Consider the following 65356-nt stretch of genomic DNA (forward strand, 5'->3'; position numbering starts at 1 on the left):
AGATTTTTCTATAAAAACAACCGGACATATCCATTAATGTGAAGTATAATTAAATAAAAGAAAGGGTTAAAATAAATTGTCTTGTGCTATGTCACAAAATGAGACAACTTTCACATTTGTAAGACTATCAGTTATTGTAGGGTTTGTAGTACATAACTGTATGTAAAATAATGAAACCACAAATAAACAAACCATTTTACCTTCATAATAGTTAAAGGAATGTCATTATGTTCATACAACCAGGAATAGAAAGTTTGACTTTATTAGATTCAAAATACAGTAATAAAAAATAAGTAAAAGGTCAGGTTTAAAAACTGAAGGCTTTGTGTAGTATGTAAATACAATTTATAAACTTTGATATAAAGTGACTGTGATACTTTTATTGTTTCAAGATTTTGTACGGTTTTGATCTTGACAGCCTGAAATGTCTTTCAGTCACATATTTAGATGTATTTGATATAAACGTTGACATTTGTCAAACGAAGTTTTCACTTTTAACTTTCTCTATCTTAGGCATGATAAGTTTATCACAGTTTGAGATACAACGGCGTTGCTCGTTGAGCTTTGGTTTTATGTTACTTTTCTTTCGCTGAGTCTATTATCCTGCACTGTTTGATGCAATGTTTCTTGTTACAGTTCGCTTAGATTGTTGCAAATTCAAGAGTTGTTAGAAGGGCTGTTTTCCGCATGCTCCTTAATCCTGGTAAGAAGAGTTGGGGTCGATGACCCAAAAACACGTGCCTGCATTATGGGCACGTGTTCACAAACTTCAAGCGAAAATGATTCTTCGATTTGAAAATAATTTTCACGTTGAGTTCGGGATAAGTTTATTGCAGTATGTTGTTGGTTTTTCGTAATTGAAGCCTTTGAAGTTTACTTTTTCTCTGTTGGGTGGGGTCTTTATCAAACACTTTCATCTTGCTGTAGTCATTTAAGATCATTTTATCAAGTAATCTTGTTTATTGAAAATGAAAAGTTCAACCCCTTTTACAGGATTTGATAGCACAATATTATCTAAGTTTAAAAGGGCTACTACTTCGGCGTTTCACACGTTACTATCATATATATTTTTAATTCATAAATATAGAAACCAGATAAAATTATTTCCGATACTTCTGTCACAAAGTTGTCAAAAGCGTACCAATATTTAGTTCATATCGCTAAAGGTTCTACATTAGTCAGTAGTTTTTCAAAATTTAGAAAGAAAACGGCACATTTAATTTTTTTTTGGTTTTGGAAGTTCGTGCAAAGCTACAAGAGGGTTATCTGCGCTAGCCGTCCCTAATTTAACAGTGTAAAACTAGAGGGAAGGCAGATAGTCATCATCACCCAACGCCAACTCTTGAGCTACTCTTTTACCAACGAATAGTGGGATTGACGGTCACGTTATAACGCCCCCACGTCTGAAAGGGCATGTTTGGTGCGACGGAGATTCGAACCCGCACCCTCAGATTACGAATCGAACGCCTGAACCCACCTGGCCATGCCGGGCCACATGTAATTTTATTATGAGAGATAGCGAAGTTTATACTGCAATAATTTCTTGTTTTGAGTTTTAAAGATTTGTTTTAAATATATATAATCCAAGTGATTAATGTGTTGTGTTAACATTGAGAGGTGCTGGAAAAAACAAGTTAAAAACGCATTATTTGGGCCAATTGTTTTCTTACATCAATCTAAGGAACTTTGAAATGCAAACACTTTGCATTATCTCAGAAACTTAATATGTAATAAACGCTTCTGAAATTTTGTATATGGCCTTTCAGCATTCTTATATAATTTGATTGTGTAGACATCATAACTGTTTACTATGACAGTTTTTCGGAAATCTGATTTTTAGAGTAAACGAAAAACTAACAGACGAAAGTGAGAAAGCGTATTAGTATAAACACTACAGACAAAACAACTACATATATTACAGAGATGCCAACCATTAATTCAGAATATGAAACCATAAATGCAGAGGTGATGTTCATGCAATTCGTCATTGCTCATAATTTACCTCTAGCTGTAGCCGATCATGCAGGAAATCTATTCAGAAAAATGTTCCCAGACTCTGATATAGCGAAAAAATATGGCTGTGCTAGAACCAAAACTACAGCCATTGTACAAATGGGTGGGTTGTGAAGGTGACAAAATGTTTTCAAGCATACTTACTAACAGTGTTTACAGTTTAGCTACAGATGGATTCACAGATATGGATGACTCAAAACTGTATCCAGTGGTTGTACGATATCTTGACTCTTTGCTTGGAAAAATTGTTTGTTTTCTTTCGACAATGGTGGAATGGAAAGAAGCTTCAACGGGAGAGAATATTTCCAATCTTTTGGACCACGAACTGACAAAGAGGAAAATTCCATGGGATAACTGTCTTAGTTTTTCTTCAGACAATGCCTACGTTATGTCTGGTATAGGTAAAGGTGTGATGGGACACATCTCAAGACGACAGCCTAGCATTTACTTCATGTGCTGTGCTTGTCACCTCATGAATATTGCTGCCCAGAAAGCTTTCAGAGAACTGCCCAGTTTCTGATATATTGATAGATATCTACTATTTTCTGGACAAAAGTGCTAGCAGAAAACAGCATTTCAAAGAGTTTCAAGGATTGTATGACAAAGAAACAATAAAAATTCTACAACTTGTTAACACAAGATGGCTATCACTTGGGATGTGCCTCAACAGAATATTGACATATGGAAGCAATTAAAGAAGTATTTTACTGTGGAAAGGAAAAACTAGATTCAAAAGGATCTAATAGTGCAGCTCAATCAGGCAGCAAGACTTTAACAGTCAGGATATCCTCTCAGACACACAGGGACACAAGACAACAGTCTCCAAAAGCAGACAAAGAAACATTTGATATAACTCAATATATGTTTAGGCAGTCTGACCTTGAACTAAAGAAGAGACAATCAATGAAAAACGAGAAGAAAACGAAAGCTAGCAGAAAGTAACCAAGAAATGTTATGCGCAGAGCAAGATAGATAAGTTAACAGTTTTCTTGGACAACAAAATTAAACTTGTTATTTTGTTTTTTTCTTCAGTCTGCAATTCCTCTATTTGAGCAAGCCAATTTGATATTGCAAAGAGAAGAACCTTGCATACACATTATGCATAGAACTCTGATTACACAAGTTAAAAATACACATGTCAGATACATCAAGCCAGAGTATCTTAAAGGCAACATCACTGAACTTGACTACAACAGTGAATCCTTACACAAATCTGATGAGGCAGTTTCTATTGGAAATGCTGCCAAGGAATACATTGTTAAATATGAAAAGGACCTGAACCTGATCAGCTTTTACACCAGTGTCAAGAAATACTATACTGCAGCTACAAATTACATGATGAAACATTTCCCTCTAAATGATGAACTTCTGAGTCACGCAGGTTGCTAATCCAAAACTGAAAGTCAGCAAAGATTTCTCTTCTCTATGCTTCTTCACAGACAGGTATCCTGTTCTTGTCAATACACATGATCACGACACTATTGACAAGTTGGAATGGCAATATTTGAAGTATCAAATTGATACTTTCTCAGAAACTGTCCTTCTGTTGAATGTTGACAACTTTTGGGTTCAGCTGTTAAGGATGGAAATGGCACCCAGCAGTATGACATTTAGTGTAGGGTAATGCTTGGAATTCTTACAATCTTCCATTCTAATGATGACAGTGAAAGGATATTTAGTTTAGTGACTAGAAACAAAAGAAAGTTCAGACCAAACTTGAGCACCTCAGTTTTGAGCAGTATTATAACACACAAGATTTGTATGCAGTCAAATGGAGAATGTTATTACATCTACCAACCATCCAGAGACATTCTCATGAAAACAAAGGCTGAAACAGCTTCAAAACTATTACAATAAGTGTCATAAACATGATATAAACTAGTCCTTACACAAAAGGGTTTTTCTACTTTCTGTTTGTGCATGTTCAAAGTTGTTTTACCAGTATGTTTGTTACTCTGAACTAAATAAAAGATAATTTCAAAAGAAATTTTTTAAATTTATTTATTAAATACACAAAACACAGTCATACATGGGCAGTCTATAGCAGTAATAAATAAAAATAGTTATAATGATAATGTAATAATAAACAGCTTAGAGACATTGATCAGGCCTAGTCGTCGCAAATGACACTGGTGTTTAATCCAAGCTGTGTTTAGAGACATACAGACACTGGTATTTAGGTGTAATATGATAGGATTCTTAATTTAATCTATAATAGTATTTTTTTCCGAATATTCAAATGGATTACTGTAAATATGATAATCGAGAGTTGAACGCAATCATTTCTAATATGGTCGATTGAGGTGACACTCAGTATTTGTAAATAAATATTAACAAGTAATTTAAAGTTTTAATTTAAACTGCAATGCTGTTCTGTTTTACCTAATATTATATGATATTGCTCTAAACATAATAATTAACAAAAGTTACACGGAAATTTCTACTCGATGGCTATTTGAACTTAAGGCTTTCGGTTGAGACAAACGTTTGAAACTATTGGAAAGTTACCACCAAAGGTAGCTTAACGAACAGAGAGTGGCTGTGATACAGATAGATATAATTTTCTAATATTTCTTTGATATACGACTGCGAAATTAAACCATCTTGATTTATTCAATAAACAAATTCCTGAAGGCGCCCACTCCAACACACTGAAAAAGGTGACTACCTTGGCGCTTTCAGTCCTTTAAAGTAAACTAAAATTTAACTTTTTGAAAAATCTTATTGAAAGAGATTCATAAAAGTTAACAGCGTCGTTGAGAACTTTACATAGTAAAAACACTTAAATTATACAGCTTAACTATTAATTACGAAGTAATTACGATTTTCTAAAAATGAATAAGAAAGCAAACAAAAAAAAAGAGAAAAGAGTGAGGAATAGTTGAAAAATTAAACATTGGTACAAAGTTAATTAAAGTATTAATTACCCTCAGCTTAATGTTCGGTTCCACAAAGGTAACCTCTGCCTAATATGTTTTGTCGATTATCAGATTCCTTCCTTCTGCCTCTTACTAGCGTAAATAATTATAATAATTCACCCAACCATTTTGTGTCATTTATTCTTAAAAGCACTAAAAAAATCATAGCTTCTCACCCATTTTCAGACGTAGGCTTACACCTGATGTAATTGAAGGAGCGACCAGGGACCTAACAACCTCGAGGCACGTCCATGTTTCCACTAAGAGACAGAAATGCATAGCAAATAATTATACCAAATAAAAACAAGATCTTGATAAGACACGAATAACAGACTCTAAATACAACACGAAAATCAAGTATTGAACTAGTAGTAGCAAAATTTAAGCTTATGTACCCCTGTATCTACAATAAATAAAGCATAATTTAACAAAACTTGAAGTGACGAAGACCTGTTACGCACGCATGCTCATTGTGTGCAACACATTACCGTCTCAATCCACTCTGGAAGTGCTGTTTGTTGTAATTATTCTAACGCAAAACACATACAAAGTAATTTAAAAAAGACTATCAGAGATGGAAAAAATGAAATCATTCAACGAAATATGATAACCATCAAAATTTATTATTTTTCGACAATAAAACAGCAACGCTGGTATGGGTATTATTAACATGGGTATGGATCACCTTACCTTTGTTAGCCTGAAGATGACGTAGGAAGGTCGAAACGTTCTTCTCCGCTTTATTAATAAAATGTTAAAACCCATACCAGCCGTTCTGAAATACATTTTTATATCAACTAGGTTTTTCCTTATCCAAAGAAATAGCAACATGGTTTTTAGGAGAATTATACAGCACACTACACAGTGGGGTGGTAGTCTTTCTTTCTATAACATGAGGGAATCCTAAATTGCCGAGGCACTTGAAAATCATTTAAGCAGGACAAGAGTAAATTAAACTACTCTCCTTTTTTTTTCAATTTATAAGGTACATCTCTATACTCTAGCAATGCTAAACGTGGAGCATGCGTATACCCCCTTACTCCTTCAATTTCATTAGTCATTAGGATCTCTATCAGCCAACCATCACACTGAAATTCATTTATGCAGGATTAGATGAAGTTAATCTATGAGATCTTTCTCGTGATCAAATACATCAATCGATAGGGCTGGATCTCTTGAATCTTAAAGTGTAATTACATCTCAAATCGGTCAAGAGATGACAGAGCTGTGTGCTAAAAGTTTGTAGTTAAAAACTCAACAATTCTGCGAGCAGCTATGCTGCGAATAATAAAACATGAATAATTTTCACGATAGTCATATATCTCTTGCAAAAATCAGAAGATAAGAGACTTTTAAGGTTTTTTAAAAAATGTTAGGGTGATACTTTTGCATACCCTTCCCACAGGCTACGTCCCGATTGGTTTATTGCGTGCTTGTGATTCCAAAGATTGGAATATTCATTTTTATGTATGTTTTTGTTACATTTTTCCCGAGCCAAGAATTTTATAATTATATAAAAACAAGGGATTATAGCACCTAAAAATAAAGATTTACAGTATAAGAATTTTAAAAATCTGAAAGAAATAACAGTGGAACAGTGAGGAATGCTTGTTATGGAACAACCCTTACAATAAATTGATTTAATATTTGCTTAAAGAAAAACCTGAAGTGATTATTTTTTTGAGAAATAATGAAGAATGATTGTTTATAACATTCGGTTCAAAAAAATAGATAAAACCGTTTTGACCGGGGGTGCTTCGGGCAGCTTTATAATCGTTAATTTATAATTAAGGGCGGCTATACATAATCCAGAGGTTATGTCTTATAAATGATATTGCCATGGAAAAAATAAAACAAAAACAATCATTTAGTTAGCGCGAGAAACAACGCGAAACTGTAATGGGCACTTGCTACATGGCAAAGACTTGTATGTCTGTGACGAGTTTTGTTGGCCTGGGCAATGTATACAGTTAATTGCAGAGACGTAAGTTAGACAGTTATGCTATCACTATATCAAAAAAATTATATTAAATAGTAATAAAATAAAATAAAAATAGAAGATCAGTTCGAAAGGTTGACACATCAACAACTAAGCTGCGCTTAGCCGTATGAAAACGATATTTGCCAAAATCAACGTAAAATACCACCACTACCACCAAAAAATTGTCCAACAATAGTTTTGAAAGTGTGACCATAAAAAATTGATAATTTAATTGTTGTTCCTTGAGAAACACATAGAATACGGTAATGGTAATTTGAAAACCCAGCTTAAATTTATAAACGTTATTTGTTAACCTGAAGATGACATAAGAAGGTCGAAACGTTGTTCTGTTTCTTTATTTTAATAATAGTTTTAATACCCATACCAGCCGTCTTGAGATACAAAATTACATGCTAGAAACTAATTTGCTAATAAATAACTATCTTTGTGATAGACATTTGTTAAGGAACAAACCCTAATATGCTATGAGCACTTAACGAATAAAAAATTTGATTTCCACCTTATGGATAATTTTAACTGTTGCAAGTAATTTAGGTGTCATCATCATAATTTGAATACGTAATAGTAAGTAAATAGTAAACGTTGTATTGTCATTGTTTTCCTAAAACCTGGGTGAATCTGTTTGCACTGAATTAAATATCAAGTATCATAACCCATCACAAGAATCTTTGCTAGTTTTAGAGGAAATGTATTAACAGAGAGGTATTAACCTTTTTTTCATCTTATTACTTTGCATATGACATTAAAAGTTTATGATTAAAAAACTAACTTAACTATGATACTAAATAAATGGTGGTTAGAAAAGGTCTCATAAAAATTTGCAAACAACATGAAAATAAGAAGATTAGTCTTATGAAAAAAAATTATTGAGTGATGAGTTTGACAACAAATTGATTAGGAAACTCCATTATTTATCCAATGCTAGATGAATGCCTGTTGGATTTTCGTATATTATGCGTTAATTATATAGCAGTATTACTTATTTTCTGCCAGCTTGTTTTGAAAAGGTTAAATAAAATAAATGAAGTGTTTCATTGGATTTGAGATCTCATTTCAATAGATATACTCATGTTTTGAGGAATAGTTTTGAAGAGGAATCTGAGATATTAGTTAAAATTTATATTTCTCTTTCTACTAGGAGTTGATGTTATTGTGCCAGCAAATTTGTCTGAAGGAGGCATTTTTATCCTTCATACTTCTTGAACAGTTCTCTAGTGTGATGTGAAAGGCTTCTCAATGGTCTGCTCAAGAAGAAGGGATTTGCTTTTGCAATGTGCAGTCTGTTGAAATAGAGATAAAATGTGGCAAGTACATTTTGTAGAATTTAAGTGAATAATTGAAGGAGTTGTGAGAATGACAAATGCTTCCTCTGTAAGAAGACCTGATTTATTATTTTGTGAAAATTAATTTGTTGGGAAATGAAAGTGTGTATATGAATTTTGAAATTATGCATTTGATTCCAACATTTCAACAAATGTTTATTATCTACCACCTGACAAAAATATTTGCACTGTCACACAGTATTGTATTTAGTCATAAGCACTGTACTATTGCACACAAAATTTCCAACATAACTGGTCTGAATGCCACTGTGACTAGGTAATGGATGTAAGAGTCTTTCAAATTTAACAAAAGAGTAGATTTTCTTCTTGCATGACTTATTAAAAATTAAAATTTGACTGAATTGAAGTATGAAATTCCCTGTATATATGTAATTGTAAGTATACTATACACAGATTCTAAATTTAAATGTCAACTTACAGTTCAATCATGTTGCTGTTAGGATAAGTTAGACCATCAGATATTTCACACCTTGAATATAATTTTCATTACACTAACTGGAAACAGAAAAAAAACAAACAAAGTAGACATAATGATGAGCATCTCTTGAAGTATTGATATTTCAGTTATTATAGGTTTTATGAAATTGAATATGTATCTGAAATTTGAGTAAACAGAATTAATCATTTTATGCCCACCTCTAGGAGGCTCTCAAGCCTTTGACACTCAAAGAATATCGTATACAGAACATGCAAAGAAAACTACCTCCTACTTTTGCATTCTCAGAGTAACATTTGCAATAGCTTATTTTGACTCTGGGGTTCTTTCAAAACCATCTTTGCAGCTAAAAGATGTAAAATGACAGTGTTTACATTACATTATAGAGCTGGGTGATTAACTCAATTGATAGTATAATCTTTCATGGTCTGTAACACTTATTACAGTCTCATGAAATAATTGATTTGTCAAAATTACAACTAATTTGATTAATGTCCCCAAATAATCAACTTATAAAAACAATGTTTCTGCATATTACTGTTTCAGTTATTTCAACTTTCTAAGTTATTGAAATGTTTAATTTATCTTTGTTTTTAGTAAATTCAGAGCTATTCAGTTTAATGAGAATGGGTAATTTTTTATTATTATCATTATTGACATTACAATTAATTGAAATCTCGTGAGAATAATCTGTTAGTTGAATGCTATGCACAATTAATCAGTTATCAAATTCCATTAACCATCTAACTCTGTTATTTAGACTTAACTAATAATACTGAAACTTAATATTTGTCAACACTTCAGGTTTAAGGAATGACAATTAGCCATGTTATGCATGAAATAGAGATCATCTATGTTCTCAGTATTTGTAGATTGGTTAGTTAGTTAGTTATATAAATAAGAGAAAGTTTAATAATGTTTCAGATCAACTTTTATTACAGTTAACAAGTACACTTTGTGATATGAGATTTAAAACGTAAATTAATCATGGAATATTTTCTAAAGTACATGTACTAGTACTTTTCATCTATCAAATAACATATTGTATAAGATGTTCTGAATGGTTAAATGTTAGTTTCAACTCGTAGTACCAACACTGTTCCTATGGGAAGTTAACAATCAGCTTTGATGAATTTGTAATAACTGTTGTTGCAGTTAGAAAGCCATAAAAATTTTGAGGGGTAAGGAAATATATCTACTTTATAAACATTATTGGTATATATTGTTTGTGACATTTTGTAGTTAAATAAAATTATTAAATGCAATACTTTAAGTGGTATAACAAATTTGGTTAGCTATCTTTGACAGTTGAGAGCAAGATAAAAGAAGATTGGTTAAATATTTTATTTCTTGTTTCTCATGTTTGTTCATGGTGTATAATTATAAAAGTAACTAAAATGTAAAATTGAATCTTTTTAGGTTGAGATATGGTAGAGAAAATATGAAATAAAATATTGAATTTTAGTGAAAAAAATGTTTGATACATACTGAGGAGGTTTTACACAAATAAAATTTACAATGTTTGGGATCAAGAAAAGTATTTTTAATTTTGAAACAAAAATTACTCTGCAAATGAACTATTAAAAAAACTTAATGTTTTCATCGACAAAGTTTTATTTTACTTTTAATAAAATACTTCACTAAAATTATAATTTTTTGGTGTGAAAAACGTATAAGCTGAAAGACTGATTGCTAAGTTGTGTGAAAATATACACTCTATATTAAATATTAGAAGTATTAAATCTAAAAAGACTTTAAACAAGTGCATAGAGGCCACATGGTTGGCCATATGGACTGAACTTATATTGAGAGAGTTAACTGATGAAGTAGTAATGTCGTTCAACCAAAGCCAAAAGTTTATTTTTAAAATGTGCTCTGTTTTCGATTTTGTATTCCTCTTGTGAAGTAAAAATCCTAAAACAAAGTAACCCATGTACATCAACAAATAGTATGAAGTTACAATACAAAAGATATATTGATTGAACCAGCCATGTGGATGATAAAAACTTCAAGTCTTTAAAAAAAAAAGTGTTCTGTTTCAAGTTGTTTTTATCTTCCTTTTAAGGCAAAATTCTTGAACAAAATAGCCCATGTATTCAGTCAGGAAGTTCCTGGGTTATAATACAAAAAGTTATGGTAACTGTACCAGCCAGTTCTGATTGATGTATGCCAATGCACAGAGATACATATACAGGGTATCATTTTAACAATAAGACTTAGACTTGTCAGTTTTACTCTTTAGTTACTATATTCTGTTTATAATGACAGAGATCAGTAAACCCAGTTTGACAATAAAGTTACATAAATAAATAAGACTTTTACTCTTCAACTTGATCTTGTAATATTAGACCTGATGAAGTTGCAACAGCAAAACCTCAGCTGATGTAGGTTAAATTTATTGCTAAGATATGCAGTACAAATTCCACACTTTCTTTAATTGTTCTTTAAATACATTGCTAGTTGGTTTTAAGGTACTATTACTATATATTTCATTTTTCATTATCTCTTATGTATATTTATTGATTAAGACTTTGGTCTTCTTATGTTAACATGTAAAGCCCAATTGCACAGGTCATGACATTTATTGAGTGTTCTTGATACTATACATCTGGATACGTTTCTGTCACATAGCTTTGTACAAAATTCAAAATGCACAAAAAAACGTGACTAGAATGAAATTAGTCCTGGTGATTTCTGTAAGCAGTTGTTGCACATACAGATGAGTGTGGCAAGAAGTATGTATGTGTTTTCTTATAGAAAAGCCACATTGGGCTATATGCTTAGCCATTAAGGGGAATCAAACACCTGATATTAGCATTGTATATCCATAGACATACCACTGTACTGGTGGGGGACAGGAAAGAAGTTAATGAAGCAGTAGGAATATAGTGTTATGCATTTACTTTCATGTTATTTATTTTTCATTTAAGTGTTTTGCTTCAAAGTGAAACAATTATGTTACTCTCTTTTCTTTGTTTCATCTAAAACGTATCCACTCTGTGCATATAAATTGTTAAACTCACTTGATTTTTACATTTACTTGATATTTATTCACCAATTTCAGTTTGAAATGATCATAGTGAACTTTTACTCAATTTGTTATGTAAATGGCATTTTATTTTAGAACTTAAATCATGAAATAACATGTAAACATTCTTCATCTTTTACATCCTCAGGTGCAAGAGTTTTAAGTCTAGAAACAGCTGCAGTGAGACTGTAGAAATATTGTGCAGAGACTAAAAATGTTTTGGACATAGTTAAGGTGGTGCATTCTTAAACACTTGGTTTGGTATTCTGTCTTTATCTTGGACACTATTGTTATATTTCTTCTGGTTAATATTTGTGATAGCTTCTGGTATAGTTATGTCAACCTTAAATAGTTTATATTGTTTATAGCTAACACCTACTTAGATGTTTATGTATGAAAATGCAAAAAGATTAAATTGAGATATAATTTTTGTTTCTGTGTATGATCTCTCGTAGGTAGTCTGCACCAAGCTCGTAGATTGAGATAATGCTGTTCAATGTTACAGATGTATGTTAAAAAGACTGTCATGGACAGAATAGTATTTTTACATGTTGCAGTAATAATCACATTTGTATTGAATTGTTTATGGGTATGTTAACATGACATTTCTCTGATTGAGTCATGCTGACTGTTGTGATCTTGGAGCATCATTATAGGACCTTTGTGGTGTTGATTGTATCTTTTGTACCAGCATGATGTTCCTTGTAGCAATGGTAGTACGTTGACATACTGGAGGCATGTCATGTGCTGGAATTGGTTCATTCACTTGAATGCTTAGTTTTAGTGAAGTTATTAATTGATACTGAGTGTTTCCTCTTTATGAGGGAGTGTAGGGTGTGCATCAGGTGCTGTTTCTTGGGTTATCCCATTGGTTGAATGTTTTAAAATTTGATAATTGAATTGTAAATTAAATGCATATTGATTTTATTTGGGTATTTTTCTCCCAAAGAGTTAGACTCTGTAGATAGACACGAGTTAAGTTTTAATTTTAGTCAAATTGATCATATTTGGTATTCCACATTTAATTTTCATAAAGGAGCACAGTTTCACAAGCAAACTATGGTAGTGTAATCTAAGAGTAGATGTCAGGTATAATATACTATTTCATGATTGTTGCTGTGTTGTGATGAGTTATGGTTGAGTGTAATTTCACGACAAAGGTCATATGATGCTGAGATTTGGTGATGGACACCTTCATTAAAATGACTATATGATAGTAAGCTACGGAATACAGATATATGTGATAATAAGTATAGAACAACAAAGCAAAACATTTTAAATAAAAGGTGTAAAAATACCCTTTATATACACATCTCAAAGAAATAAGCTTAAATAATCTTATTTGATAATCTTAAATGATTACTGGGATTGAAACCGGATGTGTTGACAATGCTCATTATCATATTCTGGGCTCAATGTCGGAACATCTGAAACAATAGTATTAATGCATCACAAAGCACCAACACTAGCGTGAAAAAGGGTAATGATAGAAATATCATGCTCAGGTGGATGCCACCAGGTTAAATGGTTTCTTACTGTATGATAAGAAACATGTTTGTAACGTATTCAGTAAGTGTACTATGTTAAATGAAGATGCTCTATTCTAATGTGCTAAGTTACACTGAATGTAAAATTTTATATATGATGGTTTTTCTAAGAAGTGCACCACATTAGACTGAGATCGCCTGTACAGTACGTTTACCCTAATGCACAACACCCTTTTCTGGCTTGCTCTGGTGAATGGCTTCTTTGTGTCACATTTTAAGTTAATAAATACTGATTATTCTACCTGAATTATAAAATAGGTGTACCATAAAATAAAGGAATAAATAACTTGATGAACATTTTACACAGTAGAATGAATTTAAACTTCTGCATGATAATATATTATGAAACAACTAATTAGGTTATTATGTAATCGTGAAGTTTAATACCTCTCATACGGTCGGATTTGATGAAATGTCAATATATACACATTGTGAGATTTTGTCTACATGTTTACACTGATAAATTATTATTTAAAAGTTTTTTTCTTTAATTAGCTTCAATAGTCTTTGAATGCCTTATGAAAATTTCCAAGGAACTAATAGCTAAACTACAAGTAAAATGAAGCTAGTAAAATTATGCCATTAGATATTGGATTTGTGTAATTTATACGTCTTTTTTTCTTGTGTCTGTTTGTTTTTGGAATTTTGCACAAAGCTACTCGAGGGCTATCTGTGCTAGCCGTCCCTAATTTAGCAGTGTAAGACGAGAGGGAAGGCAGCTAGTCATCATCACCCACCGCCAACTCTTGAACTACACTTTTACCAACGAATAGTGGAATTGACCATCATATTATAACGCCCCAAGGGCTGAAGGGGCGAGTATGTTTGGTGCGACTGGGATGCGAACTAATTTATAAATAGTTCATGGGTTTTTTTGACAAGCTAACAATAAAAACGGACTAGTTGTGGATTATTAATGTATTGCAAAATACTGGGTGACTTTTTTGTGTTAAATTTCTGGTATGGCCCTTCACATGTAGTTTACTTTTCTTTAGGTCATTTATGGGTCACAATGCTGTATTTTGATGATCTCGTCACCTGATTCAGTATACATAGGTCATTCCTATGGCGTTGGTTTAATGACAGCTGAGTTTGACATGATTACTGTAACTGTGTTGTTTTGGGTGGCTTCTGTTCAACATGTCTCTGCCTTTCCTTGTGCAAGACCCAGTGTGATTTTGAGTCTCGTTTTCTTGAATTTACGTTTTCCACCCCAGTCTGTTACAATTACCCTCAGTACCACTGTTTGCCATGTTTTTTGGGAATACATGGTTTTTCTTTCTTCTTTCTCAGGATTCCTGGGCACTCTAATGTATATCTGTAGCAACTAGCAATCATTGTCCTGTTATTCCAATGATATTGTACATGCTCCACATGCGGTTTTTACTGCAGTTAGTGTGCCAATTGTGGAATGGTATTTATACCCTTGGGACTGAGCTTCCACACGTACATGGAGCACTGATTTCCTATTGCCATTTCCAAACAGGTGTCAGATGGTTTTTTTTTATCAGCTCCTTCTCTAAAATATTCAGGTGCAATGGTTGAACACTTTGAAGAGGTCTTTCCTTCTTCCTCACGAATATTTTGTACATCTGGGTGTTTTCTTCAACATCTATACCACTTGTGCACTACCTTTTCCTCTCAGACTTTATTCTATGGCACTGGCTTTTCTGACTGTCCTGTCTGCTCCCTTCCTTCTTACTGGCGACATTCTATAGCCTTTGGGGAGTGTTCATTTCTGATATCTTTCAAACCTTTTGGCAAGGCTTCTTCCTAGCCTGTTGAAATTGGTTCCCTACATTTTCTCCAGCTACAGGTGGTCCCTTCCAATCCTCTTTTCTTCAGTCCCAACCTGCTACATCAATCCAGTCAGTGGTGCTCCATTTTTGTGAAGTCTGTGACAAGATTTTCCAGTTACTTTTGCAGAGTAACTTCACATTTAGCCTGTTCTATTTTGCCCTTCTTTAGCCATCCATATACATAAATGGAGCATATTTTCTCCTGAGCACTGACTTGAAGCTACTGGGCTTTTCATCCAACAGTTGCCTCCATTTCTGAGTGTCTCATATGTCTGTTTCAGAGGGCTTCTCCAATCTTCTTGATGTTGAGTGTTGGCTACCATTATCCCATACCTTCACTTTTAACTGTCTCTGCATGGTCTTCACTTCCTCTGTTCTTTCCATGTTCATCCATTCCTTTCTTCTCCATTGACCACCAAGGCATCCATTGCTCCCAGTCTGAGATATTATCATGGGTCTTCCTGCCCTCACATTATATTCATTTGCACCTCTGTTCTCTGTTTGTATGTTCCATGTTTCACCTCTATTTGATGTCATATTTCTTTCTCCTAACATCTTGTGGTTATTGTAGGTCAGATAATTTTGTCCACAAGTTTATCATGTCCTTTTACCATTTCTTATTACTTTTCCAGATCATACTTTCCTTCCTTCAGCCTCTGTGGTTCGTGATGTTCAGGTCTCCTTTATCCTACTTGCCTGTCCTTAGCTTTTCATTTCTGCCCTCCTCTTGAACTGGGTGGACTCCTCTGTCTTGCCAGTACCCTCCATTATGTTGCTTGCTTGGCTTGCTTTCAGGGTCTTCATTCCCATCTGTTTCACCCTTTGCAACCTTTCTGTTCTCATGATCCTTTCCAAGTTAGCCTAACCACTTGGGTGCCTCTCCTCAGATGTACTGATATTTTCCTTTCAGTTTTGGATGATTATGGGGGGATATGTCTGTGATTCCCTTATACTGGTCCCTCCTCAAATTCATTGTGGGATTCAAGCTAATATTGTGAGAAGAGGGAGAGTATTGTGTTTGAAGTTAAAATTTTCCTAAATGAATATATGTTTCTGATAGATACTTCCTTTCTTCACTCTTTCCACCTTTTATTTCAACTATCTTCCAGTGTTTTTGTCTTCTGCTAAACTTTGCAACAATAGTTTGACAGTAGCCCATATGGGGAGTTACGTGCATTACACGATAGTAGTACTCTCATATTGGTGGAGAAGTGATGCATAGTGATTTACATGAGAGACATGTTGGAACTTTGGATTCTAATAGACGGAGGGTTGAAAACTTGTTGTATGCATTGAAAAACAAAATGAGAAAAGCTAATCTTGTGAGAGGAGATAAGTACCTGCTGTGAGTATCATTTTCATTTTGGAAAATTGTAACTTTCATTTTTTTCATAACATTTATTAGAATTCTGACTTCCTAGATATGCTTATTTCCCAAAATTCACATTAAATCAAAATAGTGTAAAGGCTCAAACCATCCACTTTTGGTGTTCTGCCACCCTTCTTCCTCACTGTCAGTATTTTAGTTTGTAACTATTGTTTCTCGAAAGTGAGGATTGTACTAGAACAGTAGAGTGAACAACTTGCACTATTGTAAGCAGCATAGTATAATTTGTGAGGTTGGTTACATGATATTCACATGTTCTGAAATGATACAAAAGTAAAGAGGTATAACAGACTGCTGTGCTATTAACAAAAATAAATAGTAATGCTCAGAGAGCATATTGAAGTTGAGTAAGAGGAGGTAAGAACCTACTGGAATTCCTTTTCCTTGTAGGAAAATGTTAACACTCAGCCATCAGAGAAGTGTTGAACTTTTCTGGCTCATGCTTGCTGGTTTTTTAAAAATAATATTTTATGGTCACCCACTGCACTGTTTCCAGTAAAAGACTTTATCTGGCTGGTGGTCCAATGGGGTCTCCATGCTGTGGATTTTCCCCCTCCCATTTTTTCCTTTTAGTAGACAACAGGAGAGTTACCACTTACCAGTGTCCACTTAGTGAGGTGGTGGACAATGGAGAATCCTCATCAGTTGGGTTGAGCACATATAGTGAGAATTGGAATGGTGGTGACACTTTCAGTGTGGTAAAGGTCCCTCACAAAGTACACCCCAGAACTAATCTGCCCTGCTGTTGCAGCTATAGCCTGTTCAGTACAGTTGAGGCATGCACACATGATGCAGTCTTTCTGCTTTTTAATGACACTATATATATTGGCCTGTTAACTGCTTATCTGCAGGTGCTTGGATAGTCATGATATCATTCTATTTGTCCTGGTAATACATTGTGTTCATTTGCCTTTCGTCCCCTTATGTTGAAGAGTATATCTTGGACAAGATGAGATGTTGTCTTCCACTTGTGTGCTCCTATGGAGTCCTTGCCATCACATGATACATTTCATGGATTTATTTTTGGGCACTTTTAGAAGGAAGGTCCTCTAGGTAATTTCTTGTGCTTGTGTCTCAACTATTTCAACATGGGAAGTTAGCATTTCCATGTGCATAACTGAGTTGTCTCAAAAGTTAATATTTTCCTTATATGTAGTTCTATCAAACACATTAATTTAGGTGAATATTATCTCAAGTCTAGTGGCATACAAATCTCATATGCAAAGATGCGAGGTCGATAGCATTCTGTATGTGGAGTTTAGTATCTATCAGGAATGTATTTTCAGGTAAGAAAAATGTTAACTTCATATGGACATCAATTTGGAAAAGTGGACGAGTTTCCATTTCACCTGGAACTTCAGTTCTTGTGTGTGTGCAAACAAAAGTCTTACCTTTGAGTTTCTGGAAGTGATGTGTGTAAATAATTTCAACCATACTTATATGATAAGGCTGAGCATAGTATGGTAGTTAATATGCTGGTCTGTGGAACTGAGATTCTGTGTTTTTATTTTGTTTTTGCAAAAGAAAAAAAGAGTATTTTGCCATGCTTATAACATAGAACTAAGCATGTGTGTGACACTGAAAACATAAGTAGTGAAGAGATTCTTGTTTGTAGTTAAGAAAGAATTATTCTTACAGATTTATTAAGGAAGCTTTCAACGACCATTCATAGACTGAAAACATAATGAAGAAATAAAAACAATGATATGTTTCAATTACATTTCAAACCTGAAGAACCAAATATACAAGTTTTATGAACACCTACAATTAATGTTCACTCATGACAAACCAAAGCTTTCAGGAACCTTCTTTGTGAAACTTAAGAAACAGATACACATTGTCTGACAAGATTCTTAATTGTTTTTGTAACAAGCAAAGTGAAAAAAATAATTTAGATTAGACAGATTTTAAAATAGGCCAAAATGCTCAGAGGTCTAAAAAGACTTGAAAACTAGCTGTTGATGAATGTGCTCGTACTGTAAATAGCTGTGTAAGCTGGAAGAATTAGAATATACTAGATAAAGCCTAGTGTTTAAAAAATAATCATTCACATACAAAATGAATTTGAATAAAAATTGCAAAACATGTATATATTGAACTAGATTCCTGTAAAGGTAATGTAATATCAGGGTGTTTAAGAGTTAAATCAAAGAAGCTTAAGTCCAGACCTAACATTAAAACTTGGATAAAAGAGCTCACCATCGCAGAAGGATGTCAGTGAAACATCAGATTAATTCTCCTATATGATAAAGAAACAAATTTGAAGGCCATCAGAAACTTAATAAAACAGCAGTTCTTAAGATAATTTTATATAAGATTTAATTACTTTAAAATTAAAGAGTGGCATGAAAATTTTATAAGAATAACTACATAACATTTATTGTATTTAATATTTTAAATGAAATAGAACATGTAGTATGATGCATTATCATAAGGGCTTTTCAATGAATCTATTAAAAAACATATATTTTTAAAATGCTCCTGTTTTATTATGTATTATTGTTACTATAAAAATATGATAAAAAACAGAAGTTTATGGAAAAAGGTAAAAATCTTCACTGTTATACTGAACACAACCTGATACTTTTTGGAAAATATAAGAAAACTATTGTGATTTCAATAATATTGTGACTTTATGAATGGTTCAGTTGGGAATATCAGTTTTTTTGTCAAATTGATTATGCAGAAAATCTATAAAAACATACATTTCTAGCCAATAAGATTATAAAAACCCTGCGGTTTCCTGCTACAGCTTACCTTTCTTTAAAATAGACTTTGTTTTCTTGCTTATTTAGTTTATTTGTTTATGTTTACTTTTTTAGGAAGATTATTGACAGAAGAAAGTAATGAAATGAAAATACCAAACTTCTCCAGTTTTGATCTGTATCAGCCCTTGTGGTCAGAGCATGAAGACAGGCAATGCCATTTGTTGTTTAACATAAAAATCTTTTATGAAAAGGGCCCCCCCCAACAACAGAAGATATAAGAAATTATTAGTGGAGATCATATTAATTATTATAATGTACAAAGAAAATTATGTGCTGATCAATACATTTTGAAATAAGACTTGTGTAGACTTTACACATTTTATGATGTATAAAACTAATTAACAAACCTGTGAAGGTGGTAAGAAGCTACTTTTGTTTATCAAGATGATGATGGAACATTTTGCTCAATACCAGAGTTTATTAAACCTGCTAGGCTTCAATGTACAGAAAAGTTGTAGGAACACTATTATATCGGTCGTTTAAGAAGTGACAAGATATAAGGTGTGTAATACACTAGGTGATAGAAAATTGCATGTTGTTGTAATTACAGTTGTGAAAAAGGGAGTTGGAAAGTTTAACATGTGAATGATAATGGTTTAAGTGCTTTTATTACTTTGGTTTGTATGCACACACACATTATTTTCTTTTTGTTATACATTTTTGTAAAAATATTGTAAAATAATCATACCTTCATGTTCCTTTGATGTTGAATAGTGGAAAAAATGGGGTTATTATGAGCCATAATGTTGATCCTTAAAGAATATCTGTTTGTTTATTTTTCAAATATTTTTTTTTGCACTTCATCAGTTTTAAATTTAAAGAGATTTCTATAAATCAAACGTTAATATAATCATCTAATGGATGGAAATTTTAATGTTTTATTTATGTTTTCAACATTTACAGAAGCGATAAACAAATTGAATTCAAATTCAGTGATACATTTAAAAAACATTCCCTGCATCTGCGTTTGCAGTAGATGCAAAATTGTTATAAAATATTTAAGATTGTGGCATGCTTTTTATGTAAGTTTTAATTTCTATATATTTCCTTGTATTCATATGTTATTTTGTGAAGTTATAGCATTTTGAATATTTAGATTCTTCAAACTAAATTATTTTAAAGGTGCTTAGAGGCAACTGAGGAAAGGTTGTTAAACCTGAATTCTAACATCCAATAGGACTGTACCTCACAGCCATCACAAAGTTTAAAAGAGAAAGTTGCTCTACCTCAATCTTAGCAAACAGGTGTAAAGCTTTAAGTGGTGTGATATTAGGAGGAAAATACTTTGTGGTTTATTAAAACTCATTCATTTTCAATACCTGTGTGTTTTACAAGTTTAATTTAGGCTAAGGCTAAATAACTTAAAGTTTTTATTTGCAAGAAAGGTTTTCTTTTTTTGAAGTTCTCTCCCATCCAACTCTATACTATTGGATATGCACTGATATGTTTTAACAAATTTTGTAAATTTTACAGACTTGATTAAAAGAGAAAAGAAAAAATGAATGTAGTGAGTGCCACTTGTGAAAAAAGTAACTACAGCTTTTTGTTTCACACTTCAAAGTTTTTACCCATTAAAATAATTATATCTTTTATAATTTTTTTAAAATCTAGTTAAAAAAACTAGCTTTACTTTTTTAATAGGAGACACGATTTTGAAATTCTACTTGTACATTCTTTATCTGCTCATGGATACAAATTTTCTTTATTAGTTTTATAACCAAGAATGATAAATAGCTAATAGTTTGCTTTTCTAACTAGTCATTATATAAAGATTCTAGTAAGTACAAAAGAAGTCTGATTAATTATTTATATCAAGGTTATTGAGTACTCAAGTACACCAACTCCTATTAGTAGCTCATTTTTGCTTGTTCTTTACTGTGTTAGTGGTACATTTATGTATTTACAAAACTAAAATCTGTTTCAATTCCTTGCAGTGGATGTATGACAGACAGTGTATTGTACTAATGAAAAAAATAATTTTTTCTCAATGTTCCACATTATTCAGAAGTTTCAGCATGACTGTCAAACATCCAGAGTTGTATTTTCTGGTGATCTGTTGGCTCTCTTAGGACTGATTACTTTGTGATTTATTTATAAATTCACAGCTCAGCTTTGGTTTATTTATCAATAGACCTTTATTTTTTGTCAGTGTAATGCTGTTCTTGTTCTCCTTTCATATAGCAACAGCATTCTTCATTGGATCTTGTCAAGGTATCAAAATAATTTTGAATTCTGAACTAAATATCACTAATTTGTGTCATGTTTTAAACTTTATAGCTGGGTTCCTACCTTTACCCATCACAATTGGGTGTTCAATCATTTGAATTTTAAACGTCATCTAATGGTTGGCTCCATGTAACTTTTTGGTTACTATTGTTAGCTGACAAACATTTGATATTTTTTGTGGCAGAATTCTTGCTCTTTGATCCAAGAAAAAAAGAACAAAAAAGAAGCTGTAATCTACATTTGAAGTTTTAGGTATTTCTAATTCAGTATGAGGTGAAAGTAGACAAATAAGCTTTCATGGTTTGTTTTTCATATGTAAAGCTTCTTACATGCATAACATAATAATATTGGTAAAAGATGATTTTGGATCCATTTTAATTCTTTGGGGATGAAGTACTTATGATAATGTAAGAAATTTATATCTTAACTGAATTCGTAAAAAGAATTATTTATAAAACTATACAAACATTCAAAATTTCTTTTATTCTTTGTTTAAGATAGCCTGCACAGCAAAACTTGCAAATGTTGTATATCAAAACACACATGGATGATGATGTTGAAGTTCAGCAGTTGTTTGCTGTTGAGGTAGTAAAGAAATTGTAACACTTGTTTCCATTCACTGAAGATGGCAAAAGTATGAGCAATATACTTTAGATAAGATAACATTTGAAAAATGTACCTAGAATAGTCTTTTAGCAATTGTTTTGCATAAAAACAGAGAAATGATTCGACCAGAGAAAGAGTCAGTCTTGACTTCAAAGCTACTTTACTGTCATCATTATAGTTTTGTAAAATTGTAAATAGGATAGCTTGATGGCAGGAATATACTTGGTATACAAGATTTATTCTCAAATGTACAATCTTTACAAAAGAATATTATTGTGAAGGCACTGAATGGTAACTATAGCACATTAAACTATTATGAAGTTTTAAGAAAAATATTTAAAATGACTTTTGTTGTTTAATACAATTTCTCAAGAAATGTGACCAAATAACTTGCAAGTTTATGAAGATATACACATAGATATATTTGAAACTATTTGCCCTATTTGATAGGCCTGGCATGGCCAAGCGCGTAAGGCGTGCGACTCGTAATCCGAGGGTCGCGGGTTCGCGCCCGCGTCGCGCTAAACATGCTCGCCCTCCCAGCCGTGGGGGCGTATAATGTGACGGTCAATCCCACTATTCGTTGGAAAAAGAGTAGCCCAAGAGTTGGCGGTGGGTGGTGATGACTAGCTGCCTTCCCTCTAGTCTTACACTGCTAAATTAGGGACGGCTAGCACAGATAGCCCTCGAGTAGCTTTGTGCGAAATTCCAAAACAAACAAACCCAATTTGATTATTCTGTTTGAGTACTTCAGGAATTCCTAAATTACTTCCAGATGACTCTTATTTCTGTATTTCAAATACATAATTTGTTTTACCTTATACCTTTTATGCTTTAACAGGTGTATTTGAAATTAATATTCTTTGGGCTTAGTAGGAGCAAAGTTTATCCTAGCAAACTGTTTGAACCGTTAACTTATATTTAAATTTAATATAATAATTAATTTTAAAAGTTTCATTATTACAGTTAACTATTATTGCTTTACAAATCTCCCTCCCCCCAGCATACATGCGTTATATGTTACAATATCAGTAATTATATTACATCTTTAAGCAACAATATTACAAACTTGAAGAATGGAACAGTTGGGAAAAGCGAGTTTCATGTACTAGCCCTGAAGAAGCTGCAAGGGCGAAACGTCGATTCAAATAAAAGTTCTGTTGTAGTTATCTGGAGTTTAGAACGTCGTTTCTTTCCTTGAGTTATCATTTAAATGTGAAAGAAAGGCCCGTTATGGCTACCTTCAAAATGCTATAGATTAGAGACAATCCCTTATTTATACGAATATAAATTATTCCAGAAAATGACTTAAGTAATGTTTTGTTGCACACGCGTCTCTGCTTTTCTCTTTATGTAAATATTTAGCGTTTTAATACTTTGTTCGACATCCACAGATCTGTTATCAATTTGTGCTGTACCTAAAGTATATGTAAAAAGAAATAGGCTTTATTGACTTTTTAAGCGTAACGCTGACCTCTGCCTAGTGCAGGTACCGAAGTTCGATTTTCAGCGTTATAATCTCTTGCTTTTAGACCTTCCGCTGAGCAACTTGGAAGGGGGAGAAGTAAATATTTTATATTATTGCACACAAATAAACAAATGCAAGACTTAAATCAATAGCGGAAACTTAATGTAGTAGTCTTACAATACATGTAGAAGATCAGTGTATATTGTACTGCACCAGAACTATAAATATCTTCCCAACTGGACTTATTCTAACGTTCATATACTTAAAAGAAAAAAAAAAATCACGATTTCATTAACTTGGTAGGCTTCAATAATTCATCGTTACTGTTTTATCGGCTGAATCCATGTCAAATTCAGCATTACAATGAGCCAGGAAATACATCAGGTTGAGTCACCTAGCTTCCACACGTTACAATAAGTATTTTATAGTCTCACCAAGACACTGCTAAACATTCTTCTGGACGAAGTAAATAACATTATCTAGAAAGAAACAGATCTTATCTCATAATGAAAAAAAAAAGCAAAATTAAACATTGGTGGAAAGTCTATGTAAGTAGTAATTACAATGGACGATCTACATTACCTATACGACATCTTTGTAACCGTCTTGAAGCTTTGCGGAAATTAAAATCTTAGTCTTGACTAGTAAAGTAAGGTTCGGGTAATTACCGGAACTTTAGCAGTGAAAACTAACTGTTCAGCACTACACAGCTAGCCACTGCCTGTGCTTAACATGTGTTATCGATTTTCAGATTATTCAGACTGTTATTAATTACTTCTTTCTGCTTCTTACTACCGTAAATAATCATATTTTACCTAATCAGTAACTGCCATTTATTCTTAAATCTCTCTAACTGTCACAGGTTGTCTGCTTACATCTAGTGTAACTGCGGGATAAGCCAGCCACAGTAACAACTTGTACGTTAGGCGCGTGCGCACGTATCTAACCGACCGAGACCGGTACATAACACCAAATCATTATTGACGAAAATATGAAGACAGCGGGTCTCTAAGAGTGTTTAGAATAGTCGAGTGGTTTCTTGGCGATACATCCTCACAGGTTACATGCCAAGTTTTATGTGCGCTTGGAAATCCAAGGAATTGAATATTCATCGTTTTATATACTCTTTTTTTTCCAAATCTTTCATCGTCATGAACTTTTTATATACAAATACATATAGAACAACAAATCATAAATTAAAATGGAGAAAGGTTTACAAAATACGATTTAAATACAAATCTGAGAGAAGTAAAAGTAGAGCAGTAAAGAATGATTGTTCTGGGACAATCCTGACAATAAATTGACATCACATTAAAAGGAAATATTTTTCTTTATAATGGTTGTTATAAACGTGAGAGTCAATCCCGCTATTCCGTTCAAAAAATCGAAAAAAAAAAACATTTTGACGACGGTTGTTTTTTTTCTAGTCATAAATTTAAAATTAGAGACGGTAATCATGAGCCATGGGTTATCTTCTCTGTATGATGTAATAAACGATTGACAAGGAAAAATAGAAGAAATGCAATCATTTCAATTCAGTGAGAAATAACATGAAACTGTGATAGGCATTTGTAATATGGCAGAGACGTACGAACACTTCTATATCTGTAGCGAAATTTTCCGTCTGGGTTGATCTGTACAGTTAGTTTAGGTAGATATGTTGTGTTGTCTATCTTTAAATTATAATAGTTATAAACTAGCACATTTTATATAAGCTTAATTGAACATATTTATTAAAAATCATCTGAGTTGCAAACAAAAATTATAAAACGTTGAACTCTTAATATGTTGCCAATTTTTATTTTCAATCAACTGTTCTCAAGGAAAACTGAATTTAAAAAGGAAAACAGGGTATTGATTTCTGGCAGACAATTTTGCGAATCTTTAAAGACAAGGAATTTCAACCCAATTAAATCAAGAACAGAATTTGTGACAACAAAACTAATTACTGCGCCTACCAGCGGGCTGATATAATGGAAACAAAAACATTTTGGGCGATAAAATATTGCATGACAAATGGAACCAATCACATCACGGAAGACAGACCAGATGACACATAAAAGAGAGACAAAAGGAGACACGAAAGGGTCATATGACACTGAACTGGCGATGTGTTTAACTTTATTGGCGTAAACATACATTATCAGATTTATTATGTTAGAAAAACACGTTTGATTCATGTAGAATCCTCACTGGAACAGTGGCATGTCTACGGACCCATCGTACAGGAAACTGGGTTTTGATAATCGTTAGTGGACAGAGCACGGATCACCTCTAATGTAGCTTTGTGCTTGATTTCAAACAACCAAGTTTTACGAAGTATTGATATAAAATAAATAAAAATTTGTTTTACCTGCATGAGTGGATTTAAATATTGCTGAATCGTTTATTTTTGCTAAAGATAAAAATTTAAAACGTAAAGAAAAATTTAATAAATCGATTAAAAGGGTTAGCTATTTTAAAAAAAAAAATCATACTAAATAAACACACAACAAACAAGTGATAAGGGTTTTACCAACACCACGCACTTACGAGTGGAGACATCGTCTCAACCTTTTATTTTTGTTATGATATATCAGTAATATAAGTTAACAAATGATAACTGCCGTGTACGTTTTTGGTACAGCACAGTAGCGAAATAAACCATACATATTTATCCTAATTTAAGTCTAGGTCCCCATATAATGCTACAACAGAATGATCATTTGTTGGCATTTCATTAAATGTTTATGGATTTTATGTGAACAGCCATGCAATTGTTTAAGCTGTATTTCATGCAAAATCGCTCCGTCAGTTAATGTCATAGCGCCTATATTTTACGAATTTTCGGATAGTATGCATTGGCTCTCAGAAACTAGAGCCTTTCTATCAAACATTCTCTATTCTGGCCGGTATATAAAAAAAAAATTATACTTTATATGATTGTTTATTCTAAATTTTGTACAAAGGTACACGAAAGCTCTCTGCGCTCGCCGTCCTTAATTTTGCAATGTAAGAATAGACGGAGGCAGCGAGTCATCACCACTCACCGCCAACTCTTGGGATACTCATTCACCAATGAATAGGGGAATTGAATACCACCATTTCACATCGCATTATTGACAGTGCGAGCGCGTTTGGTTGGACTCGGATTTGAATTCGCGACTCTCAGATCATGAGTCGAGCGCCATAACCACTTGACAATGCTGTACCTAGACCAAAGTTTACTGAATCTAATGATTAAAATGCGATAAATAAATTTATTTTTGTTCAAAATTAGAGTAAGTTAATGAGCTTTATTGAAGAAATTTTATAATGCTGAATTAATCAAGTTCTACTTGATAAGGAACAATAAATCACAGATAACGGTTACCTGTCTAAAATATCATATTTCATAAAAAATAAGATAACCACAGATAATGGTTACTTATCCAAAAGATCTTTCTTAATAAGGAAGAAGAAACCATATATAAGGGTTTCCTATCCAGAAGATCTTACTTGATGAGTAACAAGAAAATAGATAATTCTCATGCTTTAACAATTGTTCCTTAAAATTAGCCTGAAATTACATCTATAATTTGATAATAATATCACTTCAACAAGACCATTGTTCGCTAATGCACAACATAATTTTATCTGAATTGCCTTCCTTCCCACTGCGGGTATAAAAACCCGTTTTTAGAGTTATAAACCCTAAGTCTTGAGGTTTATCTGTGGCAACCCAGCCACATTCTCCGATGAAAATATCTTGTGGGGTCTGTAAGTTAGAAGCCTTTTGTTTCCTACTAGTTTCAAGGGGAAAAAACTAGGGATAATTAGTCTAGTTATCCTTTGCTTAGCTTTGCGCTAATATATTAAATATTGGGTTGAGGAATAATTCGTAAGCGTTTTTTCAAGTTAAAAAAATATATTCATAAATGAAACGCTTTCGCAAAATATTTCATGCCATTTGGTAGATAATTTTTGCTCTAATAGATGGTGTGTTTGATTTTCATATGACTTTAATTTTTGCTTTCATTTTCAGCTCATTAAATGGAATGTCAAGTGGACAAATTCGAGCGTTTTCGACACCATCTGCTTTTCGCATTTAATTTCTTGCAATTTCGTTTACAACAATGCATACTATATACTTAGGTATTACATGAAATAAAGTATCATAATAAATGTTTTGGGTGTAATGTGTTCATGCCTTGAAGTATTGTATAGTCTTGCATGTAATGCTTGAATGAAATTATTTAAAAACGCTCACGAATTATTCCTCAACCTATAAATATAAACTTGGATCATGTTACTTTTCTGTTTTTATTTGTTACAACACTCAGAGTAATGTAATTTCTGAAAAAAATGAAATGTTTTAGATTCATTTTTAAATGATACGGAAAGTAGTTTTCAATTTGTAGGTGACAAAAGGTATCAGGTGGCTCGCAAATAAAATATAAATAGAATTTTATTTTAAAGGTATTCATCGAGCAGTAACCCCAAAATGTTTTGAATAAATAAACAAATACACTATAAGAACACTAGTATTACATTTTATAGACACTAAAACAGTAACCTTTCCGATTTATTAGGGTTACCAAAAAATTGTTTGTCTACTTATGTGAGTCGTGGGTTGTAAAGTTTGAGAATCCCTGATATGTAATTCCAGAAGTAATTAATAGAAATAATTGCAATACCGATGCTAATCTTGTCAGGTTTTATTCATCCTTCATTTCAGGGACACACAAGGAATATGGTGAATAAATAATTAAAAAAAAAATGTGTTTCAGAAAGAAAGAGCCGGGGCCATTAATAATTCTTTTGGAAAAAATCTTTGAAAGTAAATCTCAGACGCTTATATAGTTATATATTTTAAAATCATTTGAAACTCTAATAGCCATAACTCCAAGTCTTTAGGTTTGTCTTTGGCGGCTCAGCCACATCCTCCGATAAAAGTATCTTCTAGGGACCGTAAATTAGCAGCATTTTGTTTGTTTGTTTTGAATTTTGCACAAAGCTACTCGAGGGCTATTTGTGCTAGCCGTCCCTAATTTAGCACAGTAAGACGACAGGGAAGGCAGCTAGTCATCACCACCCACCACCAACTCTTGGGCTACTTTTTTACCAACGAATAGTGGGACTGACCGTCACATTATAACGCCCCCACGGCTGAAAGGGCGAGCATGTTTGGCGCGACAGGGATGCGAACCCGCGACCGTCAGACCTTCTAGTCTGAAAGGAATCAAATACAGAATAAAGTAAGCTCTGAATAAAAAATAGTGAAATATTTTAGTTTCTCTGCAAAGAATACAGAACAGTAGTTCCCAGTCTGTAGGCGGCAAGAGGTGGGTTGATAACAAGGTGTTGGTCATTAAATGACGGAAAATACATTATTAGAACTTACACATAAATTATAATGAAGGAGGAAACTTCATTTTTTAATAGTTACTTATTAGGAAATGAAGCTAAAACCACAGGTGTTATCATTCATTGAGAAACACTTTTGACACGAAAATGAATAATCGTTAAAAGTAAATCTGAAAAATATTGGTTATTTAATTACCAAAAGCTTGGAACATCGATGCGTATTTGCTTGAAAGAATGTGTGATTAATATTCGGTATGAAAAAACTTCAAAATGAGATGAATGCTTATAGGATACGAACTTAGAACTGGAACACAATGTAGATCAGAAATTGCGAAATATTAATTAGCAAACCTAGCAATCTTAGAAAGATGATTTGATGAACGAACAAGAACTATCATAAATCTCTAATATAAACCAAGTTTGAATCTATAACGGAAACATGCTGAGATTCGTTGATGACAGCTTTTCAAAAGTCATTTCAGATGTCAGTATTGTTATGAGTAAGAACAATATTCCTTATGTATGTAAGCTAAATCTTACGTTCATATGTTACAGTTTTCCAAGAGATAAGACCCATTTTGACTTTAACTATTCTGTACTAAACTTTGCAGGAAAGGTACAACATATAATATTATCTCAAACAAAGTAAATATGCTCTAAGATACTATTTTCATATTTGAACAGCACTTTACACAAAACTTATACCAAAGAGGCAAGATCGAAAATCACAAAGTTCGGCCATAACCGCCCCTCCTTTTAGAAAAGAGAGACGGAAACAAGTCATCACCTTACAATAATAATCTTACATGATTAGCGAGATCAAATTCGACATTTATAATGCTGGAAATGCCGGATGTGTCGACAAAGTTCATTATCATATTGTGAACTCGATGCTGGAATGTTTGAAACAATAGTAATAACACATCCCAAAACACCAGCACGAACGTGAAAGGGGGTAATTATAGAAATATAATGAAATGGTGGATACCACCAGGTTAAACAGTTTCACACGGAATGATAAGAACAGCATTTTGTAGCCTATTCACTAAGCGTACTATGTTAAATGAAGATGTTCTATTCTAGAAATGTGCCAAGTTATACTGAATGTAAAGTTTTATATATCATGCTATATCTAACGAGCGAACCACGTTAGACTAAGATCGCCTATGCAGAACGTTTACCCTAATGCACAAAGCCTTTGTTTTTGGCTTGCTCTGGTGACTAGCTTCCTTATCCAGGGTTTTAAGTATTAAATACTGATAATTGCACCTGAATTATAAAGTTGTTGCTCATAAAAATATCTGTACCCAGAAGAAAATAATAGATAAAATGATGAACATTTTACTCAGTAGAATGAATTTTAAACATGTGCGCTGTAACATATCAAGTAACTAATTAGGTTATTATGTAATAATGAAATATCATATCTCTCCCACATGGTTCGATTTAATGAAATATCAATTTATACACAATGTTAGATTTTTGCTACATGTTTACACAAACAAATTATTATTTAAAAGTGTTTTTTTCAGTATACTTCAGTAGGCTTTGAATGCCTTATGGATAACTCTTGGAAATAATAACTAGAATACACGTAAAATGAAGCTAGTAAAAATTATGAAATTAGACATTGGATTAGAGTAGATGATATCTCTTATTTCTTGCGTTAGACAAATTAATTGAAATAATAACCTAAGACCAACCTTATAATATAAAAGTTTCATAAGCCTGAATTTCTTGGAGCTTGAGTAACTGGGGATTTAATGTGTTTTATTTGGAGGTTGGACAAATGGTCATGCAAAAGGCTACCTGAAACAAAATGATGTTTAGAAATTACCTAACGTTGCAAGTTTTGCAAATCGCTACAGCTGGCGCTGCATTCACAATATTCAGTTTTTTTATACATACTCTTACAACCATCAATATTTTACCCACGCTTTAAATGTGACTTATTTGCGAACGTACAGAGAACACTTTTCAAAGTTAGATCTCACGTTTGAAATATGTTTATGCAGGTGATCTTTTAATTCATACACAAAAGGTTAAATTTATAGACAATTGATTTGAAAGTGCACACAAATTTAAAAATGGTTTATGAAATTTTTTAAAGAAACTAACAATAAAAGCGAACCAGTTGTGGTTTAGTTGTGTTGCAAAATGCTAGTTGATTTTTCAAAAAGAACATCTGTTTGTATCGAATATTCATTTGAGTATTTTCTGACTCATTCAAAGATTTAGTCAGGTACGTACAAACACAAATAAACCATGTGCTAAGATCCCATGGTTATAAATTGTATTTACAAAATTCAACTATTTGAAACACTGGTCTACTATACCATCTGTTAGATTTGGCAAATGTTTTTGAATAACAGTTTTTACATGACATGTTTCACATAGATCTACAAAGACCGAAAATGTCAAAGGGTAGATAGTTGGTAATTATAAGTACTCTTAACTTCACCTCCACTCCACCAGTCTTCTCAAGCGACGTGTAAAACGGCCATGTAAGTTATTTTACTGGAACGCCTTTCCACTTTGTATATGAGAAATATATTTACCTAATCATATAATCGTTTTCCTTCACATTTTTTTTCTCTTTCCTCTAGGATGTTGTTGACGGTGTTGTGGTTATTATTTTTGAACATTCATAATGTTCAGATGGATGAGTTCTTGACTGTTTCCTCTGATATGCTCGACAAGTACATTCGAGGAAATGACATTATACATAAAATATCGGAAGGTTTCAAGGAAGACCAGGTATCAGTTGACAAAGAATTTGGTGATCAGGCCTTACTTTTATCGACAGAAACGAAGAACGATGTTGAAACAAACTACACCTTCACTCCTTCTCCTGATATCCTGAATGACACAGACTTAGGCAATTTTATTATAAGCAAAGTTTTGACAGATTCCAAGTTACTTGATGAAGCTATTGATAAAGCTGTGAAAGACCTCAAAGAAATGAAATCACATATCAGAAAACCAATAGTAGAAAGTAAGTGATCTGTATAACTAACAATCACATTAGCTTAGAAGTTTATTTACTTTTTACAAGTTTCATCATCAATATTAATTAATTTTAATTGTCTAGTAATCATAATTTTCTAACATAAACCACTTTAATCGAGCAAATAGGAGCAAAACAACCCCCAATTAAATCTCTTTTGGGAAACATGATCATTAGATATGGAATTTTTTAATCAATCAATAAATGCAGATATTTTCATGTGTAGTCTACTAGTATATAACAATTATTAATGGAGATTTAAGGATAGATATACATATTTAAGAATATATTAATGGAAATTTAAAATTTCTGCATTCCGTATTTTCACGGGTAATATGAATATTTTATTTTTTCATATTTTATTATTCAATGTAATATTATTACAGATTTACTTTAGTATCTTGCGTAACTAATTCTTTAATATTGAAAAAATGTTATTGAAGAAAATCATGTTAAATGATCTTTGAATTCGGTTTTAATAAAGTAAATCTCTTTACAGAAGTAGGTAGAAAGTCTTCTCTTTCACAATGCTCAGCTACGACAATCTACCACTACCGAATGCTAGGAGATAGCAGGGTGTCAAAGATGGTTGAAAAAGCTAGAATATTTGAAGAAACAACAAAGGTTTTGGCTGAAAAGTAAGATTTTATCTCCACATTTTACGTATTCTAGAAAACAAGCAAGAAACAAAAAAACATAAAAGGAGTATTTAGAAAAATTACATTAAATTCCACCATAATGTCTTGAATAATGATACACATATGTGTTTTAAAAATATACTTTGCCAGTAAATATACTTTTTTATGGTACAGCAAAATTACGTTCACTGTTCTACTCTTTGAAATTTGATGTCAAATGTTTCATTGAACGTACCAGTGTAAAGGACATGTAGTCATGTGGCTGAAAGCATACTACCTCTTTATTTGGGAAATGAAAGGGACACCTTGTTTACCTCTTTATAGGCTAGGGTTAAAGAGCGAAGAAGTATCTGCTTTAGCTGATGTCCAATTAAAATCAAGCGAGTTAGGAAGTATGTTGAGCGAAGATGAAGAGAAAATAACGTGTAGTTGTTCACAAAAATACCGGGAATTTGACGGAACGTGTAACCGTTTACAATCTCCTCGAGATGGTTCTTCTTTCACCTGTTTGACCAGACTTCTTCCACCAAAGTACGCTGATGGTGAGTATATTAAATTGATTAGCGTACCGTTGTCTTATGTTATAATTTATGAAATTATTCCAAGTCAAAAAAGTATAACTTTTCTTGGAGCAACCTTGATAAGGTGCATTATGAAATTTACCTTCTGTAAAACTAAACCGAATGAGAAAAAATGTTTCTTTAAATATATTTTCTTGGTGGTAAGTGTAATTTTTCCCTATCTAAATTCTTTCAGTACATGTACTAGAGCTTACTATGTTTAAAAACAACAACAACAACAAATGTTTATCCATAAAACTGAATTTGTCTTTAGTTGAAACTGGCTTTTAAAAAGTAGTCGCTGTTTTTTGCCCCTGGTGAATAGCTCATAGCTTTGTTGTGATCTTGTTTTTTCTTTTACCTTAGATTAATTTACCTTATTCTTACCTTAAAGAATTTCAATTTGAGGTAAATTAGAATTGATTCTTATGAGTAATGAAATTGAATCGGATATACGCATGCCCCACCTTTGGAATTTCTAGCGTATAAAATAATAAATAGCAAGTAAAAAGGGAAAACATTGATCCCAAAGATTAATTTACTCTAATTCTACCTGAAAGAATTTCAAGTGCCAAGGCAATTGAAGATCCCCTCTCGTGTATATGAGTGTGTGTTTATATACTATATATTGTTTTGAAGATAAAATATAAATTGAGACAAATATTGTTAGATTTTACGCTTGTAATCTAGATGTGTAATTATGTATGTCTGAACGGCTGGTATGGATATTAACACTTTTATTGATAAGCAGAGAACCACGTTTCGACCTTCCTAGGTCATCTTCAGAGTAACAAGAAAGAAAAGAAGTAATTGTTTAGAATTATTATGTTTGAGTAAAAAACCTTTATACTTGTTAAAAGAGTAAATGTTTTTATTGATATATAGAAAATGAATTTGTCTACAGGTATTTCTGAACCAAGAAAAGCAAAATCTGGAAACGACTTACCGAATCCACGACTGGTATCAACTACAATCCACACCGATAGGAACAGAAAAGCATCTTTCACACACTTTTTGATGTTGTGGGGTCAATTTATGGACCACGATAGTGCCCTTGCTCCTTTTGACAGCGCCCCAGAAGAAGAAGTGATACTTGCAGGTATATCTCTATTTTCTTTGTTCTTTTTTACTCTTTATGTATTTACATCGACGTAAAATCACGTAAGATACAATGATTTTAAATTTTACTTTCAATCAGAAAAGATGGTAGAATAAGTCACTTTATATATGAGAACAGCTCGAAACTTTAAGAAGTGTTAAATAGATACCTTATCAAATTCACAATTTTAATTTTTACTGTTCTAACAGAAACAGACCATGTTTTTAATCAAAGTATTCTGCTATTTTTCTTATTCAAATAGTGTAGAATAATGACACTGAAAAAACCAACAACACAATAAACAAGTAAACATTAAATCAAATGAAAATAACCAACTGTTAGCATATAATCAAACACTCCAAAGAAACTATGAATATCGTTCAAACTTAATCTCAATCATCACCTTAGGATATATATCATTAACCAGAAGGAATATGGGAATACCTTCTCTCGTCAATTAATTACCAAAGCAAAAATAAATTAATCTTTTACTTTTTAATGTTTTATTGTAAGAAAAATTGCATCATTTAACTGATTATGTTTATAACAAAAATTGTTATATAACTGAGTTTTTCCATACCTTGATATGTGTTTTAGCCTTGGATAATATCCGGGAAGAGTTACTCGTTTGAATATTTTTGTGAACACTAATAAAACACATGAGGAACCTCTACTAATAATTGCATTTAACACTTTCATTTTAACCGTCAAGATGGAGGTGAAGGTGTGGACTGCTGCGATTCAGAGAATAGGAATGACACACGATGTCTTCCGATCGAAATTCCTCAAAATGACGAATTCTTTAGTCGATTTAATGAAAGATGTATGAATTTTCGAAGATCTGCTAGCTGTCCAAAATGCAAACTTGGTAAGGTCATTAGCTAATAACATGAGAAGATCTTAGTGAGTAAGAAAATTTATATCTATAGAGAAAAAAATGTGATTCAGCGATTATAATTGTTTAACATAAGTCTTTTTGACATTTGTGTTTGATATAAGCCTGAAAACGTGGATTCTCTTATTTTCAGTTTCTTAAATGATTTTTTAAAATTTAACTATTTAAGTTAATTTAATACATCATGGACATTTTAAATGTATTAAATATTTCAGAGTGATTCTTTATAATACACATTCAAATAATATTCAACATAATACAATGTTTGGTGAATAATGAATATTGCTAGAATATTTCTTTTTTTCATCAGCTAGGATTTTTTTTTCATCGTTATAAATATTTTTATGTAAGGCAAAGTGGTTCAATATTAAGTGAAAAATTGTCGCAGATGCAAATATTTTCCTTGTTTAATTGTTGTGATATAGTGACCAATTTTTATACAATTTTTTGTGAGGGCGTTATTTATCCTTCATCCAAACGTTTTTAGTTAGTATTTAGTTTGAAACAGTGAGTATTAGTTTCTCCTTATGATCGACTATGGTAACTTGATAGCATCTGCTTTTGATTTTTTTGTGTGTGTTTCCAAATATAATAAAGATAAACATTTTAACTGTTGTCCCCTTATATCGGTTTTGGGAAACATTGAACATTGATTTCTTAAAAATATAAAATAAAAAAATGAATAGTTTCCTATAAGCTTATCCCACTTCCCCTGAGGTTATAAAGGCTATGTTGACTTTTGCATTACATCTAATTCTTCAAAAAAGTGTTTTGAAAGACATCAATTAAATATAAACCTTTCCTAATACTAATGTTTAACATGTAGAAAATAAGTAACTTCTGAATGAAAGGTTTCAAACAATTCATTTTTTCTTTAGGTTAATTAAATGTATGTCCTATCTTTAAAATAATTCTTAACTGTAGGACCCAGGGATCAATTAAATTCTCCTACCAGTTTCGTGGACGGTTCTATGGTTTATGGAAGTGATCTTCACTCCGTTCAATCACTGCGACTATTCAGAAACGGTAAGTATTCCTCAACAGTTAGGTTTTTGTTTATAGAAACAGTAAAACTGAATTCTATTACACAAGGTGTAGATGGCCATGATATGAGCGTTTAGGAAATGTTACACCTTAAATTCATTTTAAATATTTAAAGTTATGAAAATGTTTAAAAAATTTGTGCAACACTCCACGAGGGCTATCTGTGTTAGCCGTCTCTAATTAAGCATTGTAAATCTAGAGATAAGGTTGTTAGTCATTACCACCTACCGCTAACTCTTGGGCTTTTACTTTACCAACGAATAGTGTAATTAATCGGTTCATTATAACGTCCATTCAACAATTTCCGATGGGAAGGGGATTTAAGCCTGAAATTGTCAAATTAGGAATTGAGAGCCATGACCACCTTGTAATGTCGGGCGCTCTTATGAGAGAGAATTAAACTACAAAAAATCAATTGATAGAGTTTTTTTTACAGAAATATTCGAGTATAATAGTGTTTTAATTGATGTTTTACAAATATCTTGTATTGCAATCTCAGTTCATATTAGTTTTATAGTAGGAAATTGCTATAAAAAATGTATTTTAACCGCCTTTCTTTTGCCAGGTTTGATGAGGTTTCAAAGAGATTCGAAAAGAAATACCCTTTTACCACGATCTCGAAACGCCAGAAACGATTTGTGTAGTGACCCAGGAAACAGGTTATTTTGCTTTGAAGCAGGTAATCAATAAAAATTGATTTTTAATGTATAATAAAACGGTCAATAAAACCATTAATGAATTCATTAATGTATGAAATTAATTAATTTCACATGTGTATGTGAAATCAGGTATGACCAACTATATGATCATAAATAATCTTATATTGTTCAAAACTTACAAAAAACTTAATTTTTATGTGTTAGAAAGGTTGTAAGATGATATCGGCCGGAGGAAAATTGCATCTCGGACAACTGTTTCCCGCAGTCATATCTTCATATACGAATCTAACTGACTAAAATGGGAAAAGTAACTTGTTTTATATTAACAGAATAATGAATTATATAAAACTGTTCAACCCTGTCGAACTGACAAATGTTTACTATGCATCTCACAAAGGTTTAGTGACTGACCTTTAAATGTTAATTAAATTATAATTGTTCATGTTCAACATTTGTATTTTGTTACAATCAACAAAATTTAACATGAAACCTTTGCCATTTTCTCTTCCTAAACATGGACTTACGTCATATAATTTTGCGTATTTGGGGATTTTTTCGTTTTATAAAAGAGACACAGTTGTCATGTTACTGTTAGAACATGTTTACTCAAACGCAAGTCCGATCAGGAGTATTCAGTACCTTGTATTTTCCAACTAAAGGTTTTCCTCACTAATGTGTACATTAAAGTTGTAATATATTATATCAAAATAGAGAGAGTTTGAGCTTTAATGTTCATGTTGCACGATTAGTAACCAAAGAGTGTAACCACTACAGTTTTATTGAAGATTACTTAATCAAAATAATGTATTTAAATAGCCTAATCAATCATCGCTTGCAGCAACTAAGTGTTCTATGCCTATTTTTGTTCAAACGGTATTACCAAAAATGTTTTTCTGGTTCTCCAGGAGATCGTCGCTTGAACGAACATCCAGCCTTGACAGCTGTACACACTGTATTTATCAGAGAACATAACAGAATTGCAAGAAAACTCAGAAGAATGAACCCATGTTGGAATGATGAGAGGCTGTTTCAAGAAGCCAGGTTCAGCTTATATTGTTTAGAAGCTGTTCATCAATGCAAACAACCATGATAGATCATAGCTAAATATTAACTAATAATGAAGAGACAAAAGTTAATATATTTTTCTTATTGTAGTATACAAATTCAGGAGAACAGAAATATTATTGTAAGAAAATATTTATTCATAAAATTTTACCATAGCTGTTAAACATATTTTTCTACTGTAATCATAACAGTTCCAAAGGGCTGGCCATTTCTAAAATTAAAGTTAATTATTTTGTTTGCTTCCGGTTAAGTACAAAGCTGCACAATGTGTTCTGCTCACATCAGAATCAAAACGCGGTTTCTGGCACTGTGAGTCGACAGACATGCCGATATGCCACAAGGGTGCAGATTAATGCTAATTCCAAATGATAATATAACAAGTAATCAGAATAATAACTAATATACAATAAGAATAAAACAAATAAAACGTATATTAATCATTTAACCAATACTATTAATTAATTTACAGTTGAAGATATAATAAACGGTCTTGTTTTACAGTTTTATTATGTTACGAAATATCTTTATAATAAAAATTACATTCTTTTATTTATTCCAGTGTGTCACTTTTATTTTTTAAGATTATTCAGTTGTTTAAATTATTGTTTATTCATTCTGTTGATGTTTAATTGTTATTGTTGTTTCTTTAGGAGGATCGTGATTGCTGAGATCCAAATGATTACATACAATGAATTTCTAAGTCTTGTCGTTGGTCCCAGCTACTATAATAACTTTTTATTAAGAACTCTCCAAAATGATTTCTACACTGCATACAACCCTAACGTCAATCCTGGTATGATTAATGAATTTACCTCAGCATGCTTTCGATTCGGCCATTCCACATCTCAAGGTTCTTTCATAGAAATTCAATCTTCTGGAAATCGTACAAATTTCAAGTTGCGAAACAATTTTTTCCACCCATTTGATCTCTACAATGGACAAACAGAACTTCTTGTGAGAGGGCTTGCTGATCAGTTGGCTCAAAAATCTGATAACTTTATCGTTAAAGATTTGACTAACCACCTGTACCGCAGGAGAGGAGAAAAGTTCGGACTAGATCTTATGGCTATCAATATTCAAAGAGGCAGAGACCACGGAATTCGACCTTATGTAGATTACCTTCGAGCTATATTTAATTTTAGTGTCACATCTTTTTCAGATCTAAATAATATCATGCCTAAGCAAGTACTGCAGAAGTTTGAACAAATTTACGAGTACGTAATTATTGTTATAGTTGATCGATTGTAATCATAAATATGAAGTTTTTTTGTTTACCCGCTATTTAGAAAGCTATACAATAACAAGTAATCGAACTCCAGAATTTAACGTTAGAAGCCCCTTAAAGTCCTAAGTCTAAAATTTAATTTTCAACGAGTATTTAATTATGAAACATTTTCGTTAGATATTAATATATTTTTCCATTTCTATAATGTTTACTTTTAAATACTCATTTATAAACAATTATAGAAAGGTGAATAATTTTTATAAGTTTATTTTTCTTTGCGTTTGTCTTTTATATTATCACATTTCTAAATCATATTGTACGAACAAGAAACGTATTTTGTTTGTAAACAGTATTTATTTGAAATATTTCTAATTCTTCTTTCAGGTCCGTTGACGATATTGACTTTTTCTCAGGCAGTATTTCGGAGAGATCAGTTTCAGATGGTATCGTCGGACCTACCTGTGGTTTTATTATTGCCTTACAATACAACAGATTAAGGGTTGGAGATCGATACTTCTTTGATGTGTATGGAGAAGCTGGTTCTTTCACACCTGGTATGTTCAATCTTTGTTTCGTACATCTCATACAGTTAAAGTTGTTTATTTACTTACAGGTATTATATATGAAATATGTTTTCACAACGTTTAAAGTGGTTAACACAAAACGAAACGCTCTTGTTGCGTTGTAACATATTCCCAATGATTTAGGCCTAGCATGGCCTGGTGGTTATGGCACTCGACTCGTAATCCGAGGGTCGCGGGTCCGAATCTCTGTCACACTAAACATGCTCGCTCTTTCAGCCGTGGAGGCGTTATAATGTGACGATCAATCCCACTATTCGTTGATAAAAGTGTTGCCCAAGAGTTGGCGGTGGGTGGTCATGACTAGCTGCCTTCCTTCTTGTCTTACACTTTTAAATTAGGGACGGCTAATGCAGATAGCCCTTGTGTAGTTTTGCGCGAAATTCAAACCCAACTAAACCCAGTGATATGAAACTTCAATACAACACGGGAACTGTTACCTTTCTTTAATTATGTTTTGTCAAGCATGCACAGTGTGTAGTTTTGAAGTTGTTTGGTACGTGTGAAATAATAGATAATGTTTTAATAAATCGTACAATTTTAGAAATGTTTGTAACATAAAATAGAAAAATATTATTAGCATTATATTATTATTCAATTGATCTTTACACAGCCCAGTTGAGAGAAATCCGAGAGGTAACTTTGTCCAGAATTTTGTGTGAGAACAGTGACGATGTGGATGAACTCCAACAATGGATCTTCCGACCAGTTTCTGAGAAGTGAGTTAGAAAACTATCTTCTCTATTTTTATTAGTTTGTAAAACTTAATAACAGCTACATTGGTGATGTTCTCGTAATGGAATACTAATAAATTAATTTATGATTTTCTTAATTAATTACTCAATCTGAAAGTTTTTATTTGCTTTTGTAAAGATGTGAAAACAAAACCGTTCAGTTAAAAATTTTAATGATGTTTTTAACATGTAAGGTAGTATAACAGAAGGAAAAAGGTATAAAAATTACTATATTTTTATAACTCGTGTATATTTGGCAAAATAACTAACTTTGAAAACAATTCGGATTAAAGTGCTTGTTTTCATTTTGTTTGTCCCTAAAACTAGTTTGGAAAGCAAACATTTTTATAATTACTGTATTAAAAACATTTTGATAAATAATTATCAGCTGTAAAAACCGTGATTTTTTTTTGTCAGAATCAATGATATTACAGTTATTTAAAATCTCGTCTAAATTTATGGAGCTCGAAATTTGAGGTTTGCGGAACGTTATATTAAATACTTTCCATGATTGTTTATTTTAGCAATCCATCTTTGAAATGCTCGTCTCGAAGATCCTTTAACTTCATACCATGGCAGGATGCTTGTAAGTTATATTATCAGTATTGATTTTTACTGTTTTTAAACGTTTATACCTGATGTTATAATAGTTTCTAATAATACAGAACAATGTTATTAAGAATCCCGGAATAATAGGTGCAGGTCTGTTTCTTACTGTAATAACTTAAGAGACACACAATTAATATATAAATGATCGATCTTGAAAAGATCAACCTTACTATTCTGTAAAATTTCCAATTCGATAAGTAATATACAGTCGTTATTTAAAAACGTTGTATATAATTTGTGTACAGCTTATTATAGCAGCTAGCTTCTCAAATAAACCTAAATATAAAGGAAATGTTTCTCTCGTATGGTACCTTATCTTCAACAAAAGGATAAAACAGGATCAGATTTGCTAGAGGAGATTTTGTGGTAGTGATATTGTCTCACGTCGATACCGAAATCTAGAAGGCGACAGCTTTTTGCTCAAATAATACATTTTATAAGTACCTTAATTTTAAAACAACTTAGCTTACATGTGTTTTTTTACGACATAAACGTGTTGTAATTTCTAGTTGAAAAAAATGAAAATTGTCTAGTTTGAAATTTTATTTTATCTGTGAGACTGTCATCTTGTGTTAAGTAAATAAAATAGCACACTAGATACTTTCCTACTTCTTCGTATTTATATTATACCCTGACGAAACTGTTCCCATTTTTTTCAAATAGCATAAATTTTGACATGTATTATACGTATAAGAAAAAATAATCGGGAAAACTAAGTTAATTTTTCATGAAGTTTTGTTTGTAGAGTTCGAAAACATAGAAACATAATGTTTCTAAACGGAATAATGTACAACTCTGAAGCTTGGTGATGTTATTTTTGTTTCAGTGGTGCTCCAAAACAAAATACATGTGTTTTTGTGGCTGTTTTCATTATGGACTGAAAGTGTTTTTTTGTGTTTCAAATTGGCATTTACCGAGAATGATTCAAACTTTAAATATGTACAGTGTATTATCTAACAGACCAATTTACTAACCAAATGACAGTATTGGTCAACCATAGTGCAGTATTGATACGTTTTTCTTCTTTTGCAGCGTGCAACAACGAGTAATGGAGGAAGGTGAAAGAAACGAGTTTTAGAATGCACTTCAGTTGTTGTTACCTGCACCAAATAAATAATACAAAAAAAGTATTAATTACAGGGTCAAAAGGTATTATAAATAATCTTGTGTATACTTTAAGCATATATTAAAATGATGTCCATCACTGATATCAGTAGTACTTATTTTCAATGTTGAGAGAATCAGACTTTTCCAACTGTATATGATAAACACTACAATACTTTTGTTCTTATTATTTTATTAAGCGATTTCGTGACTTAAAATACTAATCTTCATAATATTGTTTTGGATCTCTCCTAAAACAAAAACGTTTAAATACCATTATTCAACTGAATATAAATAACATGAATTTAATAAATATTTTTCAAAATGTGCGGAAATAAAATACAGTTCTTAAATAAGTGAAGTACGTTAGAATATATTGAAAAATAAATTAGTTAAAGATTTGCGAATATACTTTCTTTTATCTTCCTTCACCCCCCACCAGCACAGCGGTAATTATACGTATTTACAGCACTAAAATTAGGGTTTCGATTCCCTAATTTCGGTGGGCTCATCAGATAGCCCGGTATAACTTTGTTATAACACATGCACGTTCTATTCCTTTATCATTTTGCTTTTAATAAAAATTTTACTTCAATTAAACTTTCTCCTGTTATAAAAGAAATAAAGTATATTTTCATAATATTTAAGAAGTTCATAAAAATATATCTATCTTGTATTGTATTGCCGTTGATTCTTAACAATATTTTTTTACTGTTACTGCCACTGGGGGGAAATCGAATGCTTTAGCCACCGTGACATCCAGTATTTGTAGTCAAGTGTTAACAAGTAATTCAAAGCCCTAACTTAAACTAACATGCTGTTCTGGTTTTTCTGATATTGTATGATATTAAAACAAATATATGAGAGTAAATCCGTTACATATTGCTCAGAACAAAATAATGATCAAAAGTGATAAGAAAATCTCCACTCGACGTAACTCATTATGATTTTATATAGCCTGAAATTGAGTAAATAGTCAAATAGTCCTCTGTTTACTTATAGTCCTGAAATAGTCCTCTCTGTGGTCTGAATGTTCCGTTGAGTCTTATCGAACGCTCACGAGGAGCAAACTAATTTTGAGTTGATGTAAATCCAACTGACTAATTAGAGAGCTAATTAGCTCTGCGTTGTTCGCTGATCACACGATGGGTTTTCGCCATTAAAGTTATATAACGTCTTTGTCCAATGTGAATTCGATCACGTTAAATTTGAAAATATATAGATGTTCCTGGTGAAATATTTGCAGGTCCACATTTTTAAGCGTTAATCATAGTGATAAATCTGAGGTATATTGTGTAGGAAATGTAGGAAACGAATAATATATACTGTTTCTTGACGCGTCGCACTGGTTACATTATATATGTGAGAAGGGTTTCTAGAAGTTTCATCCTGCACAACAATATACATGATACACTAGATATTTTGAACGCATTTTATCGATCTTAACTGGATTTACAGAATAAGGGTCTGATTCCACAGGAGAAACGTCACTGATATCTACATCATGAACAGCGATGCGAGTTTGATCAGGAACGTCCCGAAACATACCTTCAGGTAGTAAGAAACCAAATGTTGGATCAAGATTGAGCAGAATGTCAGAATTACTTAGTTTGATGTTACATTTAACTCCGATGTTTTCAAATTTAAGGGTGTCTGAATGAAAGTGAATGTCGTCGGTGCCAGAAGAACACTCAATGGCTGAAATGTTTCGAAAGTTAATAAATAATTTGGAAAAAAAAAGTTTCTCATAATTAGACGCTGGGATATTGTTGGGGATGAACTATATTTTAAACAATTTAATTTTAGAAGCAAGAAACTCATTTGAAGCTCTGGTTATTTGTAGGTATCTGCTAATAAAGAACTATCTCTGTGATAGACACTTGGTAAGGAACAAACCCTAACCCACTGGGAGCACTTACTAAATCGCTAAATTAAGATATGAAAAATATTACTTAATGATCCAATTTTAGTTTTTAGTTTTTTACTACTTATTAAGAAGTAAAGCTCAAATCGCAGGAGTTATACATATATATATATATATATTTATATATACATACTGAGAAAAAATTTTGATTTGAACCTCACAGCGGCACAGTGGTGTGTCTGCAGACTTATGTTGCAAAACCCCGAGTTTCGATATCCATTGTGAGAAGAGCACAAATATCCCCGTTTGCAGCTTAATAACAACAATTTTGATATGACAATCGGAAATTGCTAAAAGTAAATGTGAAAGATATTGGTTATTTAAATTCATGAATTTATCACACGGTGCATTATTTGAGAAAAAAATGTAATTGATATTTGAGAAGTAGCCACTTTAAAGCGAAGTAAATAATCTTAAAAACAGAACTAGAAGTGAAATTTGATAGGCTACTAACTTTGATGTATCAACTAAGAAGCAAATGTGATTAGGTAAAGGTTATTTTCTAAAAATTAAGCCTCAAATCAAAATTATTATTTGTTGGAGAATGAACATCAACTGATGCGGGTGTGTTTCCCTATTCAAACAACCATTTCAAACGAAACTTTGCCTAAAAATCGCAATGTGTTGCACAACCGATATTCCATCTAACAAGTGTACCGCGTTAGACTGGGATCGCCTATACAGAACGTTTACCGTAATGCACAACGCCCTTCTTCTGGCTTGCTCTGGTGATTGGCTTCTTTATGTCACGTTTTTAGTTAGTAAATACTGTTAATTGTACCTAAATTATAAAGTTTGTTGCTCATGTTAAAAATATCTGTACTGTAAAAGAAAGGAATAGATAACCTAAGGAACGTTATACACAACGGAATGAATTTTAAACTTTTGCACATTAATGTATTATCGAAAACAACTAATTGGTTATTATGTAATCATAAACCTCTCATACACAGTTGAATTTAATGAAATATGAATTTATACACGTCGTAAGGTTTTGTAAACATGCTTACACTAACAAATTATTATTTTAAAGTTCTTCTTTAAATAACTTCGATAGGCTTTGAATGCTTTTTGAATAACTCCAAGGTGAGAATAGTTAAACTACATGTAGAATGAAGCTTGTAGAATTACATAATTAGATATTGAATTAATGTAGTTCATACCTCTTCTTTCTTGTGTCAGAAAAATTTACTCAAATAGTACCTTAAGACCCATCTTATAATTTAAGAGTTTTGTATTATTGAATTTCTTGGGGGTTTAATATATTTTACTTGGACATTGGATGACTGGTTATGTAAGAGGATACCTGAAACAGACAGATGTTTATAAATTATTTAACGGTGTAATTTTTGTTAAGTCACTATAGCTGGTGCTGCAATAACAATATTCAGGTTTTCATACATACTCTTACAACCTTCCATATTTTACGTCTACTTTAAATGTAACTTGTGAAATGTACAAAAAAGGAAACTTTTCTAAATAAGATTGCTCCTTCGAGATACGTTTTTGCAGGTAAACGTTTATTTCATTCACAAAAAGCTAATCTTGCAAGAAACTGTTGACTTCAACGTGCATACAAATTCATAAATGGTTCATGGGTTTTTCGAGAAACTAACCATAAAACGGACCAGGTGTGGTTTAGTTATGTATTGCAAAATACGGGTGACTTTTTTCTGTTACATCTCTCGTCTAAAAGAAGTTTATACAGGTGAATATTTTGTTCTTTATAAACCTGTTGCTAATTGTAAACTTCTATATGAGTTCAAAGATATTTTACTGCTTATTTAAAAAAAAAAAACATCTATAGCTGGCTGGACACTTGTGCTTTTTGTATATTGCAAAATGTTAGATGATCCGGCTAATGTAACATATATGATATCCAGTTTTTATTCGAGTTTTTGTTTGTTTCTTCAAAGGTTTGGTCAATTACAGCCAATTTCAAATACACCATCTGTTAGAATATGAAGCTTGTAGGTTTTTTTACAACTTTCAGCTGTTTATAAAATAAGTTTACTCTCAGATTCGGCGAGTGGCTTTTGAAAGAACTCTTTTATGTAAAAGGTTTCATACAAATCTATAAAGACCGAACAAGGACAAAGGATAGATGGTTGGTAATGATAAATACTCTTATCTTTACCTCCACTGCAGCAGTCTTCTAAAGATTGAGGAGATTATACTGTCCAGACATAACAGTGATGTGTAACACGGTCATGCAAGTAATTTTGCTGGAACATATTTCTACTTTATACATGAGAAGTATGTTTACCTAAACATATTAACGTTTTCCTTCATTATTCTCTCTTTCCTCTAGGATGTTGTTGACGGTGTTGTTGTTATTATTTTTGAACATTCATAATGTTCAGATGGATGAGTTCTTGACTGTTTCCTCTGATATGCTCGTCAAATACATTCGAGGAAATGAGATTATACATAAAATATCAGAAGTTTTCATGGGAGACAAGGTATCAGTTAACAAAGATTTTAATGATCAGGCCTTACTTTTATTGATAGAAACGAAGAACGATGCTGAAACAAACTACACCTAACTCCTTCTCCTGATATCCTGAACAACACAGACTTAGGCAATTTTATTATAAGCAAAGTTTTGGCAGATTCCAAGTTACTTGATGAAGCTATTGATAAAGCTGTGAAAGATCTCAAGAAAATGAAATCATATATCAAAAAACCAATAATGAAAAGTAAGTGATCTGTATAACTAACAATTACAATAGCTTAGAAGTTTATTCACTTTTTACTAACTTCAAAATTAATTTTAATTACCTAAGAATCATAATTTTTTTACACAATCGACTTTAATCGAACAATGACGTGCAAAACAATGCCCAACTAATTCTCTTTTGGAAAACGTGATCATAACACATGCTAGGGAAATTTTTAATCAATCAATAAATGTAAATATTTTCATGTTTAATTTGAAGTCTATTAGTATGTAACAATTATTAATAGAGATTTAACTATATATATATATATATATTTAATAATATATTAACTGGTATTTAGAATTTTTGCATTCAGTATATTCACTGATAAAATAAATATTTTTTTACACATTTTATTATTCAATGTAATTATGTAATTATACAGATTTACTTCAATATTTTGATTTACAAATTGTTTGATATTTAAAAATATTATAGAACAATATCATATTAAATGATCTCTCATCCGGTTTTAATAAAGTAAATATCTTTACAGTAGTAGGTAGAAAATCTCTATCACAATGTTCAGCCACGAGAACCTACCACTACCGAATGTCAATAGATAGCAGGGTGTCAAATATGGTTGGAAAAGCTAGAGTATTTAAAGAAACAACAAAAGTGTTGGCTAAAAAGTAAGATTTTATATCCATATCTTACATATTCTACAAAACAGGCAAAAACAAAAATACATAAAAGGAGTATTTAGAAAAATTACATTAAATTCCACCATAATGTCTTGAATAATGATACACATGTGTGTTTTAAAAACATACTTTGCCACTAAATATACTTTATTCTGGTACGGCAAAATTACGTTCACTGTTCTACTCTTTGAAGTTTCATGTCAAATGTTTTGTTGAACGTACCGGTGTAAAATGTGACCGAAAGTGCACTTCCTCTTTATTTGGGGAACGAAAGGGACATCTTCTTTACCTTTTTATAGGCTATGGTTAAAGAGCGAAGAAGTGTCTGCTTTAGCTGATGTCCAATTAAAATCAAGCGAGTTAGGAAGTATGTTCAGCGAAGATGAAGAGGAAATAACGTGTTGTTGTTCACAAAAATACCGGGAATTTGACGGAACGTGTAACCGTTTACAATCTCCTCTAGATGGTTCATCTTTCACCTGTTTGACCAGACTTCTTCCAGCAAAGTACGCTGATGGTGAGTATATTAAATTGATTATTGCACAGTTGTCTGGTGTTATAAGTTTATAAACTAATCCAAACCAAGAAAATGTAACTTTTTTCAGACCAATCTTATAAAGGTTAAAAATGTACTTATCATATACTAGCCTTGATAAAGAAATTAAAAGCAGTAGTAGTTTTTCAAAAATGGCGGTTTCTTGGCATGTGTGCGTATGTGCATAGAAACCATATTAACATATACAATGATACAACTGTAAATGCTTTTTTCGATATGTAGAAAATACATTTGTATATAGGTATTTCTGAACCAAGAAAATCGAAATCTGGAAAATATTTACCTAATCCACGACTGGTATCAACTACAATCCACACCGATAAGAACAGAGAAGCATCTTTTACACATTTTCTGATGTTGTGGGGTCACTTTATGGATCATGACAGTGCCCTCGCTCCTTTTAACACCGCTCTAGAAGAAGAAGTGATACTTGGAGGTAGATATAAATTTTCTTTGTGTTTTTTCCTGTTTATTTATTTGCATAGATGTACAATCACGTTAGGAACAATAATTTTATTTCTTACTTTCCGCCATAATTAGCCGAGAATTTTATTGCACTAACAGAAACAGACTGCATTTGTAACCTAGTAATTCTGTTATTTCTCTATTTCAAATAGGATAGCACAGTAACTTTGGAAAAAACACAATTAACAAGTAAACATTAAATGAAATAAAAATTATCAAAGTTTCAGCACATAATCAAACAGTCCATAGGAACTACGAACATTGTTCAAACTTAATCACAATCATTACCTCAGGATGTATGCCATATTAAAGGGTATCATGTACTACCAGGAATATGGATTATTTTTTCTCGTCAATTAATAACCAAAGAGAATTATTTAACTTTTTCAATAGAGTACAATTGCATCATTTGAATAATAATGCTTATAACCGGAAACCGTTATCTAACTCGGTTATTTGTTACCTTAACAATATTCGGGAAGTATCAGCTTGTTCTAACACTTTTATGAACACTAATAAAACTGTTTAGAGCTTCTACTAATATTTCCATTTTCCTTTTTCATTTTAATTATCACGATGAAGGTGAACGTATGGACTGTTGCGATTGAGAGTATATAATGACGCACGATGTCTTCCGATCGAAATCCCTCAAAATAATGAATTCTTTAGTCAATTTAATGAAAGATGTATGAATTTTCGAAGGTCTGCTAGTTGTCCAAAATGCAAACTGGGTAAGATCTTTAGATAATAACATGAGAAGATCTTAGTGAGTAAGAAAAGTTGTATCTCTACAGTAAATGTGATTTAGTGTTTATACTTGTTCAAAACAATTTTAGAGTAGCATGATCAGAGAACGAGGATTTTCTTCTTTTCACCTGCTTATATAAATTTAAATAAATAAAGAAACTAATTTTTGAAGTTAGCTTGAGCGCAATATAAACTAATAAATCTTTCAAATTAAGTTTTGCAGTTAAATTATAAAATACATTATTTATAGATTAATGGATGTGGTTAAGTAATTTTTTGCATCATTATATATATTCATAATAACGACACTTTTTATTATTGATTGAAAAAATGTTGTAGATGGAAAACAATATCCTTCTTGAATATATTTTTTTAATTATTGAGCTATTAATTTTTGGAGATATAACACTAATTTATAATTCTCGTACAATTTTGTGTGAGGGTGTTATTTAAGCTTTATCGAAACGCTTTTATTTAGTATTAAATTTGAAACAGTTGGAATTCATTTTTCAACTTCGGCATAACGTTTCATAGAATGATTCTGAGTTTTATACATACAGATTTGTAGCTCGCAATTCTGTAATCTCTTGATATTTTTGAGATGTAATTACAGTTTTGGATTTACTTGGTCAAACAAACACTTTGAAATGATGTATTTTACCATGATCAAGGTCTCGTATATACGTTTACCCTTATCGTGCCTAAAAAAATTTTTACTTGAGGGTAATCTGTGATGATCCTAATTAATAATAAAATTAAATTGGATATATGATCCTTCCCACGCTTGGTATTGTTGGCGTACAATAATATGGCAAATAAAATTAGAGAAAATCTCATACATTCATTTTCTCTAATCTTGTCTGAACTTCAAGTACCACAGCTACTGAAAATTACCCTCTTTTTTTTTTTTTGCAATCGAATACGTTTGCTTAAAAGTATTAACTTTTGATTTTTTTATGCAAGGAACTGTTAGTTTTCCATACATGGTGACGAATAAAGTGTAATAAAATTATACTTTTAGGTTAACAATGCAATGTATATTTCTTCAGCATAACAGCTTGTGCGATTAGTATATAATAAGAAATTAGCTTGAAAGTATGAGAAAGTAGCGGAAAAAATAATTTGAATAAATTATTTTCCCAATTTGATAATAATTAAATTTAATTTTTTTTCATATTTTAGACTTCTTCATGAGAAAGAGTTCTTTAAAACATTTCTTAAAAATATACCTGAAATTCCAATTATCCCAAATCTAATTTGCTAGACGCTTCATTTTCTGGTATAAAACAAATATGAAGTAAGCAAACTAAAAAAAGAAGTGTTTCAAATAGTGCACTTGTTTTGGTTAATTAAATGTGTAGCCTATCTTTAAAATATCTCTTAATCTTAGGGCCCCAGATTAGTTAAATACTCCTACCAGATTTGTAGACGGTTCTATGATTTATGGAAGCAATCTTCACACTGTTCAATCACTGCGACTATTCAGAAACGGTAAGTATTCCTCAACAGTTAGTTTTTGTTTATAGAAACAGCAAATATGACTTTTTGTTACACCTTGTCCAGCTGACCATAATATGAGTGCTCAGGATATATTTCATCTTAAATTCATTTTAATTCAATTTTAAATATTTAAAGTTATGAAAGTGATTTTAGATGAAAGAAAGTTAATTGATAAAGTATGTTGTTTCTTGAAGATGTGAGAAAATAGTTGTTTAATTGATATTTTACAGATTTCTTACATGAGAATCTCTGTTTACAACAATTTACCATAGAATGTATTTTAACTGTTTTTTTTTTTTTTACTGGGGTTGATGAGGTTTCAAAGAGATTCAAAAAGAAGTGTCCTTTTATCGCCATCTAGAAACGCTAGAGGCGGTTTTTGTAGTGATCCAAGAAAGAGATTATTCTGCTTTCAAGCAGGTAATCAATAAAATATTAGATATTTAATCCATGATAAAACGATGAATGAAACCAATAATGATTATCGTTTTATGTAAAATTAGAAATGTCTATATGCTCACATATAATTCTATTTTCTTCGTAAATTGTCTGAAACCTGTAAGTATTCCGTAAATCGTAATTTTCCCCAGAAGTGTTGTTATTTTATATGTTTTTGGCGTGATGTTTTCCTCTTTAATATATTTATGTATTAGAAAGTGTATTTTAACATATAAAAAGAGAGAATGTGGAAATGTAATTTTCGGGCTATGTTCAGTTCTCAGAAAGTTTAGTCAAATTATAAATAATCAAAATTTTGGATATGTTGCTATATATGTTTTCAAGAGCTAAATCAATGATGGCTTCTAGCCGTTAGGTTTTACATGTCTATTTATTAACAAACAAAATTTTATTTTTTGACGACAGTATTGCACATATTATTTTTTGCTTTCTCCAGGAGATCGTCGGTTGAATGATCATTCATCCTTGACAGCTTTACATACAATATTTATTAGAGAACATTACAGAATTTCAAGAGAGCTCAGAAGAATAAATTCATGTTGGAATGATGAGAGGCTGTTTGAAGAAGCTGTTCATCAATGCAAACAGCCATGATTTATCATATCTAAATATTAACTAATAATGAATATAGAAAATTTAATATATTTTTCTTTTGAGGTGTTTTCAAAGCCATGAGAAGAAAAACATTATTATGATTTAAAATGCATTTATTCATGTATTGGTACTTTTGTTGCTAACTATATTTTTACGGCATTATTCTAATATCTAACAAATTTTATGACAAATATTACGTTAAAAAGTAAAGTTCGTTTGTTTTTATAATTTCGCGCAAGGCTAACCGAGAGCTATATGCCCTAACCATCCCTAATTTAGCACTGTAAAACTTGAGGTAAGGCAGATAGTCATAGTCACCCACCACCAACTCTTGGGTTACTCTTTTACCAACGAATACTTGGATTTGCTGTGACAATATGATGCTCCCACGGCTTCAAGGGCGAACATATTTGGTGTGACGGGGATTACAAGTCGAGTGTCTTAGTCACCTGGCCATGTCGGGTCGAGTATAAAAAAAATGAAGTAACGAAAAGAATAAACGAAATAATGACAATCACCATATTATGTATATTAAACATTTTACTCTATGCTGTTAATGAAATTGCAGAAGCAATAGAAAGAAACTTGCTTACATTTTTATAATGCTTATTGAATTATCCTTATTACAAAAGTTACATGTTCTTATTTTTTTCAGCAGTAAATGATATATTCTTCCGAACTTATTCTTATGATTAATTATTATGAAATGCTGATTCAAATCTGAAAGATTTTATATTCATTTATTCATCTTGTTCATGGTCTATTGATTTTTGATTGCTATTTTTATTTCTTTAGGAGAATCGTGATTGCTGAGGTCCATAAATGGTTACGTACAATGATTTCCCAAGTGTTGTCGTGGGTCCTTACCACTATAATAGGTTTACGTTAAAACCTCTTCCAGATGGTTTCTTCACTGTATACAACCGTAATATTAATCCTGCTATGGTCAATGAATATATCACAGCATGCTTTCGATTCGGTCATTCTACATCTCATGGTTCTTTCACACAGGTCCAGTCTTCTGGCAATCTCACGACTTTCAAGTTCTAAAACAACTTTTTCCACCCATTTGGTCTCCACCACGGACAGACAAACTTGTGAGAGAACCTGCTAATCAAATGGCTCAAAAATCTGATAACTTTATCGTTGAAGTTTTGACTTGCCACATGTACTGCAAAAGAAACGAAAGTTTCGGACTAGATCTTATGGCCATAAATATTCAGAGAGGAAGAGATCACTGAATTCGACCTTATGTAGATTACCTTCGAGTTATATTTAATTTACGTTCACATCTTTTTCAGGCCTAAGACATTTATTTCCTGTTGCCGTAGCGCAGAAGTTTGAACAAGTTTACGAGTACGTTTGTATGGTGAATATTTCACGCACCTAAATTTCTTGCTTCAAACAATAATGTAGTTCATTTATATTTTTATAATGGATTCTTGTTAGAGTTGATCAATATCAAGTTTTACTAAATTTTACGTTTTGTTATATCTATTATTATTGGTCTTCTAGATTTTTCTATAAAAACAACCGGACATATCCATTAATGTGAAGTATAATTAAATAAAAGAAAGGGTTAAAATAAATTGTCTTGTGCTATGTCACAAAATGAGACAACTTTCACATTTGTAAGACTATCAGTTATTGTAGGGTTTGTAGTACATAACTGTATGTAAAATAATGAAACCACAAATAAACAAACCATTTTACCTTCATAATAGTTTAAGGAATGTCATTATGTTCATACAACCAGGAATAGAAAGTTTGACTTTATTAGATTCAAAATACAGTAATAAAAAATAAGTAAAAGGTCAGGTTTAAAAACTGAAGGCTTTGTGTAGTATGTAAATACAATTTATAAACTTTGATATAAAGTGACTGTGATACTTTTATTGTTTCAAGATTTTGTACGGTTTTGATCTTGACAGCCTGAAATGTCTTTCAGTCACATATTTAGATGTATTTGATATAAACGTTGACATTTGTCAAACGAAGTTTTCACTTTTAACTTTGTCTATCTTAGGCATGATAAGTTTATCACAGTTTGAGATACAACGGCGTTGCTCGTTGAGCTTTGGTTTTATGTTACTTTTCTTTCGCTGAGTCTATTATCCTGCACTGTTTGATGCAATGTTTCTTGTTACAGTTCGCTTAGATTGTTGCAAATTCAAGAGTTGTTAGAAGGGCTGTTTTCCGCATGCTCCTTAATCCTGGAAGGTAGAGTTCGGGTCGATGACCAAAAAACACGTGCCTGCATTATGGGCACATGTTCACAAACTTCGAGTGAAAAAGATTCTTCGATTTGAAAATAATTTTCACGTTGAGTTCGGGATAAGTTTATTGCAGTATGTTGTTGGTTTTTCGTAATTGAAGCCTTTGAAGTTTACTTTTTCTCTGTTGGGTGGGGTCTTTATCAAACACTTTCATCTTGCTGTAGTCATTTAAGATCATTTTATCAAGTAATCTTGTTTATTGAAAATGAAAAGTTCAACCCCTTTTACAGGATTTGATAGCACAATATTATCTAAGTTTAAAAGGGCTACTACTTCGGCGTTTCACACGTTACTATCATATATATTTTTAATTCATAAATATAGAAACCAGATAAAATTATTTCCGATACTTCTGTCACAAAGTTGTCAAAAGCGTACCAATATTTAGTTCATATCGCTAAAGGTTCTACATTAGTCAGTAGTTTTTCAAAATTTAGAAAGAAAACGGCACATTTAATTTTTTTTTGGTTTTGGAAGTTCGTGCAAAGCTACAAGAGGGTTATCTGCGCTAGCCGTCCCTAATTTAACAGTGTAAAACTAGAGGGAAGGCAGATAGTCATCATCACCCAACGCCAACTCTTGAGCTACTCTTTTACCAACGAATAGTGGGATTGACGGTCACGTTATAACGCCCCCACGTCTGAAAGGGCATGTTTGGTGCGACGGAGATTCGAATCCGCACCCTCAGATTACGAATCGAACGCCTGAACCCACCTGGCCATGCCGGGCTACATGTAATTTTATTATGAGAGATAGCGAAGTTTATATCATTTAACAAAACTTTTCTCAGGGGCGGATAAGACATGATTTTGTTGTTGATTATCTCTTCAGATAAGTTTCTAGGAAACGTTGTTTCGGATATTGGTTAAGTTGCGTAATTTCTTTAATTGGATAAGTTTATACTGCAATAATTTCTTGTTTTGAGTTTTAAAGATTTGTTTTAAATATATATAATCCAAGTGATTAATGTGTTGTGTTAACATTGAGAGGTGCTGGAAAAAACAAGTTAAAAAACGCATTATTTGGGCCAATTGTTTTCTTACATCAATCTAAGGAACTTTGAAATGCAAACACTTTGCATTATCTCAGAAACTTAATATGTAATAAACGCTTCTGAAATTTTGTATATGGCCTTTCAGCATTCTTATATAATATGATTGTGTAGATATCATAACTGTTTACTATGACAGTTTTTCGGTAATCTGATTTTTAGAGTAAACGAAAAACTAACAGTCGAAAGTGAGAAAGCGTATTAGTATAAACACTGCAGACTAAACTACTACATATATTACAGAAATGCCAACCATTAATTCAGAATATGAAACCATAAATGCAGAGGTGATGTTCATGCAATTCGTCATTGCTCATAATTTACCTCTAGCTGTAGCCGATCATGCAGGACATCTATTCAGAAAAATGTTCCCAGACTCTGATATAGGGAAAAAATATGGCTGTGCTAGAACCAAAACTACAGCCATTGTACAAATGTCGGGTTGCGAAGATGACAAAATGATTTCAAGCATACTGACTAACAGTGTTTACAGTTTAGCTACAGATGGATTCACAGATATGGATGACTCAAAACTGTATCCAGTGGTTGTACGATATCTTGACTCTTTGCTTGGAAAAATTGTTTGTTTTCTTTCGACAATGGTGGAATGGAAAGAAGCTTCAACGGGAGAGAATATTTCCAATCTTTTGGACCACGAACTGACAAAGAGGAAAATTCCATGGGATAACTGTCTTAGTTTTTCTTCAGACAATGCCTACGTTATGTCTGGTATAGGTAAAGGTGTGATGGGACACATCTCAAGACGACAGCCTAGCATTTACTTCATGTGCTGTGCTTGTCACCTCATGAATATTGCTGCCCAGAAAGCTTTCAGAGAACTGCCCAGTTTCTGATATATTGATAGATATCTACTATTTTCTGGACAAAAGTGCTAGCAGAAAACAGCATTTCAAAGAGTTTCAAGGATTGTATGACAAAGAAACAATAAAAATTCTACAACTTGTTAACACAAGATGGCTATCACTTGGGATGTGCCTCAACAGAATATTGACATATGGAAGCAATTAAAGAAGTATTTTACTGTGGAAAGGAAAAACTAGATTCAAAAGGATCTAATAGTGCAGCTCAATCAGGCAGCAAGACTTTAACAGTCAGGATATCCTCTCAGCCACACAAGACAACAGTCTCCAAAAGCAGACAAAGAAACATTTGATATAACTCAATATATGTTTAGGCAGTCTGACCTTGAACTAAAGAAGAGACAATCAATGAAAAACGAGAAGAAAACGAAAGCTAGCAGAAAGTAACCAAGAAATGTTATGCGCAGAGCAAGTTAGATAAGTTAACAGTTTTCTTGGACAACAAAATGAACTTGTTATTTTGTTTTTTCTTCAGTCTGCAATTCCTCTATTTGAGCAAGCCAATTTGATATTGCAAAGAGAAGAACCTTGCATACACATTATGCATAGAACTCTGATTACACAAGTTAAAAATACACATGTCAGATACATCAAGCCAGAGTATCTTAAAGGCAACATCACTGAACTTGACTACAACAGTGAATCCTTACACAAATCTGATGAGGCAGTTTCTATTGGAAATGCTGCCAAGGAATACATTGTTAAATATGAAAAGGACCTGAACCTGATCAGCTTTTACACCAGTGTCAAGAAATACTATATTGCAGCTACAAATTACATGATGAAACATTTCCCTCTAAATGATGAACTTCTGATTCACGCAGGTTGCTAATCCAAAACTGAAAGTCAGCAAAGATTTCTCTTCTCTATGCTTCTTCACAGACAGGTATCCTGTTCTTGTCAATACACATGAGCACGACACTATTGACAAGTTGGAAGGGCAATATTTGAACTATCAAATTGATACTTTCTCAGAAACTGTCCTTCTGTTGAATGTTGACAACTTTTGGGTTCAGCTGTTAAGGATGGAAATGGCACCCAGCAGTATGACATTTAGTGTAGGGTAATGCTTGGAATTCTTACAATCTTCCATTCTAATGATGACAGTGAAAGGATATTTAGTTTAGTGACTAAAAACAAAAGAAAGTTCAGACCAAACTTGAGCACCTCAGTTTTGAGCAGTATTATAACACACAAGATTTGTATGCAGTCAAATGGAGAATGTTATTACATCTACCAACCATCCAGAGACATTCTCATGAAAACAAAGGCTGAAACAGCTTCAAAACTATTACAATAAGTGTCATAAACATGATATAAACTAGTACTTACACAAAAGGGTTTTTCTGCTTTCTGTTTGTGCATGTTCAAAGTTGTTTTACCAGTATGTTTGTTACTCTGAACTAAATAAAAGACAATTTCAAAAGAAATTTTTTAAATTTATTTATTAAATACACAAAACACAGTCATACATGGGCAGTCTATAGCAGTAATAAATAAAAATAGTTATAATGGTAATGTAATAATAAACAGCTTAGAGACATTGATCAGGCCTAGTCGTCGCAAATGACACTGGTGTTTAATCCAAGCTGTGTTTAGAGACATACAGACACTGGTATTTAGGTGTAATATGATAGGATTCTTAATTTAATCTATAATAGTATTTTTTTTCCGAATATTCAAATGGATTACTGTAAATATGATAATCGAGAGTTGAACGCAATCATTTCTAATATGGTCGATTGAGGTGACACTCAGTATTTGTAAATAAATATTAACAAGTAATTTAAAGTTTTAATTTAAACTGTAATGCTGTTCTGTTTTACCTAATATTATATGATATTGCTCTGAACATAATAATTAACAAAAGTTACACGGAAATTTCTACTCGATGGCTATTTGAACTTAAGGCTTTCGGTTGAGACAAACGTTTGAAACTATTGGAAAGTTACCACCAAAGGTAGCTTAACGAACAGAGAGTGGCTGTGATACAGATAGATATAATTTTCTAATATTTCTTTGATATACGACTGCGAAATTGCACCATCTTGATTTATTCAATAAACAAATTCCTGAAGGCGCCCACTCCAACACACTGAAAAAGGTGACTACCTTGGCGCTTTCAGTCCTTTAAAGTAAACTAAAATTTAACTTTTTGAAAAATCTTATTGAAAGAGATTCATAAAGTTAACAGCGTCGTTGAGAACTTTACATAGTAAAAACACTTAAATTATACAGCTTAACTATTAATTACGAAGTAATTACGATTTTCTAAAAATGAATAAGAAAGCAAACAAAAAAAAAAAAGAAAAGAGTGAGGAATAGTTGAAAAATTAAACATTGGTACAAAGTTAATTAAAGTATTAATTACCCTCAGCTTAATGTTCGGTTCCACAAAGGTAGCCTCTGCCTAATATGTTTTGTCGATTATCAGATTCCTTCCTTCTGCCTCTTACTAGCGTAAATAATTATAATAATTCACCCAACCATTTTGTGTCATTTATTCTTAAAAGCACTAAAAAAATCATAGCTTCTCACCCATTTTCAGACGTAGGCTTACACCTGATGTAATTGAAGGAGCGAGCAGGGACCTAACAACTTAGGGGCACGTCCATGTTTCCACTAAGAGACAGAAATGCATAGCAAATAATTATACCAAATAAAAACAAGATCTTGATAAGACACGAATAACAGACTCTAAATACAACACGAAAATCAAGTATTGAACTAGTAGTAGCAAAATTTAAGCTTATGTATCCCTGTATCTACAATAAATAAAGCATAATTTAACAAAACTTGAAGTAACGAAGACCTGTTACGCACGCATGCTCATTGTGTGCAACACATTACCGTCTCAATCCACTCTGGAAGTGCTGTTTGTTGTAATTATTCTAACGCAAAACACATACAAAGTAATTTAAAAAAGACTATCAGAGATGGAAAAAATGAAATCATTCAACGAAATATGATAACCATCAAAATTTATTATTTTTCGACAATAAAACAGCAACGCTGGTATGGGTATTATTAACATGGGTATGGATCACCTTACCTTTGTTAGCCTGAAGGTGACGTAGGAAGGTCGAAACGTTCTTCTCCGCTTTATTAATAAAAATGTTAAAACCCATACCAGCCGTTCTGAAATACATTTTTATATCAACTAGGTTTTTCCTCATCCAAAGAAATAGCAACATGGTTTTTAGGAGAATTATACAGCACACTACACAGTGGGGTGGTAGTCTTTCTTTCTATAACATGAGGGAATCCTAAATTGCCGAGGCACTTGAAAATCATTTAAGCAGGACAAGAGTAAATTAAACTACTCTCCTTTTTTTTTCAATTTATAAGGTACATCTCTATACTCTAGCAATGCTAAACGTGGAGCATGCGTATACCCCCTTACTCCTTCAATTTCATTACTCATTAGGATCTCTATCAGCCAACCATCACACTGAAATTCATTTATGCAGGATTAGATGAAGTTAATCTATGAGATCTTTCTCGTGATCAAATACATCAATCGATAGGGCTGGATCTCTTGAATCTTAAAGTGTAATTACATCTCAAATCGGTCAAGAGATGACAGAGCTGTGTGCTAAAAGTTTGTAGTTAAAAACTCAACAATTCTGCGAGCAGCTATGCTGCGAATAATAAAACATGAATAATTTTCACGATAGTCATATATCTCTTGCAAAAATCAGAAGATAAGAGACTTTTAAGGTTTTTTAAAAATGTTAGGGTGATACTTTTGCATACCCTTCCCACAGGCTACGTCCCGATTGGTTTATTGCGTGCTTGTGATTCCAAAGATTGGAATATTCATTTTTATGTATGTTTTTGTTACATTTTTCCCGAGCCAAAAATTTTATAATTATATAAAAACAAGGGATTATAGCACCTAAAAATAAAGATTTACAGTATAAGAATTTTAAAAATCTGAAAGAAATAACAGTGGAACAGTGAGGAATGCTTGTTATGGAACAACCCTTACAATAAATTGATTTAATATTTGCTTAAAGAAAAACCTGAAGTGATTATTTTTTTGAGAAATAATGAAGAATGATTGTTTATAACATTCGGTTCAAAAAAATAGATAAAACCGTTTTGACCGGGGGTGCTTCGGGCAGCTTTATAATCGTTAATTTATAATTAAGGGCGGCTATACATAATCCAGAGGTTATGTCTTATAAATGATATTGCCATGGAAAAAATAAAACAAAAACAATCATTTAGTTAGCGCGAGAAACAACGCGAAACTGTAATGGGCACTTGCTACATGGCAAAGACTTGTATGTCTGTGACGAGTTTTGTTGGCCTGGGCAATGTATACAGTTAATTGCAGAGACGTAAGTTAGACAGTTATGCTATCACTATATCAAAAAAATTATATTAAATAGTAATAAAATAAAATAAAAATAGAAGATCAGTTCGAAAGGTTGACACATCAACAACTAAGCTGCGCTTAGCCGTATGAAAACGATATTTGCCAAAATCAACGTAAAATACCACCACTACCACCAAAAATTGTCCAACAATAGTTTTGAAAGTGTGACCATAAAAAATTGATAATTTAATTGTTGTTCCTTGAGAAACACATAGAATACGGTAATGGTAATTTGAAAACCCAGCTTAAATTTATAAACGTTATTTGTTAACCTGAAGATGACATAAGAAGGTCGAAACGTTGTTCTGTACTTTATTTTAATAATAGTTTTAATACCCATACCAGCCGTCTTGAGATACAAAATTACATGCTAGAAACTAATTTGCTAATAAATAACTATCTTTGTGATAGACATTTGTTAAGGAACAAACCCTAATATGCTATGAGCACTTAACGAATAAATAATTTGTAAAAATGAATTAATACCAATTAAGAGTCGAACTTTAGATTTTCAGTTTTATTTATTAAGAAATAAAGTTCAAACTGCAGAAGATATATATATATATAGAAATTTGACATGAAAATCGTTATTTGCTAAGAGTAACTCCGACAAATACTAGTTATTTAATAATTCTCGAACCTGGGATACCGATGCATATTCGACAAAAAATAATTAATACTTTATTATAAACCACCTTTAAATTGAAAGTAATATTCGGTAGAGACAAACATAGAATTAAAAATTAAATTTGAGAAGCCACTCACTGATTCAATGAAGGTTATTTCTCCCAAACATACGTCTTAATTCAAAATTATTAGTTGCTAGGAGATGAAAATCAACTATTATAAATAACCTTTAATATCCAACTTTTACTTTAGTTCAGCAATTTAGTAAAATACAAACTCGAAAGATTAATGGCTATTCGTCTAGCATCATTCTAGATGTCAATATTGTTGTTAGTAAGAAACAATTCCGAAATTACAGATAACAGTTAGTTTCATACTGCAACTGTTGAAGTATCCATCGCCATTTCTATCGTACTTGGCCAACATGATAGTCTGATTTTATCTCCGCTCACTATTGGTTATGTTTTACATTATTGTTATTATGTGGGTATGTTGTCTTATCCAACCAGTTACTTTTCAACTGATGAAAATTGATAAAGAGCGTAGTTGGTTAGATAAGGATTTCCTGTCAAGTAATTTTTACGTGTTATGTACTCTATTTTATAAGTTTGGATGCACTATTCAATAAGAGTAGAATGTTACACGGAAATGTCCCGTTTAATAATTGTACGGTGATCAAAAGTTCGATCTAAACAGAAAGTGTATCGTGTTACTTATAGATGCTCTATCAAATAGGTTGTTGTTGTTTGAAGTTTAGCACAAAGCTACACGATGGGCTATTTGTGCTCTACCCCCTATGGGTATCGAAACCCCTTTCTTAACATTTTAAATCCACAGAGATACTGGGGGCTATCTAATTGTTGTGCCACGTTAGACCATACAGTAAGTGCATCCAAATACGCAAAATCCTTCTTTTGGCTTGTTCTGCTGACTGGCTTTATAATTCAGGTTTTTAATTAGTAAGTATTGATAATTGTTCCTGAATTATAAAGTTTGCTGCTCATGATGAAAATATCTGTACCGTAAAAGAAAGGAATAGATAAACTGATGAAAATTTCACATAACAGAATGAATTTTCAACATTTGCTCAATAAAATATTATCAAACAAGTAATCAGATTGTTATATAATATATTATGAAATTTACAAAGTTTCGCACCTCTCGTATACGGTTAGATTTGTTGAAATATTAATATATATACACAGTACAAGATTTTTACTACCTGTATACTATTTCACTAGCAAAGTATAAATTAAAGGTTTTTCTTTAAATTAAATCAGTAGGTTTTGAATGCCTTACAAATAACTTCCAGTTACGTATGCTTGGATTAGTTGGAGCTTGAATAATTGATATTCTCTTAATATATTTTACTGTTGGTAAAGCTCTTATAAAATATAAAATATTTTGTATTAACCTCGTACACATTAGTTGTGGATGAAATAAATTTATTCTTCATAATTAGAATTTTATTTTGCTCTTTTGCAGGATGGTACAGAGGGGAAAATAGAGCCATGAAGTTCGCTTATCCAAGAATTTGGCGTGAACCAACTGACCATTCAAGCAATTGCTACTTCTACATGGTGGACCCTTCCAAACATCAGGCTGGTAAGAATGCATCTGTAATGATGTATTTGTACCTTCCATCATTCATCGCCCCTGAGCCACACTGCCCTGAGCTCCCTGCCAGAGAGAAAGCAGCCATACTCAGAAGAAAGAAGCAAATGAGAAGAGAAGGTAGACGTTGAAGATCCAGCTTACAATTTAAGAGGTGTAGCAGCTGGTGAGAGAAACCATGTGTGAGGCAATTGGAATTGTCTATAACCCGAACGAGTGGCGTCTCTTTATTGATAGCTCATCCAGAAGCCTCAAAGCTATGCTGCTCCTTAAGGGGAATTAGTATCCGTCTCTTCTTCTGGCTTATATGGTGCACCTTAAAGAGGAATACAACAGCGTTAAGACATTGCTAGAATCCTTGAAGTATGATGAGTATCACTGGGAGGTTATCAAAGACTTCAAAATGGTGACATTCGTGATGAATCTCCAAGGAGACTTTACCAAGTTTCTTTGTTATCTTTGCCTATGGGACAGCAGGGACACCGCAGTGCACTACAACAAGAAGTGCTGGAGGCAAAATATCAAGTGTGAGACACTAGTGGACCTCCAGAAGGTGTTGTTCCCACCATTGCACTTAAAATTGGGTCTTATGAAACATTTTATCACGGCTCTTGATAAAGAGTCTGCAGCTTTGAAGTACCTTTGAGACTTCTTCCCTAAGCTGTCAGAGGCAAAGGTCAAAACTGGTGTATTGGTTGGACCACAAATAAAGAAAATCCTGGAGTGCACAGAATTCCCAAAGAAGCTCAGTAGAAAGGAAAAAAAGCTTGGGACAGTTTTGTCGCAGTGGTTCTGGGCTTCTTGGTCAATCACAAGGCCGAAAGTTATGTGAAACTGGTTGAGGCTCTGGTGAAGTACTGCGGCAAAATCGGCTGCAGGATATCCGTGAAAGTACATATCCTTGACGCTCATCTTGATAAATTCAAGGAGAACATGGGAGCATACTCAGAGGAGCCAGGCAAGCGCTCTCACCAAAATATACTGGACTTTGAACGTCGCTACCATTTAATTACATAATGTAATTAAATAAGAAAAGAGTTAAAATACATTATGCGTTTTAACATACCAAAAGTATATTGAAGTAAAATTGCCCAGAGGGTAATTAGAGCGTTTTTTCCCTTGTTTTAACTATTTCCATTCGTAACATGCAGGAGTAAGGAAGTGATTGTTTTGTACGCTGCCCTCTATACGAGTATATCAGTTCTTACCCACATTCCACCTTGTGTGGTAATATCGCTGCTGGGTCGAATGGAATGTTGTTCTATTTCATTCAGGGCACTGTTTAAAACAAGCATTACACGGGTGATGATCACAGCTGGTGTAAAGTTGGTTATTGTTGATAATTAACTGGTTCTGTTCATGGTTTGTATTTTACCAGTTAAACTAGTGACTCATATTTTTAAAATTTTGTTTTCTGTTGAAAACTACTTCATTATTCAACAAGGAATCCTACAATTTATTTGTTAGCCTTGTATCCTGTCAGGTTTGGGATTGGTTTAGATGTAGATATAATCATCATGTCACGTTGAGGAATAATGTCTTGTTGTTACCTATATACCTATTTGTCTCTCACACCTTGTTTGTTAAAATATTAAAAATAATTTAAACTAGCTATGTATAAAATAATCCGATAAAAAGTGCTTTTAGTTTTCGTTACAATCATGTTAGGTCAGGAGGAACCATACTTGTGGCCTGAAAAGCGGATCGTGTCCTTATAGTTAACGTTTCGTACTGTGGAGCTGAGGTCCTGTGGTTAACGTTCATTTCCGCCAAAAAAAAGAAAAATCTTTAAGAAATTGCTTCCCACACTTTGGAGTCTTAAGTACATTATAAACGTAGTGGTGAGACCCTTGGGTAGTGTAGACTATCTGTTTGCCATATCATTGAAAAATTAGGATGGTTAATACAGATAGCAGTCATGTAGCTTTGCACAAAATGCAAAAAAAAAAAACAAACAGGTCCTGAAATAGTTTGTCTGTAATTCCGAATTTTCCCGGTTACTTTGCCAATCATATTTGTACCTTTTATTTTACATTAATTTTTATTAACCTCACTCGATTACTAGACCAGCATGGCCCGATGGCTAGGACACTCGACTCGCAATCTGAGGGTCGTGGGTACGAATCACTATCACACCATACATGCTCGCCCTTTCAGCCACGGGGGCGTTATAATGTGATTGTCAATCCCACTATTCGTTTGTAAAAATGTAGCTTAAGAGTTGGCGGTGGGTGATTATGGTTGGTAAATTAGAAATGGCTAGCACAGATGGTCCTCGTGTAGATTTGCGCGAGTTTCAAAAACAAACAATCACTCGACTACTATTACTTCTGCAAACTTTGATATTTGCTGCAAGTATATTCATGAAATTATATCTCTGCAGATATTTATTTGTATAAACTTATAATTTTTTAGTAGATAGGATATTACGACATTTCTCTAAATTATTCATTAATTATTTATTTTAGCAGAATAAAATTCACTAGAAATTATTAGATTTTCAAAGATATACTAAATTTCTCTAATTGGAGTCAAATAAATCATTAATTAGAATTGCGAGGTGGTTAAGCCGTTCGAGTCGTAATCTGAGGGTCACAGGTTCATGTCGCACCAAACTTGCTCGCCCTTTCAGTCGTGGGTTCGGTATAAGTTGATGGTCAATTCCACTATTCGTTCGTAAAGAGCAGCGTAACAGTTGGTGGTAGGTGGTTGCCTCCCATTTAATCTTACACTGCTAAATTAGTGACGGCTAGCGCAGATAGCCCTCATGTAGCTTTGCGGAAAATTAAAAAAACAAACAATTAATTAGAATCTCGTTGAAGTCACAA

At 32.4% G+C, this 65356-nt stretch overlaps 1 protein-coding gene and 1 long non-coding RNA gene across 4 annotated transcripts; both read left to right on the forward strand.

The window, feature by feature from the left end:
• Nucleotides 1-6571: 6571 nt before the first annotated feature.
• On the forward strand, nt 6572-20744 carry LOC143226157 (uncharacterized). Of its 3 annotated transcripts, none has more exons than XR_013014400.1 (3): nt 6572-6915; nt 8072-8241; nt 19300-20744. It is a non-coding gene; the product is annotated as an uncharacterized LOC143226157 (long non-coding RNA). The 3 variants fall into 3 exon arrangements; XR_013014401.1 differs by lacking the exon at nt 19300-20744 and adding an exon at nt 11889-11928 and having other exon boundaries at nt 6577-6915; nt 8072-8237; XR_013014402.1 differs by lacking the exon at nt 6572-6915 and adding an exon at nt 7400-7635.
• Nucleotides 20745-31232: 10488 nt separating this feature from the next.
• Nucleotides 31233-42190, forward strand: LOC143226158 (salivary peroxidase/catechol oxidase-like). Its single transcript, XM_076456749.1, has 14 exons — nt 31233-31370; nt 31473-31861; nt 32373-32511; nt 32836-33053; nt 33976-34170; nt 34883-35038; nt 35990-36091; nt 36675-36788; nt 37674-37809; nt 38484-39047; nt 39443-39612; nt 40253-40358; nt 40898-40959; nt 42015-42190. Coding segments are annotated over exons 1-14 (2370 nt in total). The 5' UTR covers nt 31233-31368; the 3' UTR covers nt 42032-42190.
• Nucleotides 42191-65356: the final 23166 nt, after the last annotated feature.

The sequence above is a fragment of the Tachypleus tridentatus genome, chromosome 9 (genome assembly GCF_004210375.1).
Source record: "Tachypleus tridentatus isolate NWPU-2018 chromosome 9, ASM421037v1, whole genome shotgun sequence".
Taxonomy (NCBI): Eukaryota; Metazoa; Arthropoda; class Merostomata; order Xiphosura; family Limulidae; genus Tachypleus; species Tachypleus tridentatus.

What these genes read in the sequence shown, in the direction of transcription:
- LOC143226158 (XM_076456749.1), top strand. An exon ending in AGAAGAAGTGATACTTGCAG is followed by an intron (nt 34,171 to 34,882) that starts GTATATCTCTAT and finishes TTAACCGTCAAG; the next exon opens with ATGGAGGTGAAGGTGTGGAC. An exon ending in ACTGCGACTATTCAGAAACG is followed by an intron (nt 36,092 to 36,674) that starts GTAAGTATTCCT and finishes TTCTTTTGCCAG; the next exon opens with GTTTGATGAGGTTTCAAAGA.